At 44.0% G+C, this 70,629-nt stretch overlaps 3 protein-coding genes and 1 long non-coding RNA gene across 6 annotated transcripts in view; all 4 read right to left on the reverse strand.

Moving 5' to 3' along the window:
* Positions 1 to 3,182, reverse strand: part of LOC308674337 — a 3,316-nt gene extending 134 nt beyond the window's left edge. Inside the window, exons 1-3 of the long non-coding RNA XR_014027865.1 lie at positions 2,906 to 3,182; positions 2,296 to 2,487; positions 1 to 748 (exon numbers count right to left, since the gene is read on the reverse strand). The exon at positions 1 to 748 is cut by the window's left edge and continues 134 nt beyond it. This is a non-coding gene — a long non-coding RNA (uncharacterized lncRNA). The remainder of the gene's footprint in view (positions 749 to 2,295; positions 2,488 to 2,905) is intronic.
* Positions 3,183 to 11,246: 8,064 nt separating this feature from the next.
* On the reverse strand, positions 11,247 to 30,533 carry YPEL1 (yippee like 1). 3 transcript variants are annotated; one of them, XM_081338715.1, is made up of 6 exons: positions 30,340 to 30,533; positions 26,699 to 26,878; positions 22,249 to 22,528; positions 16,937 to 16,980; positions 15,615 to 15,723; positions 11,247 to 12,160 (listed from the first exon to the last, which is right to left on the reverse strand). In XM_081338715.1, the coding sequence occupies exons 3-6, from the start codon at positions 22,363 to 22,365 to the stop codon at positions 12,071 to 12,073; spliced, it is 360 nt and encodes a 119-aa protein (XP_081194841.1). In that variant the 5' UTR covers positions 22,366 to 22,528; positions 26,699 to 26,878; positions 30,340 to 30,533; the 3' UTR covers positions 11,247 to 12,070. The 3 variants fall into 3 exon arrangements, with proteins under 3 accessions (XP_081194841.1, XP_081194840.1, XP_081194842.1); XM_081338714.1 differs by lacking the exon at positions 26,699 to 26,878; XM_081338716.1 differs by lacking the exons at positions 26,699 to 26,878; positions 30,340 to 30,533 and having other exon boundaries at positions 22,249 to 22,994.
* Positions 30,534 to 34,900: 4,367 nt separating this feature from the next.
* MAPK1 (mitogen-activated protein kinase 1) lies at positions 34,901 to 53,478 on the reverse strand. The gene is made up of 9 exons (XM_081339266.1): positions 53,150 to 53,478; positions 44,667 to 44,849; positions 44,208 to 44,397; positions 43,435 to 43,551; positions 42,813 to 42,927; positions 42,491 to 42,622; positions 41,968 to 42,077; positions 40,695 to 40,822; positions 34,901 to 39,589 (listed from the first exon to the last, which is right to left on the reverse strand). The coding sequence occupies exons 1-8, from the start codon at positions 53,290 to 53,292 to the stop codon at positions 40,706 to 40,708; spliced, it is 1,107 nt and encodes a 368-aa protein (XP_081195392.1). The 5' UTR covers positions 53,293 to 53,478; the 3' UTR covers positions 34,901 to 39,589; positions 40,695 to 40,705.
* Positions 53,479 to 65,310: 11,832 nt separating this feature from the next.
* Positions 65,311 to 70,629, reverse strand: part of PPM1F (protein phosphatase, Mg2+/Mn2+ dependent 1F) — a 16,613-nt gene continuing 11,294 nt past the window's right edge. Inside the window, exons 6-7 of the mRNA XM_081338636.1 lie at positions 70,204 to 70,297; positions 65,311 to 67,096 (exon numbers count right to left, since the gene is read on the reverse strand). Coding sequence (XP_081194762.1) covers positions 66,729 to 67,096; positions 70,204 to 70,297 — 462 coding nt within the window. The 3' untranslated portion in view covers positions 65,311 to 66,728. The remainder of the gene's footprint in view (positions 67,097 to 70,203; positions 70,298 to 70,629) is intronic.

Here is a 70,629-nt window from a genome sequence, read left to right on the forward strand (position 1 = left end):
TACACACACGTGCTTGACTTACCTATGGCAGGATTTTCTCCAACTGGGATGGCCTCTGGATTTTCTCCTAATGTGGGATTTCGAAAATCAGCACCCCGACAATAAAACAGCCATTTTCAAGCACACCAACCCCCTCATCCTGAGACCAACGCTTTATAAAGATATTTTATTTACAAGAAAAAAAGCTCCCAAAGTCTCATTTTCTTCTTAAGATCTCCAGATGTTGCAGGTAGCATCGGCGCCTGTTCCAGAAAGGCAGCACTGAACTATTTCAGCTAGGTGCAAGGAATGGAAGCCCTCCCTTCCACTAGGATGGTCTCTGCACACGTGGGCTACAACCTGTCTTACGACCTCCTGATTCTTGGGCTAAAGCCTTTATTATCATCTCCTGATTCTTGCCTATCTATCATGGTTCCTGTTGGCCACCACCTCTTCTTCGTTCCTACAGCTTTGGGGAGACCCCCATGTGCCCACCCCCTGCTGCTACCTGCTTGGCCAACCTATGGCTTCCAAGCCCTCCAAAGAGGTCTGCAGGAACGCCATCCTCGGGGTTCTCCTTCTCCAGGGTCCAGCACAGCTGGACTTCCCTTCTTCCCACCCTGCCTAGATGTTGTCATAGGGGACCACAAGGCCAATGTTGTAGCTGTAGCCGGCCACGTCATTGTAAGAGGAGCGGCAGATAGGAAGGACGCTCTCTGCCACCAGTCTGTCTGTGGAGAATTCGTAGGCGTAGATAATGCCTCTGTGCCTGTTCAGAGAGAAGCAAGGGGAGAAAAGGGAAAAGAAAATAAGCAGTGTGCTTTTCAACCAGCCTGGTTCCCAGTTGTTCGAAACCCTCTGGAGCAACTTTGGCAACGTTAAGATGTCTACACTTCAAATTCAAGCTGGTTGGGGAATTCTGGGAATTGGTCCACACATTTTAAAAGTTGCCCAGATTGAAGAACGTTGCTCCAGGCCAGGGGTCTTCAAACTTGGCCCTTTTATGACTTGTGGACTTCAACTTCCAGAATTCCTCAGCCAGTGTACTTGAAGACCCCTGCTCCAGACTCTGGTTCCTCTCTAGGGCCAAGGAGATGTTCAAATGCAAGCACATCAATTCAGAGTAGGCCCATGTGCTTGAAGGAGCACCCTTAATGGTTCCGGGTTGTTCTACTTTTAGAGTAGTGCTTCTCAACCTCGGCCACGTTAAGACGTGTGGACTTCAATCCCCAGAATTCCCTGGCTGGGGAATCCTGGGGATTGAAGTTCAGTCCTCTTAAAGCAGGCATGTCAAACTGCTGGCGCGTGGGATGGATGCATCACGCCGAAACCATGCCCACCCCACTGCCTGCAAGGGGAAAAGTTGTGATACGTCGTGCAACATCACATGACATGCGTTTGACCTGCCTGTCTTAAAGTAATCAAGGTTGAGAAACACTGCTGTAGATATCTCAACTGTCTTGTATTCACCTTCTTGGAAGTCAGCTCAGAGTATAAGGAAACAGATGGGAAGGGAAGGGAGAAGGAAAGAGGGGATAAGAGAGGGAAGTGGGAGGAGGAGGGGAGGGGATGGAAGAGAGAAGGGAAAAGGAGGTAAGGGGAGAGGGGGAAGGGAGGGGAAAAGAGGAGAGGAGGGAAGGGAAGGGGAGAAGAGGGAAGGGGAGGGAAAGGGGGAAAGGGAAGGGAGGAGACGAGAAGAGATTTAAAACAGGATTTGGATAAGCTAAACTACTATGTTTTCCAAGAGGAGACGAGGCCAATAGCCATCCAGAAGCAGCTGGAGTGTAATTCCCATCAACCTTAGCCAAGCCAACCCATAATAATGGGTGCTGGAACATCTTACCACCCTTCACCCATCGCCTGGGTTTGTTCTTCCAAGCCACTTGCTGCTCACCAGATTTATAGCTGGCTACCCTCCCATCCTAAACCCCTGCCTGGCTTGGCCACAACATCCTGGCTCTCTGCCACCATAAGCCCTCAAACGCTCTTCCATTGCGGCTTCTTCTCTGTTCCTGTTTTTACTAGGGGTCTTCAGACTTGGCCCTTTTATGACTTGTGGACTTCAACTCCCAGAATTCCTCAGCCAGGCACGCAGAAGAATTCTGGGAGTTGAGGCCACAAGTCATAAAAGGGCCAAGTTTGAAGACCCTTGGTTTAAAATGAGGAAGACCAACTTGGGGGAATGCCTCCCAGCGTCCCGCAATATTGTCTAGCTAAGGCTGCTGGGAATTGTAGTCTAGCAACCCTGAGAGTGGTGTCACAGGGCGCCTCCTGCTGGTTGAGATAGAAAGCACCACCATGAGGGTCAGTTCTCACCTTTGGTGAGCGGTCAAGGCGTTGTCCGTGATGCTGGTCCCTCGGGGAGTCTTTTCACTGGGGATGTTGGCCGTGATGAGGCTGTGGGAGCTGAAGCGGAGGTGGCGAACTGGGTGCCTAAGGGAGCCACACAGCCCATCAGTGGCTCTTCAACAAGGTCTCCATGTTTAAGTGCAGCAGACAAGCGACTGGCTGTTTAATTAAAAGCAGGGGGCAGTTAATCAAGTGCATAGTAAATTGGAACAAATGCAAAGTAAAACCTTAGGCGTTTATTTTATTTTATTAAAAAAAACCTTTCCACTGGGTGCCTGGGAAAAAAGGGAGCCACAGAGTCTATCAATGGCCTCCATATTTAAATGCAACTGGCTGTTTAATTAAAAGCAGGGTGCAGTTATTCAAATGCACAGTAAATTGGAACAAATGCAAAGTAAAACCCTAGGAGTTTATTTTATTTTATTTTAAAAAAACCTTCCCACTCCCCACTTCCAAAATGAAAGGGACTTAATTCTTAATTTTAACAAAAATGGCTCTATACAGGTAATTCCCCCAGGACTGAACATTAATTTAGCGAGTGTTCATAAAAAAGAATAAATTCAGAAAGGATACTTACAGTTAGGCATGCAAAATCGCGACCAAAAACAGGCCTTTGCAGCCACGTGGCTTGGAGAGGAGAAGCCGGAAGTGGGTTACTTTTTTTTGGTGCCTGGTCACATGACCGAAACAGATTGGCTGATTTTTGCAAGATCTCTTTTGCTTTTGCTTTTGCTTTGCTGGAGCTGCGTGGGAGCCCTGCTGCTTGCTGGGCTTGAGGACTAGAGAGCTGGAATTTTAAAATATTCTTTTTCCTTACTCTGTGGAACTCTACTTCTGCCGCTTGTAATCCCTCTGGGAACTGCTCTGCTTCTGCTTGTGTTGGTAAGTGCAGCACTTTGCAAGATGGTTTGTTTGCCTTTGCCTGACATTGATAGCCTGTTCCTGCTGCTGCCTCCTCCTCCTCCTCCTCCTCTCCCTGGCCCAGACCCGGCCCAGGTTCTGCTGACCCCTTTGCAGGGGTCTTCCAACTGGCCCTTGTATGGCCTGTGGACTTCAACTCCCAGAATGCCTCAGCCCTCGTGCCTGGCTGAGGCATTCTGGGAGTTGAGGTCCACAAGTCATAAAAGGGCCAAGTTGCAAGAGCCCTGCCTTACTGGAAGGAAATCCCCCACCCCATTTTGGATTTTGCATGGAGAGGCTTGTGCTGATCAGGGGAAGTGGGTTTTTTTTAAAAGTTTTAAATTTAAATTGCCTCCAGAAGTTGTGGGTGTTCCCTCCCTGGAGGCTTTTAAGAAGAAACTGGATAGGCATTTATCAGAAATACAAGTACAATACTCTCTTTGTGAGAGCAGTGGGTTAGATTAAAATATTCTGGCCCATTGGGAAGTCTTCTTGCAAAACTTTGGTGGCTTTGGGCCTCTGGCTTATTGGCCTAACCCAGCTAGCCACTTGATCTTACCTCTTCGGGGGGGGGGATTTAAGCCCCCTTCTTTCGAAGACAGAGGGATTTCTGGACCCTAGAAAGAAACTAATCCGAAGCCAGATTGTGTGTTCCCAGCTAATCGTGATTAAAAGTTGAGCAGAGAAGAGTAACTGGGAAGTGTCTGTTTGAAGAAAGGCAAAATAACTAGGAAGGGTTGAAGGATCTTCCCCAAAGGGGCCACATTTTTTTTTAGCCCCTTTTCTTCATCACCACCCTCTTCATGTCAACTTCCAGGGCAACTTTTCATAGTTCCCCCCATCCCCACCAAAATGGAACTACTGTCTGTTGAGGACACACATGTCTTTAGTTGTTTTCCCCCCCTCAAAACGGCACACAGGGGTCCAGGCTGATCCTGCCCACTCCTGAAATTACCAGCACAGGCCATCCAGCTTGGGCCCTTTTGGGGAACCTGCACATCTGGAGGTCACTAAGATCTCTCAGAGGGATGCGGTGGCTCAGTGGGTTAGGATGCTGAGCTTGTTGATCAGAAGGTCGGCAGTTTGTCGGGTCGAATCCCGAGTGCCGTGTAACAGAGTGAGCACCTGTTACTCGTCCCAGCTTCTGCCAACCTAGCAGTTCGAAAGCACCTAAAAATGCAAGTAGAAAAATAGGAACCACTATGGTGGGATGGTAGCAGCGTTCCGTGCACCTTTGGCATCTAGTCATGCCGGCCACAGGACCACGGAGACGTCCTCGGACAAGCGCTGGCTCTTTGGCTTTGAAACGGAGATGAGCACCGGCCCCTAGAGTTGGAAAAGACTAGCACGCATGTGCGGGGGAACCGTTACCTTTACTTTTTTAAGATCTCTCATAGTTGCCATTCAACCTGGCAATGTTGGAAAGCATTTTTTGATCCAGCGTGAACTTCCTGATGACTCTCACATCCGTTTCTAGGTAATGCAGTAAGCTGCCGAGCTAAAACGCGCAAGGAGCTTTTTTTAAAAAAATAAAATAAAATAAAACATTCTTCCTCGCCCACCACTTTTCCTTGGGCGATGATCTCATTGACAAATGTTCTGCAGCAGGAAGATGACAATTAACTCCATTCATGCTAAACAAAAAAAACAACAACGGAGAACGGCCCCTTGTCTTCCCAAGCCAAAATAGGAGTTAGCTTTGTATGCCGTAGTCAGGTGTGCTGGAGCACGTGCTACCTGGATAGAAATTACAGCCGCTGTCGCTGAATTTTTCTTGGGACTATTCAGGGATTTGCTGAGAGGCTGGACAACGGTGCATATCTGGTGCGTGCAAGTGTTGAAAGCGCGATCTTTGAAAATTAATCGTTGCGACGTGTTTTTTTTTGTACAGGTTCCCGGTTTGCAAAATTTGCAAGCAGGATGGATTGTGTGAAATATTAAAAAGCTTTTCACGTTTTCATTTGTTTCCTGATTATCAATTTGGGGCTCCCCCTTCCTCCCCCCCCTCACCCACCCCAGAAGCCTGCTGACTTAGGATTTTTTTTTCCCCCAACCCGGTCATTTTATTGCCAGAAAAAAAACACGAAGGCCCCTGCATTTTCCAAGATTTGCAAGAAGGGACCAAAAGCTCTTTGGAAGAAAGGATTGGAGAGTTGTTGTTTGTTATTTTGCCCGTGTGGCTGGGCAAGAGGTGGAAATAAAAATTTACTAAGCTGAAAGGAGGCCGGAGAAACTTGCCAAGTTCAGAACGATCTAAATTGCATGAATATTTTGTAAGAAGAAAAACAACCCAGTTGGTTTTTTTTTGCAGACTGATTTTTAGGCCAGCAGGAGGAAGGCATCGAGCAGAAACTGTTTAGGGCAGTTTGAACCCAACAAGGTAACATCATCAGTTACTATATGAGTGCATCAGAGCACTGATGACGTTACCTAGGCGGGTCATGAAACATCTGCTAGAAAACAACCAAGCTCAGAGAGAACCAAGGACCCCACACTCCTCCTCTTCCTCCCCCTCGTCCTCCACTCCCCAAATCCCACTCACTTCAGCACTTATAAAAAGTTATCTGGGGGGGGGGTCATGAAACATCTGCTAGAAAACAACCAAGCTCACACAGCACCTCGCAAACCTGTATTAGGTTAGTACTACGCTCCAGAAAAACCCCTAATATCTTGGATGGAGTTGTTCCAAACACTTACGGGTTTCCATTGGAGATCTGGAGGAAGAAGCCAGCATATATAAGAACTTGAAAATTGTTCTGGGACAAAGATCTAGTCTGAAAGCCCATTAGTGGCTGTAACCATTTTCCATAAAGAGCATTTAACAAAGCTTTTAATGTCTAAAGCCAAGTGATTCATCCCTGTTAAGAGAGATCACGCAGGTTATATTATTTGTTTTATTGGAAAGTTCTAATTTTACGTAGAAGACAATGCACGATTTCTAAAATAATTTCCCGATCAGAAAAAGACATTGTTCAGCACGGAACAATCAAGCGAAGCCAAATAAAACTGGAAAAGAATAATAATTCTGATCCGGGTGCCCTAGTACTCATTATTTCCTATACCAAAACCATGTCTTTCTTGCAATTCTATTATTGCTTTCAGGTATTATGCTTTTTTTTCCTTTTAACAATTAATTGTCTGATCCAGGATAACAAAAAAACATTTCAGCTGAATTGGAAAGAAATAAATAAATCAGCCTTTACATCTAATCATGCTCTACAACAAATTGTCCAACAGATTGCAACTTTTTAAGACCTGGAAGGGCAAATTGTAATTGCTTTTTTTGCGATGTGATAAGCAGCGTATAAGTTTAATAAATAAAACAAACTTTGCTGGCCATCTGCTGGAGGTTTTCAAAAAGTAACTGGAAATATAAATGTGAGGGGGGACAGTGGGAAGTTCTTCAAAAACAACAGAGGAAAGTTCAGCGAGGACTCAAAAGACGTTCAGCGCACAGACGATGGATGGAAGGGCAACTCCGAAAAAAGAGGGAAAAGGACGTCATCGGCAGACGACACGGTTAGCTGCCTGCGTTGGGAAGCTGAAGCGAACAGGGCCAACAACTGCGTGGATTGTGCTCATTCTTTGGCCCGTATATCATCGCCTCCAGATCAGAGCTGCACTGGAAAGAAAGGGGATCTTTCTGCCAGATCAGCAAGTGTTTGCGACAATTGGCCTTTGTGTTGCTTCAACACAGGGAGAAAACCAACAGCGGCCGTTTTTTTGTTTTTTTTTTACAGAACCCAAACTCTCTGTTTGGCCACCCAGAGTCATTACCGGTGTGGGGGGGGAAGGATTTAAATTTAATAAATGAATAAAAAATGAAATCTTTTCTGAAATGCAGGTAGTTGTCAACTTACACCTGTTCATTCAGTGACCGAGCTTACGACTGCATTGAAAAAATTGACGTGACCCTTTTCCACGCTTACAACCACTGCAGTAGCTCCGTGGTCGTGGAATCAAAATTCGGATGCCTGGCAACTGACTCATATTTATGACGGTTGCAGAGTCCTGGGCTTGCGTGATCCTCTTTTACTACCAAACGAAAATGACGTATCTACCATGTGTGTGTGTGTGTGAGAGAGAGAGAGAGAGAATAAAAAGTCACATTCAACAAAACAACGGAAAGATTTTATTGTGATACTGTCAAAGAGATACAATAAAGTGAAACCACAAATTGTGTATAGTATTGCTCAGGCGAGAACCAGGAAGAAGCCACATCAGCTGCAAAATAAAGCGGGTTTGTTGTTGTTTTTTCCCCCCCCAAATCGTTCCAGCAATGAGGCACACACCAACTGTCACAAATGCTGTGGGTTTGACACTATGTGTTTGCTTCTCTAAAATCTTTTTTTTTTTTTAATTGTTCTACAACTCACGCTATTTGGTCGGTTTTACACTCGGGAGAACGACTGTGGTGCTAATGAAACATTCACTTGAATAATCCTTTCTTGGCCTAGCAAATGCAAATTAAAGGTCTCGGTATAGTCATCTTTCCAAGTCCGGATAAAAACGTACGGGGTAGATTTTAGCTTATCGGAAAACCAAACAAACGAAAATATCAAACGTCCCGTTTCAGATGAAGGGCCAAAACTTTGTCCTGTTTTCATGCTGATTATCCTTGTTCGCGGCCAATGACACGGGCTATTGGTTTTCCTTGAAAAACGTTAAGTGCTAGGAGGTGTAATTCTCCCACAGATCCAAGTGAGTTTTAAGAACGATATTTGCCACACGGTTCAACCGTGATTAAGTTTCTCTGCGGCGACCATAATGATTGGGATGCCACACTTAGGAAAGATCAGAACACAAGGGAACGGATTCAGGAAGCGCCGCAGCAGATAGCCGGGTAGCCTCACAAAACCGGTGGGACAACTCTCATCCACGCTGTCGACAATCTCCCTGAAAGTGTGCCGTGGTGTGGAAGTCACCCACAACTGCCCACCCAGACCCTCCACCTTCAGAGGATGCGGCCTAGAAGGAAGAGCTGAACCGGCAATTCTCAAAATGTCCGCCAAGAATTGTGACTCTCTTCCCACACGTGGGAACGATTAGGAAGGTCCAAATGGACTTTGCGTGCATTTTTATGTCTGGACTGGCTCTTGAATCAGGTTGGGTTTGTGTGGCTATTTTACGAGAGCCATGACTACTGACTCCCAAGAACAGCAACAACAAACAAAACCCCACACACTTCACAAATGTAAAAGTTGTCGACGTGTTCCTCTAAGTGCCAATGAACAATCTCAAGAACCAGCTTGTAGTCAGTTCACCCACTGTGCCAAGGGGAGGGAAATCTAGTAGATAATGCGTAGATGTTCACAAAAATCGCTGTTACAATTTATAAAATATATAGTATATATACTTATATATATATATATATAAAATAAATGTTAAGATCAACAGTAATAAAAATAACAAGCAACAAAAGTGCTCAAGTTGAAGGGAAAGATTAAACTTACCCACAAAAGCACACACAAACTCTTAAATAGAATACGTTACATGGGAAAATGCTTCGTAAAATGTTCAAGTATCTTTTTTTTTTAAATTAACGCTGGAAAGCTCAGTAACCAGACTGATCTTTTTTTTTAGACATCAAACAAAATCCAGCAGTATCTGGATCCACCAAATCTGTCAATTTGAACTATGCAGTTTCTTGTAAGGAATTCTTAGAAGGCCGAGTCAAAAAGCTCAGCAATTCCCAGGAGTGCTACTTCAGGCCTACGCAATTTGTTCTAGATTAAAAAAATTCTCTACAGCCTTTTTATGTCTCGTTTCCCAAATTTCACAATAATTGCTCTGTTTGGTACATTTAAATGCTTATCCCTGCAAACGAATCGCATCTGATTTTAAGCTGCAATTTGATGTTCCACTTTCCCCTCTTTTAACAAAAAATTCTAGGGAAAACGCCCATCTGCATATATACTCAAAAGGCCTGCAGGACTACATGTTACACGCAAATATTGTAGGAAGGTGTCTCTGTTTTTGTGACGAGAAACTACACCTTGGTAGACAGCTTGGTATAAAATCCACTTCAAATGGATTTCTACCACTCAGTGTGAATTTTCAGCTTTATGAGAAATAGAGTCACATTGGTGTGTAACATGTAGTTCGGCCCAAGCATTCTCTGATCAAAATACGTTCTTTCGTAAGATTTTCCCCTCCGTCTTTCTTTTCCCCCTTCAGGCTCCTCAACCTTCTCAAAATCCTGACCAAGTGGTCTTTCGGATGATTCGAGAAATGCATCAAGGTGAGCGACCACGTTAGCGAAGCAAGCAATCATGGTTGAAGGGAAAAGGTGACAGCCACCGCTGTCGGCCCACAAGGTTGAAAGTTTGGCTGCTGAGAAATTCAGGACTTTTGTTGACACTGATCCCAAAGGGAAGGAGAGTCCGCTTCCATAAAGCAATAGAAGAGATACATCAGAACTGGACCTTTAAAGGATTTGTAGAGGGGAGTACAAGAAGCTAATTTCATTGGAATCACCACCGGTTCTTTTGTTAGGGCTGCAAGTCAGAAAACCCGTAGGACGTATTATGGATGCTGTTAACGGTCCCTATGCTGGTTACTCTCAATCCAGTTGCCCTAAACTGAACTATGACACACCCCCAACGTACTCCCTTAACAAGCCAGCCTCTCCTCTTCTAGTCAAATTCTCCGAGGGCTGAAACTGCTGCCGTTTGGATGTGAATCAAGATGAGCCTCTTGTTCTGCAGCGCGAGCTGTAGATTCACGGGTTTCAAAATTCATTCACACTAAATAAAGCACCAGAATAAAAGGTCAAACAAAATCTGAGACTAGCTGTCAGGAGGGACAGCTCTTTGGATCCAAATGGCTAAAAGGTAAAACACACACACACACACACACACACACACACACTTAAATAGATATATATTCCATATCCTTTTTTCTTTTTCTTTTTTTGCATCACAGTGTAAAATTGTCCTTCTTCCCAAAGAATTTATGGAGGGTTGAAATCGGGAGGGGAATCAGAGGGATACAGGGGCAGCATTCAATTTTCAGGAGAAGAGAGTTCCTATTTTTATAACGAAGGATAAAGCTTAAAGTGCAGTTTGAGATCTGAATGTCAGTTAAGAGGAGCTTAGTAGCAGCCAGTAAGGTCAGACAACAAGCTCGAGTTGCAACAGCTAAGGAGTACATTACGGCGTTCCCATTGAAAAGCTTCCTATATAATTATTATGGTTATTGTTACTCATGCTATCAGCAATTTGGTATTATTCAGGTAAAGTGTTCTCCAATACATTTTTCCTCTTGGAAAGATTTTTGGGAGGAAAAGAAAACTGCAATCCCCCCCCAAAAAATAACAAAGTTATCAAATCTCTGTCGCAAAGTTTTCAAATCTCTTGAAATGGTAATGCATAAAAGTTCCTGTAAGGAAATGCTACACGCTTTTACACGTATGGTGGTCCTCTCTGACCCACCCCACCGACCGTGGAGGAGGAGGGGTGTAAAAATTCCCAGATGGTGTTTCTTTTACATTAACAGTTTTATTATAAAATTGTGCTTAGGGATGATTCAGCCAGCAAATCACGCACCCCCTTTTTTTAAGAAAAGGAAAAAAAACACCCTATCTTCGTTCATTCGTTCTTCCTTCCTTCCTTTCTTTTTTTAATAAAGAACTGATGCCAAGTCGTCACTTTTGACTCGCTTGCAAAAACTTTACAGCCTTCTCCAGATGGATTAAGTGACAGCTTTTCGTACACAACTCTCGCACACAACTCACACTCGCACCCATTTTGGTGTGCTTCACTACTGCCAAAGCCGGTGACTTCGATGACCGCAAATGAACCATCTCTCATCCACTGCATTAAAACTAGGTGAAACTACATGGAACCAGCCATAAAAATTTCTGGTACCCCTCTTTTCCTAGTCTCAAGGTACGGTACCAAAAACATTTTAAACCGACATATTAAAAATAAGAGCTGCGTATTTTTCAGTCCCCCCCCCCCTTGATCTTAAAAGACCCTGCTGTGCATTCTTTTCCCCCACCCCACCGTTAACAGGAGCAAGGGTTAAGCTTGGCTTAAGAATGTATCTGAATTGGATCTACCATTTGAAGTTATCCTTGTATATTATTACTCAAATCTCTTTTTTGACAGTTTCTCTCTTTTTAAAAAAAACAGAACAAAACAAAAAAACCAAACAGACCAACAAATCCTGGCTACATTCAGTCAGGGCTGGTAACTGAATCTCACACAAAACCTAGCCGAAACAAATCCTAAAGGGCCGCGGTACTCTTGGAAGAAGAAGAAAAAAAAAAAGAAGATAATAATGAATACACAATACTGCAATCCTTCCCACTGCAAAGAGACCACAGAAGTGGCTAACGTAAGGGAGGGGAGGAGGGAAATAAAACGGAGACGTATCCTATACGTTCTCAGGGCTGTCCATATGGGCCTCCTTCAAAAAAAAACTGGAGCAGACGACGGGCCAAAAAAAGCACGCCCAGCACAAAAAGAGCGACTGAAGACATCGGTCAAAAGAGAGAGAGAGAAGCTACCAAGCAAAGGAATTATGGAATTATTCTTCCTTGGGAGCGTAGAAAAAAAGTTCCATCCCAAAGAACCGTTTGCACAGGAGTACAGATAGAAAAAGAGGAGACTTACACAAGGGGGGGGGCAGGGGAGGAAAAAAAAAACCACAGGCAAGAGATCATTCTGGAGGGGAGGACCACAACATTACACCACAGAGAGGTGTGGAGAGTTTTCTCAACCACCCAACCACCGGGGTTTGTGTTTTTTTTTCCCCCTTCCTTTTTTCCCCCCATGAGTCTTTTTATAAAATAAAGCCTGTTCCATAGATGTCCAGAAAGAAGGAAGCGTATTGCAGTTCATTCCCAGCCATTGTCTTTGATCATGTGAGCCAGTTCGATGATGAATTTGCCTTCTTTGTACTTCTGGCTGCTCTCAAACGCGTGCTCCTAGGGGACAAAGCACAGCTCAGTCCATCCGTCCCGTTTTTATTTACGCCTCCCCCCCCCCGACTTAACGACAGATTTGTTTAGTGACTGCTCAAAGTCGCAACGGCACCAAAAAAGGGGACTTGGGACCCGTTGCAGCGTTTCCTCCCCCCCCCCCCGCAGGTCCCGTGATGAAAATTCAGACACCTGGCAACTGGCTGGTCTTTTTATGACGGGGAGGGGGGTGTCCCGCGGTCCCCTTTTGCAGCCTTCCGACAAGCAGAATCAGTGGGGGAGCCGGATTATTAACTGCTGCAGTGACTCCCTTAACGGCCGTGGCAAGAAAGGTCGTAAAAAAGGGTCGAAACCCAATTAATAACTGTCGTGCTTAGCCACAGAAATTTGGGGCTCAGGTGTGGTCCTCGGCAGAGGAATACCTGTATTAAATTTATACGCCACCCGTCCCCTATCTTGAGGCTAGGTATGCCTCCAGCCGAAGAATAAACAGAGAATTCTGCGTTCAAAGAGAGACGATCCCACTTGAACGCTGAGATATGTCCGTTAGCTAAGAGGACAGCAAATCACTTAGGATGGCCTTCCGTACGACAAGAGAAGTCTGAGAGGAGAGCTAGTTGTGACCTTCCCAAGATCCTTAGCCCATAAATGGAATCGAGCTTTAAGAAACCGGCCTCCTGTAGAATATGTCTCTCTGTTCTCCACAATCCTAACAAACGTGACCTCGAAATGGGTTCACACACCTAACTGTGGGGTCTCCAGACTGTGCCTGAGATGGAAGGGAAAGGGGGGGAGGGAAAGGGGAAAAAGAGGCAGCTGTGACGTCACACGTTCTGCTGAAGGATGGGCCGCAAACGGGAAGGACAACACAAGCCCACACAGCCTTCTTCTTCTCACCGGAGTGTCAACTGGAGGTTGTGCACTTTAACACGCTGGCCGCCCAGCTCTCTGAAATCTGCGTGCATGGAGCTAAGAACAAGTTCTCTTTATACGTGTTTATACATATGTTGTATATAGCATGTTTCAATGTGTCTTGCGTATGGGGGCACTCTTGAGAGCAAGCAACTGAATTTCCTTTTTAATGCGTGCCAATATGCCCACAGTAAAAAAATGACAGTAAAGGTTATCAATTATCTATATATCTGCCTATATCTATCTATCTATCTATCTATCTATCTTATCTATCATCTTTCCCTAATTAATCTCTATCATCTCTCTCTAATTAATCTATCTACCATCTTTCTCTAATCTCTCTCTCTCTCTCTCTCTCTCTCTCTCTCTCTATATATATATATATATATATATATATATATATGTGTGTGTGTGTGTGTGTGTGTGTGTGTGTGTGTGTGTGTGTAAATTACTAACAAAGAATTAAGGGAGACTGAAATGCATTTCTAACTTATTAGTTTTCATCAGTCAGCCATACCCTTCTGAGATTCGAACCTGGGCTGATTGCACATTAGGCAGTTGTTTTTACCTCTTGAGCCACAGGATCTCTCTCGCTTTTGTTAGCTTCTGCAAGGGGAGATATGTGTCAAATGTTAACGATTTAGATTACCTTGCTAGGCCCCAAACCTGGGGCAAATCTTTATTTCCTGTTTTCAGCCTATCTTGAAGGCCATCGAACAGGCAGTAGTCACACCGGACAGCTCATATATTTGTGTAAATTACTAACAAAGAATTAAGGGAGACTGAAATGCATTTCTAACTTATTAGTTTTCATCAGTCAGCCATACCCTTCTGAGATTCGAACCTGGGCTGATTGCACATTAGGCAGTTGTTTTTACCTCTTGAGCCACAGGATCTCTCTCGCTTTTGTTAGCTTCTGCAAGGGGAGATATGTGTCAAATATATATATATATATATATATATATATATATATATAAAATCATCTATAATCTCTTTCTGTAATTAATCTCTCTATCTCAAAATGAACACAGGGGACCCCCCTCGGCCTTTTGAGGTTCTTCCCCTTTGCTCTAGTTGAAAAAAAATGTCCTGGGCCAAGTGACATTAGAATGGGGACGTTAGCAGTAGACATGAGAGCGTGGCAAGCAACTTGCTTATAAAGTAGTCCTCGACTTACAACAGCTCATTTAGTGACCGTTCAAAGTCAAAACGACACTGAAATGACTTACGGCTGTTTTTCACCCTTACAACCAATGCAGCATCCTCCACGGTCACGTGATCAAAATTCAGACCCCCCCCCCTTGGCAACCGGCGCGTACTTATGACGGTCGCAGTGTCCCGGTGTGTGTGTGTGTGTGTGTGTGTGTGACGTGATCCCCTTTTGCGACCTTCTGACAAGCGAAGTCAATGGGGAAGCCAGATTCACTTAACAACCGTGTTTCTAATTTGACAATTAGATTCGTGATTCGTTCAACAACTGGGGTAAGGGAGATCGTAAAAGGAGAGGAAATTCATTTATCAGCTGCCGGCGTCAACTTCCCTCCGCCCAGTGCGTGCCCACAGAGAGGGCCTCCTCAGGGTGCCTCCGGTCAGGGAATGTCGACTGGTGGCCCCCAGGGGGAGGGCCTTCTCTGTGGGTGCTCCGGCATTATGGAACCAACTGCCGGTTGAGCTCCGGATGGCATCAGACCTCCGATCCTTCCGTCGCGGGTTGAAGACCCACTTATTTGAATTAGCTGGTCTGGCCTGATGGGGGAATATGGGTTTTTAAATTGATTTTTAGTATTTATTATTGTTGTTTCTAATCGGGCACTGGTTTAATTTCCTTTTAACTTTTGTATTGTTATTTATATATGCCCTGTGAACCGCCCTGAGTCCCTAGGGAGAAGGGCGGTATAGAAATCAAATAAAACTAAACTAAACTAAACTAATCACTCAGCAACGGGGACGTTGTGCTCCGTTGTGGTTCGTTAAGTTGAGGACTCTCTCTGTTCTCTGACTTTTGAAACCTGGAGCTGGCCTGCTGAGTAAAGGCCGTATTCCAGTATTTGAAGGGCTGCCTCAAAGACGAGCGGGGCTCAACTTACTTTCCAAAGCACCAGAAGGCAAGACAGGAAACAATGGATGGAAATGCATCGAGGAGGGAAGCAACCTGGAATTAAGGAGTAACTTCCTAACAGTGAGGACAATTAACCAGTGGAACAGCTTGCCACCAGATGATGTGGGTGCTCCATCACTGGAGGTTTTTAAGAAGAGACTGCACAGCCACTTGTCTGAAATGGTCTAGGGTCTCCTGCTTGACCAGGGGGTTGGACTAGAAGAACCCCCCCCCTGCAAGATCTCTTCCAGCTCTATTCTGATTGAAATTTGTAACTAACTAACACAACTGCTACTGTGTGCAACTGGCTTGAGTCCTTCTCCAACTGTCAGCTCAACCAACAGGCCCAAAACGTAAAGGACCGGCAGGGATTGTGTGCTCCCTCTTTCACATCAAGCTGACATCAAGCCGACATCAACCAAGATAACCACGCCCAGAGCAGAGGCTTACGTATTTCCATCCGAGAGTGGTTTTGCAGTTTTCACAATAAATATCTGCTACGGCGTGCAAGCCCGTCAGAAGAACTCGCTCTTCCGCAGGACCACAGCCCACGTTCACCCTGCGAGAGAGAGAGAGAGGGGGGGGGGGAAGGACGGGAGAAGCAGAGGTGGTGTCATTGAATGTGTAATGGCGTCTACGGCAAAAAAAAAACACGACCCTTAGGGCCAGGAGTTGGGAGGGAAAGGTTGCAGAAGCTCTATTGAAGACAAACGCATTGTTTCCATCCTCCAAGCCAACGAATTTAGGAGGAGTGTCTTGTATAAAATAGGGGTCGGTGTGCAATGGCTTCTCGGCCTGAGCTAACGAAAAACGACTTTGACGTGTCTTGTCGCCTCAATCCAAGGCAACCGGGCAGAATTGTCCAGCTGTGCCAAAACTGTCAACGCGCCTCTCTTGAATTTCTGGCGGGGCGGTCAATATGCATTGCTGAAGAGCAAAAGTAAGGAGGGGACGATGGTCTGGGAGTTTTCCAGAGGCTCAACTAGGTGGACCTTAGTAGGGTACAGTGAAGACCAGGATTATTGTGCCTCAGCTGCTGGTGGAACTCCGGATCGCCCCCCGACCTTTGTTCGTTTCGCTGGGACCTAAAAACCTGGCTATTCGAGCTGGCCGGCCTGGACTGAGGGGTTTTTAAGGTTTTAAATCCAATTTTAATGTGTTGGGGCTATTAATTTAATCGTATTTTAATCTGTATATTGTATTTTTTAATTTGCCCTGTACACCGCCCTGAGTCCTTCGGGAAAAGGGCGGTATATAAATCGAATAAAATAAATAAATAAATAAATAAAATCAGACATGTCAAGCTCCCGACGTCATGTGACGTCGCGCAATGTGTCGGGACTGTTTTGCCATTGCCGGCAATGGGGTGGGCGCGGCTTCTGCGTGACGCATCCGGCCCGCGGGCCCGGCAGTTTGACACCCTTGCTGTAAATGGTCTGATGTTCAACAATATCTGTCTTTCCTGTCATTCCTTAGCATTATCCTAACAGTGTGATGTTATTGCCTGGAACTTGTAATTCAGCCTTCCGTCTTTCCTTCCTTTTTCTTTTTTTCTTCCTTCCTTCTTTCCCTTCTCTTTTATTTCTTCTTTTTCTTCCTTTACTTTCTTTTTCTTCCTCTCTCTTTTTCTTTCTTTTCTTTCTTTCCCTCCCTCCCTTGGTTTCTCTCTCTCCCTCTCTCTCTCAACCCAACCCAACCCAACCCACCAGCAGGCTAGCAAGACCAAAACATTTCTCAGTGCCGCAGAAAAGCAGAAAATTAATGGTACTTACACAGAATTAAAGAGGTAGGCTCGTCCTTGGCTTCCCTGAAAAGACTGTAAGAAAGAGAGAAGGGAAATGAATGTTACAATTTTTTTTTAAATGTGGTCACATCATGTCACAGCATTCTTTCAATAAAGCGCCCCAGAAATCGTGGGTGCTCCATCATTGGAGATTTTTAAGAAGAGACTAGACATTCACCTGTCTGAGATGGTACTATAGGTTCTCCTGCTAGAGCAGGGGGCTGGACTAGAAGACCTCCACGGTCCCTTCCGGCTCTATTCTATTCTAAGGTCTACTCTACCTGCTTCAATGGTAACTTTGAAATGGGCATTGCCTAGAACACCCACAGTAAGTGAGAGTTACGCTGGATCATCTAACACAGGGGTCTCCAACCTTGGCAACTTTTAAGACTTGTAGACTTCCATGTTGAAGTCCACTATTCTTAAGAGTTGCCAAGGTTGTGGGCCTCTAATCTAACAGACACAGATACCAAGACTGATCTCTGGAAAGAGATAAAATAAATGACAGAGCTGCAAAAAAAAAAGTAGCCAAAGAGAAAGGCAAGATTTCTATATTTGTTATTGTATCGCCTTCACAAAGAGAAAGTGACTAAAGGAAGAATAAGTGTATTCCTATTTTCACACAAGGATTTAAAAATCCTTAGTTGAGTGGCAAGTTCTCAGCTGCTTGAAAATGGTAGAGGATCAGGTTTCTGCGCCAGTTATCAATTACATGCTAGAAATGGACGAAACGCTTTAATCCCCCAGGCTTTCTTATCAAAAGGCACATTTCTGGAACCTCTGAAAATGTGTCACAGGCAGCCCTCAGCTTACACCTGCTCGTTTAGTGACCGAAGTTAAGACAGCACTGAGAAAAAAGGGACTTATAATAATCGTAATAGTAAAGTTGGAAGGGACCTTGCTGGTCATCCAGTCCAACCCCCTGCTCAGGCAGGAAACCCTATAAACTTAGCATCATTTTTTTCACCCTTTTAAGGACCCTTGCAGCATCCTCATGGGTCACACGATCAAAATCCAGCCGCTTGGCAACCAACTCATATTTATGACCGTCACAGTGTCCCGGAGTCGTACAATCCCCTTAACTCTCTTGGCAACATAAATTTCCCTCTGCCTGGACGCGTTTGAGCTCTTTGCTGTTATCAGTTAATAGGCTAAAGGGAAAACAGACCTCAAATCGTGATGGGGTGTGTGTGTGCGTGTTCGTGTGCGTACAAACATACACAAACACACTCATACACCGATAGAGCAGCAGATTTCAAGAGTTTTTTTTAGATTTTATTATCATACTATCGGGCCTGAAAGCAGATTACAATATATTATGTGTAGCTTAGAAGCCCTTTTAAAATGTCCGGAATGTTACTAGTTGCCTTAGAGTTGAAATACACTGGCTAAAATAAATGGGATTTTAGCCACAACCAGGATTAGGTTTATATCAAAGCAGCATGGACTCATGTTATTACGTGGTGCAGGGGAAAGATGATTGGACTAGGGGTGAAAAGACGAAACTTGCAAATGTGGTAATTTTTTTTTTCCTTTCAGAAATGCTAGGGCGTCTGGAAGTTTCAGAGCTGGATGCTAAGTTGTAAAGTTTGCTTTTCAGAGCAACTGCACCAGTATTTCACAATTTCTTTAGAGACGCCGATATTTTGTGCATTTTCACGAGAAAAGTTAACCTTTATATATGTGTGTGTGTGTATGTATGTATGTATATACATACATACATACATGTGTGTGTGTGTATGTATGTATGTATATACATACATACATACATACATACATATATATAGTAAAGGTAAAGGTTCCCCCGCACATGCGTGCTAGTCGTTTCCGACTCTAGGGGCCTGTGCTCATCTCCGTTTCAAAGCCAAAGAGCCAGCGCTTGTCCGAGGACGTCTCCGTGGTCATGTGGCCGGCATGACTAGACGCCAAAGGCGCACGGAGCGTTATATATATCGCCAGTTCATGTGGCAGTTTTGCATGAAGTCTTTTATTTTTAGCCAGAAACTCAAAAGTAGCGAAGAGATTTTAATGGTGCCAAAAGAAGGAAAACGGAACCACAGTTGGTCCTCGACTTACGACCACAAATGAGCCTAAAATTTCTGTTGCTAAGTTTACCCCATTTTACAATCTTTCTTGCCACACTGGGGGAGCGAATCGCTGCGGTTGTTAAGTTGGTAACACAGTTATTAAGGGACCCTGATTTCCCCATTGAGTTTGAATTGTCAGAAGGTCGCAAAGGGGGAATCACATGACACACACACACACCCAGGGACACAGCGACCGTCATGAATATGAGTCAGTTGCCAGTTGCCTGAAATTTGATCCTAGGACCATGGGGATGTCGCAACGGCTGTTTAAGCATGAAAAACAGTCACACGTGGCTTTTTTCAGTGCTGTAACTTTGAACGGTCCCTAAACTAACTGAATGGAATAGAATAGAGCTGGAAGGGACCTTGGAGGTCTTCTAGTCCAGCCCCCTGCTGGAGCAGGAGACTTACAACCGTTGCAAGTCGAGGACTACATATAGGAATCCTATAGTCACTGCTACTTAAATTGATACGGAATAGGGAAATGAGGAGTTAAAAGAATCTGTAGCGTGGGACAGAGTGAAGAATAACGGTGCAACTGAAAGCTTGGGGCACTTAATAATAATAATAATAATAATAATTTTATTTATATAAGTATATAAATATATTTTATTTATATACTTAAGACTAGGTAACTTTTTTTTTTGCAGAATCCACCAGAGAAAGGTGGGATAGAAAATCTGGAAAAGAACACGCTCGTTTACCGAGCCTTCCCAAGGGACAGGCTTCAAGAATGTAACTGGAAATCAAATTTCCCAACCACGTTTCCAGCAGAATGAGCAATTCACAGCATCACAACGTACGGTTTGCAAATCAGGAAACGTTTGGATTTGTGTTAAGGGCAACAACAGGATTCAACGCAAGCCTGACACTGGGAATATTCGTTTTGGAAAGAGGAATACTTTGTGCTTTACATCTTAGATGCAAGGGGATCGCGTGACCCTGGGACACCGCGACGGTCCCAAATGTGAGTCAGTTGCCAAGCGGCTGAGTTTTGATCATGCAACCATGGGGAGGCTGCAACAGTTGTGTGAAAAATGCTCTTTTTGGTGCCGTTGTAATTTCAAACGGTCACCGCATGAACGGTTGCAAGCCTACCTGTACCTTACACCTGAAAGGTACACCAGATCAGCTGCACTACAGTAAACTTGTGAGTACTCCCAACAACGTAGATGCTAAACAAACAACTAGGCTGAACACACTCTGTTAAGTTTGGTAAACTGTTTCCTCTAAAGCCGAAACACAGTTTACACTGAAAACAGCTTCAACGCCCAGGAGACACAAACTTGGAAAAGTGTTTACTGACTAGGATGGGATCTGCTTTTTTTTTTTTTGGTACAGAAACGAAAAATAATAAAAACCAAAAGAGTGGGAAACTTAAGCGTATGTGACTGCTGTCAACCGGCTGCGTGACGAGTTTAACGTTCATAGCCTGAGAAACAAATACAGGCTATTCTCCACTTACGACCACAAGCTGGCCCCAAATTTCCACTGCTAAGCAAGACGTCAAAATGAGTGTTGCTCCATTTTACGACTTGCCGCGGCTGTTAAGCGAATCACCGCATTTGTTACAAGTTAGTCACAACGGCTGTTAAGTGAATCTGGCTTCCCCCATTGACTTTGCTTGTCAGAAGGTCGCCAAAGGGGATTGCGTGACCACCCCCACCCCCCGGGACGTTGCAACCGCCGTAAGTACATGCCAGTTTCCGAGTATCCGAATTTTGATCACGTGACCGTGGGGAAGGCTGCCAAGGCTGTAAGCGTGAAAAACAGTCACAGGTCCCTTTTTTCCAATGCCGTGTAGCCTCAAATGGTTACTAAAGGAGTGGTTGTAAGTCGAGGCCTACCTGTACTGTACTAAGCACAAGTGAGTTCCTTAGGTCCAACGTGGACATCAACTATAGCTATGTTAATGCTAGGAAGGAAAATCTGGGCCTTGCAAGGTGACTTCTCATCCTACGATCCAACGTTTGTCTCCAATAAATGCAGCAGGAAGAGGTTCCAGACACACCAAAGAGAAAGAAACACTCTTGGGGAAAAATAGGGTCAAGAAGCAGAAGGATTATATAGAATTTTGGAGACGGGTTGCTAAGAATCTGGTTCACAAAACAGAGGTTTTTTTTTCAGGGTTTCAGTTTGAAAACTTTTCAGGTATGGATTAGGGGGGAAAGAACAAGGAGGAAATTTGAAGTGTCCTTCAGAGGCAGAGCTTCTGATATGCTTTCACTAAACAACTTAGGAAAAAATAAAATAAGAGAAAAGCACCTTTGGGACAGCCATGAGCTGGATGATTTGAGAATCTCCATAGACATTTAGAGGAAAAAAGAGTCCTAGTAGTAGAATGGATACGGATTGCTCCTTGGCTACGTTTTATATAAGCAATTACATTTCTAAGCATGGAAAAAAACAAACTAGATCGTCCACCTTTAAACAGTGTTTTTTAATGCATAATTTTCTTGGAAACTGATAGACAACATACACACACACTGCTTCTACTAGTGTTTTTCAAAGTTGGCAACTTTTAAGATGTGTGGACTTCACACCTTAGAATTCCCCAGCCGGCACGCTTTTGGTTGAGTGGACTTCAACTCCCAGGATTCCCCAGCCGGCACGCTTTAAGTTGAGTGGATTTCAACTCCCAGGATTCCCCAGCCGGCACGCTTTAAGTTGAGTGGATTTCAACTCCCAGGATTCCACAGCCGGCACGCTTTTGGTTGAGTGGACTTCAACTCCCAGGATTCCCCAGCCGGCACGCTTTATGTTGAGTGGACTTCAACTCCCAGGATTCCCCAGCCGGCACGCTTTAAGCTGAGTGGACTTCAACTCCCAGGATTCCCCAGCCGGCACGCTTTAAGTTGAGTGGACTTCAACTCCCAGGATTCCCCAGCCGGCACGCTTTTGGTTGAGTGGACTTCAACTCCCAGGATTCCCCAGCCGGCACGCTTTAAGTTGAGTGGACTTCAACTCCCACAATGCCGGCTGAGGAATTCTGGGAATTGAAGCCCACACATCTTAAAAGTTGCCAAGTTTGAAAAAAAAAATCACTGCTCAATACTTAAGACGCGTTACGCATTTTGATTCAGCGAATTCTTAGCAGAGGATTCATTCCAAACAGCTAAAACGCCTGTTTTCTGGCTTTTCTGTCTGACTTGAGGCCCTTCGGATAATAAGGGCGCCCAAACGCGCAAACGCACGATGAGGTCTAGAGACTTGCCTTGGAAATGAGCTCATCGTGATTGGCCAGGTGGGCTCTGCAGTGGATGCAGCTGTAGGTTCGGTGACAATTTGGCAAGTAGGCCTGGAACGTTTTGGATTTGGTCATTTTTACCATTTCCGTCGCCGGCTCCTCGGTCTGCTCAGGGCTGGCACTTGAGAAACAATTCTGCCGAACTTGCTGACAAAAGAAACAGTGGAGAAGGCAGGCAAAAGCCGTCGTTGTTGGGGAGGGTGTGTGGCCCTTTCCACACAGACGCTAGCGAAGAATCTGTTAAAACCTAAAAAAGGAAAAGAAGGGGCGTCAGCCAGTCTTCCCGTCCACCGCCTGTGGGGAAGGTGGGGGTGACCTGGTGCGTGCCTAGCCGCTGCTGGCTTAATAAGCGAGGGGGTCTCGCCTGCTCGTTTTAGAGCAGTCACCGGATCATCCCCAAAGAAGGATCTAAACAGATCCCTGCACGCCGTCCTTCAGGCCATCAGCAATGCCACGCAGCAGAAGGCAGGGTGCAAACACACCCCGAAATGATGGGTCTCGAAGGAGCTGAGTGGAACGCTGCTAAAACTCCCACACGCCTGGCCCAGCGGTGTCCAACCTCGGCAACGTTTAAGACCTGTGGACTTCCGACACCCAGAATTCCCCAGCCAGCCTTGCTGGGAGTTCCTGGGAGTTGATGTCAGCAGGCCTTAAAAGCCGGCAAGGCTGGACCAGCCCTGAGCTTGCCCGTGTGTTGCAACAGCCAAGCCCAAATCATCGCGGAAACCCTTCCGGCTCGCTTGATCCCAACAAAATTTACTCTTTCCGGGTTAGGTACCATGTTGGTTTGTTTTCGTTGTGATTGACAGGGGAGGCCCCGGGGAGACAGGAGGAGGAGCTCCTGTTAGACCTGAAAAGGCCGAGGGGGAATTTTGATCCTATCGTGTCGTACCACAGGTGGTCCTCAACTTATGACCATTTCTCTAGTGACCCTTCGAAGGAATGCAAAAAGTCAGTTGCCGCCACCCCTCGCACAACTGTTGCACCGTCACTGCAGTCGTGTGTGATCAAAACTGGGGCAAAGGGGGAGGGGGTCACGTGACTGCTGTCTGTGACCCTCTCGGCTAGCTTTTATCGAGCAACATTAAGGGATGGGGGTGGGTGGGCGTTAAGATTCGCTTAATGAGCAAGGGAAAGAATAGAAAAAACCAGGCGTGAGCCACTTAGCGACAGGAATTCTGGCCCCCAATTGTGGTTGCAAGATGAGGGTTACCCGTATATTGTAGCGTGCGAGATCCTCGGTGATCCTCTGAGCTTGGCGGTTTTCTGGCAGAGATTTCATTACCAAACTAGGCAATATCACAAATAGCAGAGTCGGAGGGGGACCTTGGAGGTCTTCTAGTCCAACTCCCTAGCTCGAGCAGAAGACTTTGTACCAGGTCGGAGGCTTCTTACAAACCTCCAGGGTTGGGGCAGCCACAACCTCTGGAGGCCAGCCGTTCCACTGGTTAAATCGTTCTCACCGCTAGGAAGTTTCTATAATAATAATAATAATAGTAATAGTAAGTTGGAAGGGACCTTGGAGGTCATCTAGTCCAACCCCCTGCTCAGGCAGGAAACCCTATACCGTTTCAGACAAATGGCTGTCCGGTCTCTTCTTAAAAACATCCCAGTGTTGGAGCATTCGCAGCTTCTGGTGGCAGGTTGTTCCACTGGTGAATTGTCCTCACCGTCAGGAAGTTTCTCCTTAGTTCTCCTTGATTCCAGGTTGCTTCTCTCTTTGGTCGGTTTCCACCCGCTGCTTCTTGTCTTGCCTTCCTGGTGCTTTGGCAAAACAGGTGATTGGGAAAGCCGTCAGGGCCCTTTCTGCGAGAAAACCGCCGAGCTCAAAGAGCAGCGAGGACCCCACAGCTCAGCCCTGAGCTGCACGTATTCTCTGCAATCGATATATCGGATTGGGATTCAGCTCTGTGGAAAGAGAAACTGCTCTCCACATCACACAGTTTTATCCACTCTCCTTCAGTACACGTCTTCGCTTTTAATTTCTAGTATAAGAAGACTAGTTTTCTGAGATCTGACGCTGCCCGTGACAATGATGGGGTGGGGTGGGGGGGAAAGGCAGCTGGTATTTTGACGTGATGCATTCGGACGGGGGGGGGATAGGAGGGAAGAAGAGGCCGCGAGAAAGGGCGATGGGCTTGCCGATCCTTCCGCTCGCCAGCCCAGTTACCAGGAGGCCTTCCGGAGAGTTAGCAAGATCCCTGCCACTTACTTCCCCATCCATTCTGGAAACACACATCGGAGAAACCCATCTGCCACCCCAAAAAAAATAAAAAATAAAAAAATTAAAAAATGAACCCGGCAGGAAAATGGCAGCACAACAGCAGTGACGGAGTGACACGAGATTAAAGCCCGTCTGTTTGCTCTCGTCGCAGAAGAAAAGCCCAGTCCACAGGCACGCAGGGCTTTCTTGGACCCTTCCTGCTTCCGCTCAAAATGACACACACACACACACACCCCGCCCCCGCATCGTCTCGGATGGGCTGAAAAAAATACACAACAAATGGGACGTTTACGCCAAGACCAGGGAGGAAACGCCACGAGGACAAGAGTTGTTGACTCAGGCGAGCTTTGGATCATGTTTGAAGTGGTGGCACGGCGCCTTCATCGTCAAGTCCCGCTGCGTCTTAGTGACAGAACTGAAGGATGGTGAACAATAAACCCCTTGCTTGTAAAGCAAAAAGGCCATCGTCATCATTTCGGAGAGACTGGAAAGCTGGAGTGGACAAATGGATTCCGCAAGGTCCAGAAATATAAAAAGAGAATATTTGCAGCTCAGGGTTTGAACTGTGGGATCCTTGGTGCTCTCTGAGCTTGGTTGTTTTCTTCTGCTAGCACTGAGGATGTCGTTACTTGGTTGGGTCATGCAACATGGGCCAAACCACCACCAAGCTCAGAGAGCACCAAGGACCCCCGTGTTCAGAAATCTTACTGGAGCGAATCAATTCCATTAAATGTAATATAATAAGAATTCAGTGGGGATATATAGAAAAAGAAAACATCATGCAATTACGCTTAGGGTAAAGACTGGATTATGGCGTCCAGCAAGTGTTGGTCAACTAAAGAACATCCTTTAAAATGTTAGACTCTGGGAGGGTTTTGCAAAGCAGGAAGGCATTTTGCATGTCCCTGCAATACCTAAGTTTTCCATACCACAATCTCACAGTTTTGTTTTAATTCAGCTGCGGTACCAAACTCCAGGACCAGTTGAATTCAGCTCCAGCAAAACCATGTAAGCTGAGGCATACTAATCTCAGTGGCTTTTAACTGCCTGACCGATGCAAATTTTCTTGAACAAAAGACCCATCCAACAAAGCACAAGTGTGGCAACAAAGAACATGACCTAAACATTTACCCAAAAAAAAAAAAAAAGCCAGCGCAGCTAGCTAGCTAGCGTTGCTTCGAAAGTGAAAGAAAATTCAAGTGACTGGCTTGCCTTTCTAGAAAATCTATTTTAAGCCAACAAAAGTCACTAGAATCCGTTCAGAGATCAAAAGCTATTTAAAAAAAGAAAATTCTTGGAGTTAAGGCACGGATTTAATTTACATCGGGGCTAATTGCTTGCTGATTGCTGTGGTCGTCTCTTTTCTCCAGTAGAATAGGAGCAATGTGCCCCAAATATTTTGAGGTGCCCCATCCAATTTTCCAAAAAGGCTTACTTTTCAGGCACCGTGTGAAATTCTGCCTGCTAGCATGACATCATTTAAAGAAAATAAGAGCTCTTGGTAGCCAAGCAGCAGCCAATCTTAAAACAGAGGGCTGTCTTTCCTCTGCACCCGGATGTATAAACAAATATTTAAGCATGTTACCTGCCACAAAAAAAAAGAACAAAAAAACAAGATTGCAAAAATAAATCCAGCCACTCTACCCCAGCCGAGGATTTGACAATCCTGCAAAGCAACAGGTCACTCGAATCGACCTTACTGCCAAGGTAACTGCTCTTTCATATAAATATCCATTTCACAACCGTTCGTCTTAAAAGCCCCTTTCTTTCATTGATAAAACATGCAAAGCGCCACTGGCAAAGCTGCCAGGTAAAATAAAGAGTCATTACATATCAGCTTGTTGATCCCTTATATGGTTAGGCTTAATCAGTGGGAACGAAGTATTTCATCTTTGTTAAACATTAAAAGGCAGTGATTAAATCAAGACATGTAAAGGCTCATTCATCGGAAGCCAAATCATGTCATTCTTTTTAATTCATCATGATGAGACTCCAAACGGAACCGCTAGCGTTCAGGGTACATTGCAAACACCCCCACCGCCCCCATTCGTTTCAGAGCCCGTCAAAGCGTACGGGGGGGGGGGAAAGGAAAAAAAAAAGGGCGCTTTGTTCTATAAACAAGCCCGAGCATTTTTTTTTTCTGTCCAAACACGTCCACATGCCCCAGGAGAAGAACTGAACAATGGATCTCACCCGGGGTTGCGACCCGAAACAAAGCCAAGCCTTAAGACGGATCCCGGAACGTCAGGAGTTTCCTAAGCAATCCCACATCGCCGGGGATTCATTCAAGCCAAAGTCAACTTGCCCCTTTTGATTTTCTTCACCCAAGCATCTCCTTCGCCGATCTCGGTGGGCAGCAAGAAATTCAGGAGCCTGCGGGAGGATCGGGACCTTTTTTTAATATATTTTTCCCCCCCTTCTCCCCGTAGCCGCCGTTGCAAGAGGCAGCTGGCTAAAAATAGACAAGACACCTCCAGCCTGGTTTAGACAACACAGCACCTGGGCAGGGAGGCGAACGTGCAGCAACTGAGTCCCAGACAGTGTTCAGACCTTCTCGTAGCCAGCCGGCACCTGCTGGATCCAAGTTGGGGGGAAAAAAGGGGGAAAAAGGAAAAAAAAAAGGAAAGGAAAAATAGAAAAGGCAAACAGAGGGCTGGATGCTATTATTTGTACAGTGTTGACAAACAGCGACCACAAGGCTGATCTGACTGGCAGGAAGCTGCTTGCCACAGCTTGCCCCTGGAAGGGGAGGGGGTTTAGTTCGGATATAAGTGAAGAAACAGAGCTGGAAAGGGGGAGGGGGGGTGCTGGGGGGGGGCAAATGAAGAGGCTGCTTTTGCAACAACATTACGTAAAGCGTATGCCCCTCTCCTTATTCCGACCGGTGTGCACAACTGCATCCCGGGGGGGGGGGGAACCTTGAGAAAAACAACAACAAAAGGGGCTCCCGTTGCCAAAAATTTGGAAAGCCGTCCCAAACGAACCCGACGTCGAATGAAAACCCAGGCAAAGTGGCAAGGAGTTGGAAAAACCCCCAGCCACAACAAAGGCAGGAGGAGGGAGGGAGATCAGCTGCCCGGCGTGAAATTTCCCCTTACCTCTGGGGCTTGTTTCGACTCAGGCACCAACCAACTGTCTATAGAAGCCTCCAAACCCCAAGCGGACAAGGGACGGCACGTAGAAAGAGTCCCCCCCCCCCCGGAGTCTCTCCGTGCCTTACCGTGATCGTCATAGGAACATGCACAGATCTGAGTAGTAGACCAACATTCATTCAGACTGCCCCCAGCTGCAAACTCACCAAGACAATGGGGGCAGAGGCAGGAGCAGATAAAACAGGGAGGTTTGTGACTCCAGGCCACTTGCTCAAAAAAAAACCACCTGTATCTCCCAGGAAACCAGATGGAGGGGGTTAAGTCCCCCCCACACACACACACACAGACACACACCTTTTCTGCAAGGGTACAGAGTTCAGAGCCTGGCTGAGACCAGCTCTCAACCTGCATCCTAAAAATTGGCAACTCCACTGCTTTCCAAACAGGACTGGATTTTTATTTTTATTTTTTTTAAATCGCAACTCCATTGATTTAAATCTTTTTCATCCCAATAAACCCACTAAGGGAACTGTGTGTCTCACGGGGAAAAAAAGCAGAAAAAGAGGAACGGACACGGAGAGGTTAGGCACAAGCATCCTTCCCCAATCGAACTCATATTCAGAGGCGGCCCTTGCAAGCCAGAATGCACAGGCATGTCCTGGCTTCAGGAAAGCCCCCTCCTCAATTCCTTTTCCTTCCTATCCTCCTTCAGAGATCATGGGGACCCAGAGCAATTCCCCAGGCCCCCCCTTTCATTTCAACCAGCCCTCTTTCTCCCTCCCCCCCCCACACACACATTGGATGTTTTCCCTGGTCTGCACCAGTTTCCACAAAGGGGGAGCTCCGTTTGTCTTTTGCAGTAGAACCGCACTCTTAAAGGGGGGGGGGGTCTTTTCAGCTGTTTTGTCTGTTGTTGCATTGTTTGTTGCCACCAGCCTTTCTAACCACCTATCACAGCTCCCGACCGCCCTGCAGTTCCTCTCCGCAGCTTTAGAAGGCGAGATGGGGCCGGGTCTAAAGTCAGACGAGGAATTTCGCAAGCCTTTCATGAATTTGGAGGAATTTTGCAAGCCTTTCATGAATTTGGAGGAATTTTGCAAGCCTTTCGTGAATTTGGAGGGTCACTCTGTTTAAGACGGGTTTCATTCTTAAGGCTGCCGGTTCTCCCTGCCTCCACAAAGCGAGAACTTGCAGCGTCAGAGATTGGTGTGGGATTGCTCGAAGCCACCCGAGCCTACGAAGGAGGGAGAGGGAGGTAAATGTGTTTTTTAAAGAAGTATTATGAAATCGTTTGGTTATCGGCAGGGACAGGCCGTCAGAAAAAAGACAGGCTGGTGAAGCTGCCTTTTTTTCTTCTTATTATTATTTTTGGCAAAACTTGCAATAGGTTGAAGATTTTGCATTTATAATGCACTGCATTTCACATCCACTGCCTCGTCTTTCCAGATCAGTGCTTCCTTTGGAAGGGGGGGGGGGAGTCAGAGCGGGTGCAAGGGGGGGGCACTTTTCAGGCGCACACGCGCAAGCAAGAGGGCCACTAGCATCCTCCCAGGCCATTTGTGCAGGGATATTTTTATGGTGCAGTTTTAAAATAGAATCGAGGGCACTGCTGGGGGTCCCATAATGGAGAGGGCAATCATTGGAAAAGCCATTCTGCCTTCAGGTGGGTTGCACTATAAATCCCATCGTGCCCAGCCAGATTTTAGCCCAATGGGGGTGGGGGCGCTCTGAGTGGGTTGATGGGCCTGGATGATGGCTGGGGCCTTCCAGATGCCCTGGGATGCCAGCCCGCCCAGCGGATGGGAAGTGGATGGGCGTTATAGTCTTATCTCATCCAGCCTTTCCTCTCATTGCATTTGGTTTCCTCAACGATGCACCGGTGGGGGATAATAGGTCTTTGTTGGTAGGGAACAGCCCCAAAGCTGTGAGAATGGGATTTGTAGTCCATCTAGAACACAGACACACACAACGGGGTGGGGGGGTGTAAATGGCCTCCCCAGCCATCATAGCAATTGGTTCCCCAATCTCCAGCAAATGGGATGAGACTTGGGTGGCTGTAGAAAAAGAGAATAGAATTTGTAGTCCGAGCCATTTAGAATACACAGCAGTTAAGAGAGTCAAGCCCCATCCTCCCCAGCCCTAGGTTCCTCAACCCTTAGGGAGGGCACCTGCTGGGGAGAATGGGTTTTGTTGGGGAGCAGGCCAAGAGGCAGGAGGATGGGATTTGGAGTCCAATCCATTCTAGGTAGAACAATCGGTGGCAGGGCAATGAAGCCCCAGCCTCCCCAGCCCTCCGCTGGGTAAGATGGGATCTTTAGTCCAATCCATCTAGGAACCCTACAACCCCAAGGGAACAGAGTCCCATCTTCCTCATCCTTCCCGGCTCCGCACTGCCCAGGGGCTGCAGGCTGGGGAGCATGGGTCTCATAGCGGGGACCCAGCCAAGAGTTAAGAGAAGGATGGGATGTGTAGTCCAATCCACCCAGACACCCGGAGTGGCACAGGAACCTAGTCCCATCTTCCCCATCCCTCCTAGCTCCCCAATCCCCAGGGAGGCAGGCTGGGGACCGTGGGGATGGGATATGTAGTCCCACCCATCGACAACCCACCAGGGCGGGGGGAAGCCAGCCCCTCCTCCCCTCCCGACTAGGGAGGATGGCTCTCTCTTCATCAGGAGGGGATGGGCTCTGTAGTCCAGCCCCAGCGTGTCCCGCAGGGGATGATGGGGCGGGGGCGCCGTACCTGAGGGGGCGGGGCAGGGGCGGGGCTTCCCTCACGCCCCCAACGGCCGGCGGGCGAAGATGGGCGGGGGGGGCATAGAGAGGGCCGCGCGCCGCTCAGGTCGCCGCCGCCGCCGCCGCCACCGCTGCGCGCTTTCTCCTCAGCCCGGGCAGCCGGCGACGCATCCTGCTCCCCCCGCCGCGACCGCCCGGCTCGCCTCGGGCTTTGTTTTGCTTGGGGCTTCCTCGGGCCCCGCCCCCTGGGCGGGCTGGCGGCTCTGCGCATGCGCCGCAGTAGCCCGCCGCCCGGTGGCCGTCAGCCGAGCGCCGAGGAAGAGGCGCGCGCCGTCGTCCGGCGTTGCCGCGGGCGACAGCCAATCGCGAGGCAGAGCGCTCCGGCCGCCGATGCCGCCTCCGCTGGGTCTTAGCGCCCTCACGGAGGCGCCTGCTCAGCTGGTGGCTGGTGGGGAGATTTATGCATTTCGTTATTATTATTGCTCTTGTCGTTATTGTTGTCGTTATTACAATTGTCATTGTTATCATTGTCATATTATTGTCATTGTTATAGTTATAATTGTCATTGTCATCGTCATCATCGTCATCATCATCGTCGTCGTTATTATTATTATTATTATTATTATTATTATTATTATTATTATTATTATTATGTCCAACTCAGATGCGGGGAAGCATTAGAAGCACCCTTTGCAAGCCAATTTTTCTTAGCACTTCACTAGCCCTGTGACTGAACCCGATGGGAGAGGACGGCTGGGGATGATGGGTGTTGTCATTCTCTGCTTGCAAGGGGGCTGGAGTTGGCAGCGACTTTTCTGTTACATTGATGGCACTGCACGAGGCTCCCTGCAGGGCAGCGTGAGATCGCCAGCAAAGCAGCCCCCCACCCCGAGGAATCAGTCGTAAAGCGAATCAAACAATGTTCTTGTCTGAGGCGTCTCCAGGGAGGCGGATGGGAGTTGTAGTCCAGAGCCAGGATGCCAGGGACTTATTTACCCCAGTCACTTCTCTGACTTTACCAAGCATTGTTAAATATTTTATTTATTGGTAAAGATCTGTTGCAAGATTAGCTCTTTACCTAGGAATACTAGTAATTTAATTGCAAAATTATGGTTCTTCGTTTGATCAGCCAGATGTTTACACTTAATTTGGCATTTCTGCCCACCTATGGAATTCTTCCGAAGGACCTGGGATAGGCAGATGTTCATGTTTGATGATGTTAAAGGTACTGTTGTAGGATGTCAGCTGTTCCAAGCAAAGCCGCCTTTTGCAATTGACTAATGGGAACTTTGTCAATTTTGATGGTGTTCAAGGGGTGCTCCAGATGTTTTAGGATTGTAGTCAAGTTTATTACTATTGGTATGATTATTAGCTGGTCACACAATCAGCCAGGTGTTTAAACTGGATTTGGCATTTAATATCCGTCTATCAAATTCTCTCCAAGCACCAAACAAGCACACGTTCTTGTTTGATGTTGATGTGTATTTCTGTTGTTCTATTCTATTCTAATTCCTTATTCTATTCTTTCTGTTATTCTATTGTATTCTACTCTACTCTACTCCTTATTCTGTTCTGTTCTGTTCAGTTCCCTTCCATTCTAGTCTATTCCTTATTCTATTCTGTTGTTTTATTCTGTTCTGTTCCTTGTAATGTTCTATTCTATTCCTTATTCTGTTCTATTCCGTTCCGTTCCATTCTCTATTCTATTCTATTTCTATTCTATTTATCACGTATCTATTTTTCATGTTTCTAGACCAGGGGTAGGCAACCTCGGCTCTTTTTATGACTCATGGACTTCAACTCCCAGAATTCCTGAGTCAGCTATGCTGACTCAGGAATTCTGGGAGTTGAAGTCCATGAGTCATAAAAGAGCCGAGGTTGCCTACCCCTGTTCTAGACCAACCAGCTCCCTCAAGGAGGGGCTCTGGGCTGTGTCATCATCACCACCACCACCACCACCACCAATCATTGCTAGCAAGCTTGGCTCTTGCGACATAGCTATGTGAAGGAGCAAAGAGATTAGGAGGAAATTATGACAGCAGGAAAAGAGACACAGGAATCCCTAAAATGTTGCTGACATCTAGCGGCAGCTCCAGCAAAGAATGTTTTTGTTTGCCACACGAGTTTATTTATTTATTATATTTTTATTCCGCCCTTCTCCCGAAGGACTCAGGGCGGTGTACAGGGCAATAAATATAAGGGCACTTATATTTATTGAAGGGCACTGTGCGTTAGTGGAATCCTGTAGGGGAATGCCAAAAGTCATGCAATCCGGAGCAAGCAAGCGAACGAAAAAGAGATGATTATCTGATACCCAGTTCTTTGATCCCTTCTTTTTCCATCTAAAAACTTTATATCTTCAGGAGTTCCTTCTAAAAAATATATATACTTTTTAAAGGAAGAAATGAAAGGTTGCGCTTAAAAAAGAACCCCACAAAATAACCGTCATGATGGCTGGGCTTGAGTTAGTGACACAGGCTGCAGACTGTTCTGAGCTGGCCAAGCCACGCTGCAATGTGATGAGGGCTCCATTTGTAACGAAGCAAAAAAAAAAATATTATGAAAGGTAGCCTCCGAAGTCGTCTTTGAACCTAAAATGCCAAATTAATGACAGCTATTGGTTTAGTATAAATTTTACTTATTGTACTCCCCTTTTGGTTCACGTGATGATTAACTACAGGCCTTAAAATAACCAGAAACAGGGATCAAATGCATACCCCACATTAAGGCTTGTGTATCTTGGTTTTGGCTTAGCGTGTTGTCTGACTTCAACCGTTGGGTTTGTTAAACCGTAGTTTACATAGTTTCACATGTAAACATAGCTATACACTTTTAAGCAATCCTTCATCATCAAACATACTGCAGTTGAACTGTAGCTTGGAATCATTTCCAATCACATGGAAAGAGAATATTTCTTTAGGAAAATCTGTCTCCTACCGTAATTAATTCTTTGGAGTATTAATTTTAATTCTTCTCTGAGCACAAACATTCCTCTAAACAGCAGTACAAAACAACCTTTGCAGCAGAAACTCCCAAAGTGATAATGAAGTTTGAAGATTCCTAAAATTAGAATAGGGTAGGATAGGAATAGAATAGGAATAGAAGTTGGAAGGGACCTTGGAGATCTTCTAGTCCAGCCCCTTGCTCAAGCAGAACCTATACCATCTCAGACAAGGGACTGTCCAGTCTCTTCTTAAAAATCTCCAGTGATGGAGGACCTACAATTTCTGGAGGCAAGCTGTTCTACTGGTTAATTGTCCTCACTGTTAGGAAGTTTCTCTTTAATTCCAGGTTGCTTCTCTCTTTGGTCAGTTTCCAGTCATTCTTTCTTGTCTTGCCCTCTGGTGCTTTGGAGAATAGTTTGACCCCCCTCTTCTTTGTGGCAGCCCCTCAAATACTGGAACAGTGCTATCACGTCACCCCTATTTCTTCTTTTCTTTAGACTAGCCAAACCCAAGTCCTGCAGTTGTCGTCCGTATGTTTTAGTTTCCAGGCCTTTGATCATTTTAGTTGCTCTTCTCTAAACTTTTTCCAAGGTTTGAACATCTTTTTTGTAGTAGGGTGAACAAGACTGGTTGCAGAATTCCAGGTGTTCCAGTATTTAGCACAATGAATTGATTTATTCAGCATACGGCAATGAAAGACACGGATAGCAGCACCAAAGATGTACAGGAAGAACAAAATAGTATGATACGTATAAGATGGAGATTGGTAGTCAATTCGGTAAGGTATGAGGAATTCAAGATGTATTAAATTGCAAATTACATTTTAAAATGTCTTGGTTCATCCAGTTAAAATGTGTATATTAACATTCTAGGATATTTACCCAATTAAGTGTGGCATTTGTTCATTGTTAATGATAGATTAAGGTCAAATACTACAGCCTGTGATCTGAAGAACTTTTAAGGATTTGGAGAGAGTGCTGTCAATAACTGATTGCTTAATGAAAAATGGAACCGTGAGATAAAATTATAACTGGAAGATTACCATTGGAAAAAGACTGAAGGGCAGTGCAAGAGGAGGGAAAGGAGGCCACCTGGTGTTCTTGAGATATCAGGGGTTGGATTCTTCCAAACCATTGCCAAAGTGGCAGCTATTTATCATTTATTTTACCTGGGCCATTTTCATCCCGTTGATCCCAAGTGGAATAATGAATGCCTGCATTAGCTTCAGAACCACTTCTTCCCTTTTCCCTGCTCTCAGTGGCTTTGCGACTTGCTTTTAATGGATTACAGGTAGTCCTCGACTTACAACGGTTTGTTTAGTGACTGTTCAAAGTTACATCATCATTGAAAAAAAACTGACTCAGGACTGTTTCTCGCCCTTACAACCACTGCACCCATCCCCATGGGCATTTGATCAAAATTTGGAAGCTTGGCAACCAGCAGTTCATATGTATGACAGTTGCAAATGTGTCAATGGGGGAATTCAGATTCACTTAACAATTGTGTTACTAACTTAACAACTGCAGTGATTCACTTAACAAGCCTGGCAAGAAAGGTTGGAAAATGGGGCAAAACTCACTTAACTGTCTTTGCTTAGCACCAGAAACCTTGGGCTCAATTGAGGTCTCTAAGTTGAGGACTACCTGTATTGTAGAAAAAAATGTGTGCGCTGTGAGTTAAATGCCTTTTGAAAGAAGACCCAGCTTCTTTGTCATTCCAAATATCCACAGCTACTTTGTTGCTTTAGGAATCCAGGATCAAATTTAATGAGTTCCTTCACATTCGTTTTTTACAAGTATCTGATGGCATGTACTAACAAGACGTTAACTGTTCCATTTAAAAAAAAAAGCATGTACGCTTACAACAGAAGACAAAAATATAAACTTTTTTCTACTTACAATAACTCTATACATAGCATAAGAACCAAATCACAAATTTTGTCACACGATAAAAATGTTTTGTGTCATCGGGTCACATACAGGAAACCCTTTATAAAATTCTGTTTTCATTTCTGGTTTTAAATTAACCGTTCATTTAAAACTAGCTATGCAGGCGGCCTGGGATACATGACTAAGGCACCAACAGTACAAAGCAATATAAAAGCGAAACGTTATTTCCTTAGGAGTGCGTTATACACTGACGCGCCACGAGAAAAGGCAAAAAGAGCAAACCGACTTGTTGCAAACTTTGCGGGTTCTCCAGATGGTACCGTTTCTTCCAGTTTTTGTCCCAACTGGACAGGGTGACGGGTCTTCTTCAAGGCTTCAGTAATTCAATCCCAACTTCCCTAAACTGGGCACTCTTCAGATTCTTGGCAACAACCTAGCCGGATGGAGAATTTCGGGAGACGACAACCAAACAGCTGGGGGACAACTCCCGTAAGGCTTTGTAATTTTCGGGAAAAAATGCTTCCTCAAAATCTAAAGCCAAACTTACTTTGAGGCGTGAACCTCGGATGCCAAACTTGCCGTTCAACTGACAATTGCCTCAAGACATTGTTGGCTGGAAGTATTATCTTTCGGTCTGCCTCACCTCAGCAAATTTCAAGTAAGGTTCCTTCTGCAGGAACCAATGCAGCCTCAAGACATTGAAAATATCCCTGTGATTCCTTGCAGTGATCCGAGTATGCTACAGCAAAGTGCACGATGTAGGAACGTGCTATAGCTTGCTGGCAATATACAAGGTGTTGCATATCTCAAAGTTCCTACATTTAGGCTCTAGAACTAGCAGGGATGAGAAGGATTTCTGCAAAACCGTTTGGAGGGAGCATACCGCCAATGAGGGGTTCCACTTGTTTTACATACTGCTTTCCACTACTAAAGCACAATCAATCATAACCGGGTTATGGCAAGGTTCTCAAACCTGGGAACGTTTTAGGATTTGTGGACTTCAACTCCCAGAATTTCTGACTGAGGAATTCTGGGAGTTGAAGTCCACGAGTCTTAAAATTGCCAAGTTTGGAGACCCCTGAATTAAGGTAAGGTAAAGGTAAAGGTTCCCCCGCACATGCGTGCTAGTCGTTTCCAACTCTAGGGGCCGGTGCTCATCTCCGTTTCAAAGCTGAAGAGCCAGCGCTTGTCCGAGGACGTCTCCGTGGTCATGTGGCCGGCATGACTAGACGCCAAAGGCACACGGAACGCTGTTCCCTTCCCACCGGAGTGGTCCCTATTTTTCTACTTGCATTTTACGCGCTTTCGAACTGCTAGGTTGGCAGAAGCTGGGACGAGTAACAGGCGCTCACTCTGCTACTTGGCACTCGGGATTCGACCCGCCAAACTGCCGATCTTCTGATCGATAAGCTCAGCGTCCTAACCCACTGAGCCACTGTGTCCCTGAATTAAGGTACACCCAGCCATATTCCGGACACTATGGTACAACCAGAACACCTAAAAGGGCTAACGTAGTTGCAGGGAACTCTGGGAATTGTGGTCTCGAATCTCTTGTGGGGGTGTGTTTACTTTTAAAACTAGGTTGTTTGGACTGCTCATATATCATGTGGCTGGTGGAATTCCATGAAGGATCTGCATCAAAGGGTCTTCCATTTTGCCAAATTGATCTGCATGGTCTCAAAACACGTTATCCAAAGTATTTTGCAAATGGCAGCAGAAGTTCATTCAATTCATATTAGGTCCAATATGTCCCTATATTCCATATTTCCATAGATCAAAGCTTTTTGAACAGTCATGAAGACGATTGCATATTCTTTATCAACAATGTAATTTCTAGTAAATATGGCATAAGAAATAATGGATTACAACTGTATCGATAGAAGCATCTCTTTAAAAACAATGTTCTATTCTGTCAAAAGATCTGCTTTTAATGAACAGTTAGTGGCCAGAAGTCAACTCACACCTCAAAGCAGGTTTTACTATGTTTTGTCTGTAGCTTCCTTTGTCCAATTGTAAACTGCAGGCGAAGAGGATAGTACAAAACATAATAAAGTCAATAAAACTCTCAATTCTTGTAACAAAAACTGCTGGATTGTTTCACTCTAGAGACTTGTTGTAACAGTCTAAAATCACCAAATTAATTTTGTAATAAGGATGTGAGTTGAGCCCCAAGAACAGCTCGACAACTGCTGTCATTATGGTAAACTGTTTAAAAAAAATTAAAGGCAGATCTAGGACAGGTCTGAACAGTCATAGGAAGTTGCAAGAGAACCTTTCCCAACAATATTCTCAATATATGCTTCTTGCAGATTCCATGAGAGTTAACAGAAAGCAACTTTCAGAGACACACATTTATTAAGTTTGGTTTAGCAGGTTGATTGCTTATGCACGAATGTAAAATGCTGTCAACTGTAAACACGTAATATAAACTTTGATATACACTTTAATCAACCTTGGATGCACCTAAAGTGACCAAAACTGTAATTCTAATTTCCTAACCAACAGTCTCACTGAGCTCAATGGAAATTTGGACCAGAGAACTATCTAACTGTGAATCAAGCTGAGAACCATAATGCCACATTACTTCTTTAACAGAAAAAAAAATCTTATTTATTTCAGCATATATACACAACGACTGGCCCCACCAAGAATCTACCCCAAAGACCTTCTCACCATTGCAGGAAGTAAAATTAAATGCAAGTCCTCCCGAGACTAAAATGGCAGGACTCCCATCAAAGGTTCTTCAGAAGGCAAACAAAATTCTTTGAAAAAAGTAAAGGTAAAATATGCAAAACAAAATCTTAATTTCTGATTCGTAACCAGGGCACTGCTGCCAAAAGACAACAGAGCAAAAAAAAGATGGAACAGCTAAAAACACACTTATTCTCCCCAATGAAATATTCTCTTTGCTGGGGAGAGATTCATTGGGCACAATTAAGAGGTAATTTTTTTTTGTTTCAGCTCCAGCTATGTGGCACTTAAGACAAGCATCTGTGCACAGAAAGCTTTTTAACAGTCATGCGAGGACACAGTCATCATTTTAAAACAAGGTTAACATTTCTCACCACACAGCAGTGGGGGAAAAAGTTGTCAAAGAGGCACCGCACTGGAACATAACATCTAGTATACTCCACACTGTACAGTTTCAGAAACAAATACTTGAAGAGCTATCTTTTTTTTTTATTTAAAGAGTATTGATGAAACAAGTGGCAGGTTCATTTTGTGGGCCCCGGGTCAGCGTTCTCGATAACGCAACTTAAATCAGCTGACTGAACAAGAGGTCCAGAACTATAAATTCTGAACGCCTATGGGGAAAAGGGGGGAAGGTTACAGGAAATCAATGCGAAATGCTAACACGCTAAAGAAATAAGTTGTTCTCACTTTCTTATTTTAAAGATGCAGTGTTCCTTCTTTTTTTTTCCCAGAGCCCACCACATGCATTTAAAAGAAAGGTACCAAGTGAGGATATTCTTCGTTCTTTGGGTGGAATTGAACAGCATTCACAAAAGGTTTCTCTGCTAATACATATTACCCACCCCCCCGGATGCCTTTCCAAGAAAGAAACCCATCAAATGCCAGATTTCGTTCCGAGCCATTTTTGCTGGTGTTTGAAACCAGTTGAAATTCTAAGTCGGCGGAGATTTACGTCCCGCTGAAATCAACGAGACAGGCTTCTAGGTAAGCAGATGCACCTTGTAAAGGTGGCATTAGAATTCGGGTGTACCATTCACAGTTAAGATTGCGTAAGTACCATGACCTCTTAAAGTGGGGAAAAGAAGGGGTGGGGTTTTTTTTGTATCTTTTGCCTGCATCTTTTGCCGAAACGTCTCAGCATTGAAGTGACTTGCCTTAATTTATGCCCAGGGGGAGGAGGGGGGGGAAAGTTAAAAGTATAAATACAGTGTATGCTTGGATCTGTCCTCTCGTACTGTGCATGCCAGTCAAGATGGCAAGCTTAAAGAAGTGCAAAAGTTGTGGCGAATGCCCTTGACTTAAAGTGCCCTCAATGTTCCTTAATCATTATTTTTTTTTCCCCACAAAAAAATCTAGAAAACGAAAATGATTATAAAGGTACAAAATCGTCTGCCCTCCTAAAGATCAGAGACCAACACTGCATCTTTCAAACCAGAAAGGGACGTGGTTTAAGCCTGTGGCTGTCATCTAGGGGTGGCGTGTTGATAAAAGACAGTACCTGCAAAAGATCGGTAGGGGTTTTAACACCCAGGAGTATCGGTAGCGATTCTTCAGGCATAAATAATCGGTTGAAGACATAGAAAGCCAGGGCTACCATAGAAATGGTCCTCCTGAATGGCTTGAAATGTTAGTGGATAAACTGAAGGAGGCCACATCATATGACCATAGAGAAAGAACCAGGAAGAGAACGTCTATGGAGAGAGCGCCCAGCCCTTTTAATTCCTTTATCCTATAGAAAAAAGACAAAGGGGGAAACATTTTTAATGGAAAACGGAGCATACACGGACAGAGTACAGAGAGATCACGCAGTACAGATAGTCCTCAACTTACAACCCCAACGGAGCCCCACATTTCTGGTGCTAAGCGAGACATTTCTCCAGTGAGTTTTGCCCCAGTTTGCAATTTTGCCTTGCCACGTTTGTTCAGGGAATCCCAGCAGTTGTTAAGTCAGTAACAACGGTTGTGACACGAATCCGGCTTCCCATGTCGACTTTTGCTTGTCGGAAGGTCGCAAAAGGGGATCGCACACTGCGACTGTCATAAATCCACGCCAGTTGCCAAGTGTTTGAATTCTGATTATGTGACCGTGGGGGACACTGCACAAGTTGTTAGGTCACTTTTTTGCAGTGCCGTTGTTAACTTCAGACGGTCACTAAACAAATGGTTTTAAGTCGAGGACTATCTATACAACGTATCTTAACAATAACACAGGATTATCTGCAGAAGCTGACCAGAATTTACCTCTAGCAGTGAACCTTGTATATTTATTAAATTTGTATGCTGCCGTCTCAGTGTTGAGAGATTCTGGTCGGCTTACAACTTATACATAAAAAGTGACAATATATTCAGGAAAGCTTACCTTGGCTTCTGAAGGCGGACCCACAAAGCATTTTTTTTAAAAATTTAAAGCAAAAAGTTTGATATTTCAGCTTTTGCTGTACAAAGAATACAAAATACTACAGGTGCTGTTTTCTGGGTGTGTATATTGAGTACTCGACAAAACAGCAAATTATCTTTGCTTTATTAAGGAAGACTACATTACACTGTATGAGGGGAAGGGGGTGGAATCAGTGTTTTAGGAAAAGTAACTGAAGTCAGTGACTTTTGTTTTTCTGAATCCTTTCAGATATTTTATGTGAATCTTGGAATAGCCACCTGGGGCTATACCAGGTGTTTCTGAGTAATTTTTCAAAGCCTGCTTGGAAAGGCTTATAATGATTGACAAGTCTTAACTGTGATCATATATAATAATTTAATAGTTATCAAATGGTTATGTTAAATACAAAAGAAGCGTGTCCATTTTACACAGTTAAGATTAAAACACTTAGATGTACCCTTATGCCATTTAGGATCTGTATCCTGGCTGGAATCTGGCAGTTTCCTCAAAAATTAATTCTTTCAGTTTTTCCTTCGGCAAGTCGTCCAGCTCCATATCAAATTTGAAAGGCGCTTCTGCTACAGGCTTTAAAAAAAAATAAAAATAAAGAACAGCCCATCAGAAATATGAATGATATTGAAGCACAAAAGGAATAGGTATATTGGAAAGTTTTTGACTTTCTGAATGTTGTAAAGCTGCTCAGAAGACTTTGTGGTCAAAATTAGAACACGACTCTTAGAAAATAATGCACGCAAAAATTACTTGCACTAATAGTCACGTCGACCAAAATGCAGTTACGGAAATTTTACTTGGTTACATTTATTAAGATATGGTTTGGAGAGCTGGCAAGAGAAGATTTTTTCACATATTTATTGGTACATGCCAAGGAAAAAAAATTAGTATAACTACCGTGTTAGTGTGGCAGGAGAGCTATTTTTGACCTAAGGTGTGGTTCTGCTCTTACATTTATCTTGAAAGCAAACCAATCTTACAGCGTCAGAAATTATAACGGGAGACCCTCATTAAATGGCTAAACTTTTAAATCCTCAACTTACAACCACCATCAGGATCAGAATTTCCATTGCTCAGGCGGTTGTTAAGTGGGCCACACCTGATTTTACAGCCTTTTGTGCCGTGATTTTTTTTAAGAGAATCACTGCAGTTAAGTCAGTCATGAGGTCGTTAAGGAAATTTGACTTTGCTTGCTGGAAGCCACCTGGGAAGGCTGCAAATGCAGATCCTGTGACCCCAGCATGCTGTAACCTTCGTAAAGGCCAAGCACTGCAGGGGTGCAGTGACCAGTGCAAGGACCAGTTGTAACTTTTTTTTTTAGTATGCTTATAACTTCGAGCGGTGACTAAACAAGTGGCTGTAAGTTGACCCAAAGGTGCTTTTTCAAGAGGCAACTGGACTTTTTTCCCCCTTGAAGATGTTTTGCTTCTCTCTCTGAGAGTCCTCAAGGCCACTTGGAGGCTTATCTGTGCCCTCAGGGTCACCTGAATCTGTGGGCAAATGACCGCAAGGGATATAAAAAGCACCTCTGGGACAACCACGACCTATATGACTGAGAATCTCCACAGACAGTTGTAAGTTGAGGACTATCCGTATAAATATATCAAAACAAGATTTGAGCTAGAAGTACTAACTGGCCTCTGGCTGCCCCACCTATTCAAAGCGTTGAATTAAAGTATTTCTATCCTGTCAAACAAGCCACACCATAGTGTCCCTACCTCATCGCTGGGATCGTAATATTGTTCTAGGTAGGGGTGAGCCAAGGCTTCTTCCACTTCAATTCTCTTGTGAGGGTTGAAAGTCAACATTTTATCCAACAGATCAAGAGCTAGAGAGACAATTTTTAGAATTAGTTGGGCTCGCGTTCTACTCATCCCGACGTCCACCCCATATAGTGTGTTGAGTGATGTTTAATTCCCCACCCCGGGACGCAAAAACAATTTCACACAACCACCAGAAAAGGTGGGCGCTACTCCTAGCAGGACTTCGCCTACAATAAAAACATTTACTAAGAAGAAGAAGAAAAAAAGAAATGTTTGCACGTTTTTAGAACTATGGACCGGCATGAGAATTCTGTCAGCTGCTTTTATTTCTGCTTGACAGGATAACTAATAACATTTTTTTCCCCTGCTGCTTTTTTCCTATTTCCCTAATTTATATCCCTGTGCACTACAAGGAATGCCTGTCTCCCTCCAGCCTACAAGCAGAGTAAAAAAAAATAATCTTATTCTTTTAAATTACCTTTGGGATCAGCATTTGGAAATAATCTGTTCCAGGGAACCTTATTTTTATATGGTAGAGAAAGCAAATAATTTCTCGCTTTCGCGTTGATTATACAGTTCAGGTCTTCTTGGGAAGGAGACCCAAGAATTCCTACAACATGAAGACAAAAAAAAAAAAGGAAGGAAGGAAAAATTAGTGCAAAAATAAAGTAGATTTGCCTGGCGAATATCAAGTTTCTAGTTTTAACAACTAAACAAAGAAAAAGGAAGAAACATCAATTAGGCATGTTAAAAGTCTTTTGCCTGTATTGTTTATATGTAAAAAGAAAAAAAAATGTTACCAAGAATGTGGTTGAGTTGATCAAGGTAGTGTTTTCCTGGGAAGATGGGTCTGTTTGATAGCATCTCTGCCAGAATACAGCCTACAGACCAAATATCAATAGATTTGGTATAACCCTGGAGATAAAACGGAAGGGGAAAAAATTGCCGTAATGAATATTTTATAGTTCCAGAGTTCTAAAATATGATCATTTTCTAGCACATGTCACTACTTCTACCATTTGAGAATGTTTTAGTCTCTGCACTTAGGATGTCTTGAAGCATTACAATTGCATTATAAAAAAAATAAGACTCTACAAACTACTGTAGCTAAAAGTTCAATTCCTTGGAGTCCAGGGGTATTTAATATTTAATAACAACCTCAAATGGAAAATATACACGTTACCCAGCCATGAGACTCCGCAGGGGGGGAAAAATAGGACAATATTCTAGAAAAAAAATACTGTTTATAAAACAGGAAGAACCTTTTTTTATGGTCAGCAAAGTTAGAGTAATATTTTATATATACTGGGCTCGTTCAGTTATATAGGACTAAAATGATTTCCAGGAGGAGTAAAAAGTAACACTGGTTGACTGAATTGGATCAAGTGACTCTGCTATAATATTAAACATTTCAACTCTCACCTTAGAATTCAACATGATTTCAGGCGCTCTGTACCAACGCGTAGCTACGTATTCTGTTAGGAAACCAGTGTGGTCATGATCTGGGTCTGCCACACGAGCCAAACCAAAGTCACATGTCTATTATGGGATAGAAGAAAGGGTTTTGGGTTTTTTTTGGAAAGAGTAAGGGTTTTGGTTTTTTGTTTGCTTTCAGGACAGCAAAATTCATTTTAAAAAAGGTCTGGTAAACTTTAGGCCAGGGGTAGGCAACCTTGGCTCTTTTATGACTCGTGGACCTCCCAGAATTCCTAGCCAGCCATGCTAGCTCAGGAATTCTGGGAGTTGAAGTCCACGAGTGATAAAAGAGCCAAGGTTGCCTACCCCCGTTTTAGGGGGTTATATTCCACAAGGGGAAAAGGCTTCAGAGATAGCAGTGTTCCAATATTTGAGGGGCTGCCACAAAGAGGGGGGGGGGGGTCAACCTATTTTCCAAAGCCCCAGAAAGCAAGACAAGAAACAACGGATGGAAACTAACCAAGGAGAGAAGCAACCTGGAACTAAGGAGACATTTCCTGACAGTGAGAACAATTAACCAGTGGAACAAGCGGCTTGCCTCCAGAAGTTGTGGGTGCTCCATCACTGGAGGCTTTCAAAAAGAGACTGGACAACCATTTGTCTGAAATGGTATAGTCTCCTGCTTGGGCAAGGGGTTGGACTAGGACCTCCCAAGATCCCACTTCCAACTCTGTGATTTTGTAATCACTTGAGCTACCTCCCAAAAGCCAAATGCAAACCTTGAGATCACAGGTAGTGTTTAGCAGCAAGTTGGACGGTTTGAGGTCCCTGTGCAATACGTTGGCTGAATGGATGTATTTCAGTCCTCTCAGAATTTGATAAAGGAAGTAACAAATGTGATCATTGCTGAGATGTTGAGTCTTTAAGAGTTTGTAAAGATCCGTTTCCATGAGATCTTGCACAATGTAGCTGAGAACTGAATTAAGGCAATAAAACTAACAAATGTTTTACATCAGATATGTAATTTGGCGGCGCTTCCAAGATGTTTAAAACTGCATTTCTCTTATTACACAATATAGTTACAGTACAGACACAATTACAATATTTCTGTGTTGTTTACGGATAGAGATATATGCACTGCCAATGCATATAATAATAACCAGAATAATTAATTTTACTTTAATGCAAAGAAGACGACGACGAGGAGAACAGAAGAATGTAGGCTTTTTAAAGGATACACATCTTTCATTTGATCAATAGTTGGAGCCCGAATAATGTCATTGATTCCAATAATATTTTCATGCTTGAAACGCAACAGGATTTTGATCTCCCTCAGGGTCCTTTGACAGTAAGTCTGGTGTTCAAAAGGGCTGATTTTCTTTATCGCCACTCGAACTCTGTTCAAATTATCATAGGCTGAACTGGGGGGGGGGAGAGAAAGATGATAAAATAAACTCAACAATCGGTAAAACAAGAGACATCCTTAAATAACTTAGCAGAGTCTCCACCTTGTCTGTTGTGTACCAGCCTACTACCGGCCCTGCAGAAAAGGCAGGGACAACCCCTTTTACAAGAAGGCAAGAGGCTGGAACTAAGCCTACCAAATTTATGGATACAAAAGCAAACAAGACACGAACCATGAAACAGGAGCTATCCAAGCGGTTGCCTTCAGCAAACCAGCCCTCCCACGCATTCCCCTTTTATACAGTTCAGGGCGTGGCTTCTCTCTGCCTCCTTCCGAGGTGCCCCATTGCCTTCCTCTGTTTACTCCTGATTGACTGCCTCCTGCATCGGGCGTCCTTGAACAGGGCCAGCTGTGGGTCATCTTCATCCACGCTGTCAGGCTCACACAGCTGAGTCTGCGTGGTGACCAGGTGGGAGGGGCCTGGCTGAGGGCTCTGTGGAGCCTCAATACTATTCTCAGCAAGCTCTCCAACACCCCCCTCCTCCTCCTCTGAATCGTCCGACCCAACTGCCGAACCCACAGGCTGACCCTGAATCACAACATTGTCTTCCAACCACCTTTTGGTTAACTTTCAATATTAAAAGCTTCCTTTGATGCCGATGACCACAAAGCCACAGAGCACCCGTTTCTCCTTTAAATCTTTTCCCATATTGATTATTGAGCCCCTTCACATGTTGCTTCCTTCTCAGCAATATAGTAGATAGAAATTACTGGTCCCAAAAGAAATGTTGTTTAAAACAAACAAAGGCTCCAGTTTTATAGACACTTGAGGCTGCAAACAGCAAGCTTGTCCACCCATTTCTTTTCCTAACGATCTTGCCTAATTGCAGAGACTAGGGACTGAGAGGGGAGTGGGGGTCCTCCAGATCAGGACACCCATTCACCATCTTTAGGGCAGAGGGGCTGTTAGGAGGAAGAAGAGCAGACGAATCTGGGCCACCCCATTATGTACAGCAGATGTCACTGAATCAAGCACACAGAAATATTCATTTTAACTCCTATCGCAAAACTTAATTTAGCTCTGCTGCCAACAGTCTTGCCCGGCTCTGTAAACATACAGCTATTACGGGATACAATGGTAAAGAGGTGCAAAGTGCTACAATTTAGCAAAGGATAAAAATAAACAAGAGGGATTTTTTTCCCTGTGGATTTGAATACATTAAATCCCGCCGTCCAGTCCATTTTTCCCCCCCTTCCTTGTTGTGCTGTTGACAAGGGCACTTTTTCCCCCCTGCTCTGGCGGTTTTTCAACACTGCCAAACACTAATATTGTAAGCTTATTCAAATCTTGAAAAGTTGAAGGAATGTGTCCTTAGAAGACGAGCAAGATTATTGCTTGTCGACCCAGTTCTTGCCGTTGCTTGGCGACCACACTTAATTTAGTTTAAATTTCACTCCAGATTTCAAGCCTAATAATAGATGCTTACCGATTCGGTTTTTAACAGAAAGGCAACTCCTATAGTCTAACTAGCATAACCATTCCAATAATGTAGAAGACAAAAAGGAATTAAAGCCAAATTTGGCTGAGATTCTCAGTCTCTGTTCTTCATTCAGCTATTCAAACAGGCTAAATGAACTACGGTATTTCTAGATAACCAGGATAACAACTGTAAATCACATTGCTTTTTCCTCCTGTGTCACACATTACAGATATAAGTCTGGAGCCAGGGCACTCTCTTTACAAAGATTTTTGTGAGTTTTCAGACAATCTTCCTGATTAAAGAGGTTAAAAATGTTTTAAGTAAACAAAACTTCTGCAAAGGAGGGGGGGGAAAAACCAAAACCCTTGCAGCCAATTTAACCCTGGAGGAATTCAGGAAGGATTAAGTCCAGCCTGCTTTTATCCTTCACTTTTACTCTTTAGAGGGAGAGAGAATATTTCCCCCATGAAGTTAACCAAATGAAAAGGAAGAGTTTCGGAGAACTGTCTAATAACAGATTGATAAGTGATAGAATAATCCAGAAGAGAAAACTAAAGGAGTAAGAAAGCCGTCGTCAAAAGCTAAAGGAAGTTGTTAGGAAAGAAGAGCTTTAGATGTACATGCGTGTGCAAAACAGGTGGATTGCACACTGAAGTGAAATAAAAGGCTGACACCTAAGAATAATTAATTTTTATATTGCTGATGAAGGGGGAAAGGATAATAACAATTAAGCTTGCAGGTTGCCCAACTCTCATCGACTATGGGTGGGTCATAACAATCCAAGAAGTTAATGTTTTATAAACTTCCTCAATCAGATGCTCTCCAAATCAGTGTGCAAGGGACCCGATTCCCAGAATTCCTTGGAAACGCGGCCAAAGGTATTACCTAGATCAAAGTACAATCTGTTTGACTTGTTCGGAGATAAGTTCCTTCTTCTTTTTTTTTTTCGCCGAGCAACAAGCTACTGGTTTGCCAGTGCACCTTTGTCAAAGGCCACAAGTGATTTTAAATGGTCAGGATCACCACTTTCTCAGAGTCACAGGTAAATGGCCATTCCTGCTTCACACTTTTATGATTTGCCTATTAACCGAGAGAGAGAAGGGGTTGAAAACGTTAACGCTCTTTATAGCCTGTTCCAAGGGTGATTTCAATAGCCCTTTTTGGGAGAGCTGGTCAATCAATGCACCTGTTGAGCGCTCAACTTCAGGAAGACCGCTCTAGGAATTGGAAGAATTCTATTGGAATGTTTGAGTTCTTCAGGAGAGTAAGAATGGATCCCCCGTGTGGCAAATCAGAATTCCATGTCTGTGGTGGCTATTTGTGAGGTTTGTGCTGTCTTCTAGGCTACTGAAAAGTTTAAAAGAATCTATTTCTATCACTTTACCTAATAGGAAGTAGGATAGCCTGTGAGAAGCACTCGTCACCACCTTTATTCAAAAACAAACTCAGAGCATAACCTGAGAGCAGAGGTGGAACAAGTATAGGCTTTGGCAGAAAGAGGACAAAGAAACAACTATTATTAGAGCAAGCGTAAACCAGACCGTGTCTGGAATGTAACAGAGGAAAAAGGAACATGAATTTACTATGGGCAGCTTCAGTCAAATTTCTTTCAAAGAAATTCAGCAGCTCGGGTTTCTCAGCTTTTGCAAACAGAGGGGATGAGCAGTTACTGTGCATCTCCTGAGTCCAGAGCTAAAGAAAGGGATGAGTTAAAGACAAAAGTCTTGATACTATTGTATTATTTCAGTGGCCACACTCGTAAGCATTAATGTTTCAAAATGTGACTATTTTCAAGGCTGCATGCTTCCACTTCACTCATCCTCCAGGTAGGAAGCATACGAGTACTCATCATAATAAAAAAAGCTGGAATTACCTTGCCAATTCCTTCTTTAAATGAAGTAGGTAGCAGCCAACCTAGCTACACATTGTATCTTGTTGGTCCAGGGATAAGGTGAGATTTGTCTTCAGAATGCAACATTAAGCTTTTTCAATCTTAAAACATTCAGCGCTACCTACCTGACCAAAAAACAAAACAAAAAACCCAACCCAAGATGAGCTTGAAAAATCAAGCAGAGAACACTGGCATGCTCGTTTGTTTGTGAATGTTAGGCCAGGATTCTGAAGAATTATGGCTTAGTATTTTCTGCAAGAGGAGCCAGAGACGGCAGTTTCCTATGTTCCTAAGTTACAAGCCCCGAAGCGTGGGCAGAAGTGACAGGAGAAATAACATATTAAAGATGACTGCAGATTCAGTACACTGCACCTTGAAAAAACAGACATCAAAGGAAGGATAAAATGAAATGGTGACCAAGCTACAAAAAAGGGCTACAAGAAGTCAGGATAGAAGGGATTCTATATCAGTGCAAGAGAAAACTGGAAGCAGATGGTTCAAAAAGATTAACACGAATGCTGAATTGCCCAGGAATAGAAAGAAAGTCAGAGAGAGAGAGAAAGGGAATAAGCCACAGGAGGGTTAGCATGAAGTTGAAAGAAGGCGAACAGGTAAATGGCAACGAGCCACAACTATGCAAAGATACAGAAGAAAAAAATACAGATTAAAGCTTCAGCAGTGGGAAAAGATAACAATCCCAGGCTGAGCCTGGCAGATTTTTGCCAGGGAACTCTGCTATCAGCCAGATAAGGTTGTAAAAACTGGCCAAAGTGAAAGGGACAATAATCAAAGGATGCATTTCTTCCTATTAAACCATGATTTGTTTAACCACGACTTACTAAACCACAAGTGATTGGGTTTGCACAACAGGCTAAGAAAAAGGAAAAAAAAGCATTCTGGCTTTGCAATGTTAGATGAATCCAGCCACGTATTGTAACAGAATGAAAGGGTGTGTTGAAGAAATTGGAGAAACCCAGAGGATAAATTTGCTATCCAAACAAGCTGCGTTTTCCAGCTATAGTGAAATCTTTTTAGTCTGCCTGACTAGCATGAACATTTGACGCTGAAGCCGACATACAAACATGGATAGGAATCTTGGTAAGAGGAACCTTTGGTCACTGTGTTTTAGCAACAACGACAACCTCATTAGTGCAAGGCCTCAGATGAGGGACTTGCAAAGATTCTGAACACTTTTTCATGAAATGGAAGCATTAATAACTTGACTCAGAATCAGGATGTTCATACGCTTATAATCTGCTTAAAAGTATATAAATCATGGCTGTCTTAACTTCTCACTAATCTGCATACACAGAACTTTCCTTAAATTCCTGCCTTAGCATCACAGCTGATTGCCACATACCTATACTTCAGATTTGAAACTAAATCGCAGAAACAATTTTCACAGAAATGAAGCAGAAAACCTACAGTACAAAGTTTTGTTTGCATAATATAACAGAATCGCAATTCTTTCAATTAACTGGTTAAGAAATACTGTATTTTCTTCAAAATTTTCTATTACTTGGTTAAGACAAACCTATCCACGGATTAGTCGAGTAGTCAAACAGCTGTTAAGTATAAAGATATTAGAATTTTTAAAATGAACTACCCTCTAGCTCATTATGCTGGATCGGAAAAAGGCAATTCCCCAGTGGAAGATCTGAGCACTTATGCCAGCTTGCATTGATTAAAAAAAAAAAAAGCTAAGAGCTGAACAGTCTTTTTCAAGAGGAAAATAATTAACTAAAAAGATCTTAATGTAAAATATGCTTTGCACATGCTATGAACAGAACACTTTCCTGCCTATCCCTCTGAATTAATATTGGTGTGATAGATCTTGCACCATGTGAGGGGCAGGCACTTGATTGCGTAGCTTAGTCCACACAACACTTCAGACTGGCTAGTCTACACAACACAGGAGACTGAAAACAGAGGAACACTGCTGAATGTCAGATGAAAAAGAGCTGCGCCAGCCGCGTTAAGCACAAAGCCTTCACAACACAAGCCTGTAATATCACTTGCCCCCTTGCTGACTCTAATAACTAGAGAAGGTACTGTTCCTTGCTCTCAGTGCCCACTATGTAAGACACAACACACTATCCATCAAAACCACTACAAAAATAAATTGCCTTTTTTTTTGTATTTGGCCTAGTCTCCTACTGTAAATCAAAACAGCATACAATAAGTTCTCATCCAAACCCAACTGAGGATCCCATTTGATTTCATCAAGAGCAGCCATGGCCATTTGGAAATACAGCTGAACTCTTGGCCTTTGCTTCCAGCCCACCACCCCACCCCTTAGCTGAGTATGCAGTGAGAGATCAGATGTTCTTCTGGTATTTTTCTGGACTCCCCAGAAAACTCACATATAAAATGTATTAAATCAGAGATCTCCAACCCCCAGTCCATGGACTGGTACCGGGCCACATATACAAACAAGCAAAGCCCCACCTGCAGGATGCAGTCAGCAAACAAAACCACACACCCTCCAGTCTGTGGAAAAACCTCTCTTCATGTAACCGGTCCCTGGTGCCCAAAAGGTTGGGGACCTCTGTATTAAATAATACCTGGCATACATTCAATCTCAATATGAACACAGGCACTCAATAGGAATACAGACCCATACTCAGTTTCACGCTTGCAATGAACAGTATGGTTAATAATTAATATCTGGCATTAAATGTCACTATTTAGATTGTATAGACGGCAACAGTATAAAGTGATTTGCTCAAACTCCAGCAGGCAAATAAACTTGGGCCTGTGGGTGCTTTGTTACGTAATCCGGGAAAGGAGATAATAACTTAGATTATTATAGCTGTTATAATACCAATAATAGGCATTAGATTTTATTCGTGGCAGCAAAGTCTCATTAAATTTCGGGAAAATATGCATAGGATCAAAATGAGAATTTGAAATATATGCTTCCCGAGGCAAGACTTATTATTTTAGTTTACGATTGCCTAAAAACAATGCTTCCCCAAGGAATCTGGCACAATTAAAATATAAGACATGTTTTCCGGGCCCTTAAACGACATTATGAAATTTCAGATGTCAATTCCTTTGGAAAATGAGAAAAAACAAAACAGTGACTGCTTAAAATAAATCAATCACTGATATACATAAACACACACCTATTTTAACTGCTTTGCATTACATTATGAGGCAGCCCGAATGCCTCATTGAGGGAGAACAGGCAGGAGAAAATGTGTTGTTGTTTTTTAAACAGACAAGGCTGCAATCCTAAGGATATTTTAACCAGGAGGTGTGAACCTAGTTGGTGTCATTCCCAAATAAAAATGCCCAAGATTGCTCTGCAGAATGCAATCCAGGCACCCAACTGCATTCACACTTGATGTGGAGCGTCTTGGCCAGCAAGAACAGAACATTAGCCTGGTGTGGCAGTGAAAGTGGTGACTTTTGAACAGAGGAACCTTGTTGCACACTCAGCCATGAAAATTCTTGGGCTGACTCGGGGCCAGATGTTCTCTTTTTGGGTTTCACTGGGTTATTGCAGAGTGGGGAGCCGTGTCTAGGCTGCCTTTTGCTCCTGTGTGAGATGCAGAATGAAACGGAAAACCAGCGCACAGGCGACCGGGTTGCACTTAAAAAGGCCGCGGCACCCACAAGTCAGTTTGTGCAGATGGGTTACAGCCCCAAAAGAAGCTTGGATCCCACGAAGATGGTGTGGATTGCCGTTGCCCTTGTCATTTAAACTATGAGAAGGTGGAGCAGCACATCTGCAAGAGCCTGGCAGCCTTATGACTCCATTCTCATCATCTACCACCAACATGGGAAGGCCCTCCGATTCCATGGGCAGTGATGGGAGTTGTGATCCAACCTGTCTAGGAGGCAGCAGTCAAGGCCCCAATCTCTCTCCAGGATGGACCACCATCCCCATTACCCACTGCCAGCTCTGGAAGATCCTCTGCTCCCTGGGGCAGTGGTGGAAGTTGAGGTCCAATCCATCTGGAAGGCAGCACTCATGGCCCCCAACCTCTCCTCAGTCTGGATCACCATCCCCATTATCCACTGGCAGCAAAGGAAGGCCCTCTGGTCCTTGGGTTAGTGATGGCCCTTGTGGTCTGACGTGTCTGCAAGGCAGCATATGCACAACCCACAATCTAGATTGCCATCACCAGCGAGGCAGGGACAGCAATGGCAATTGTGACCCAGTCTGTCTGGAAGGTGGAACACAGGGCTTTCCACCCTTCCCCTGCCTGGACCACCATGCCCATCATCCATCACTAGGAGAGAAAGGCTCTTGGGTCCCTGGGTCAGCAATGGGGGCTACGCTCCCACCTGTCTGGAAGGCAATGCCCCACCCAGCCTCAACCTTACAATCCCAGCATCCACTACTAGCATGAGAAGGCTGGGAAAGCGATGGGAGTTGTGGTCCAACGTGTCTGGAAGGTGCAGCGCAAAGGGCACCCCACTCACCCTCTGCTGGACCACCATCCCCATCGTGCACCACTAAGACAGGAAGGCTGTCCAGTCCCTGTCTGGAAAGCAACACACCCAACCTTAACCTAGACTCCCATCATCCACTACCAGATGGGGAAAGGCTGGGACAACAATGGGAGTTGTGGTCCAACCTGTCTGGACGGTTTCCCATCACCTCCCCTGTCTGGACCACCATCCCCATCATCCACCACCACCAGGACGGAAAGGCTCTCCAGTCCCTGCCTGGAAAGCAACACACCCAGCCTTAACCTAGATTCCCATCATCCACTAACACATGGGGAAAGGCTGGGACAACGATGGGACATCTCCCCCCCTGCCTGGACCACCATCCCTATCATCCACCACCAGTTGGGAAAGGCAGCGATGGGAGTAGTGGTCCCGCCCGTTTGCAGAGCAAACCCCCCCCCGCCCCAGCTTCTCCCCCGCCTGGCTGCCGGACCCCCGTCCCCATCATCCCCTGCCGGGCCAAGCGAGGGCCCTGCTTACCAGACCATCCCGTAAGCCCCTTCCCCGATGTAGGAGAGGTTGGTGTAGCGAGGCCCCACGTCGAAGACCTGCCCGCGGACCATCTCCGGAACCCCGGCAGGGCTCCCACAGCTGCCCGCGGCGGCCCCCGACACCGCCGCCATGTTGTTCTCCGTGAGGGGAGGCGAGGCTGAAGGGGGGGGGCACCGACCGGCGGGCGAGCAGAAGGAAAGGAGGCGGGAAGTCGCTCTGCGCGGCTCGCTGAGGCGAGGCGAGGCGAGGCGAGGCAGGACAGGCTGCCAGAGGAAGGCGACGCGGAGACACCACAAAGCGCGGCCGCCTCACAGCTCCGTCAGCCGCTCTCTGAGAGAGAGAGAGAGACAGGCGGCTGAGGGAAGCGGGGCGGGGCCTAGCCCCTGCCCACAGCGCACGCGCACTCGCCTGACGGGTGGGGGAGCGGGCCGGGCCCACGCTCTGCGATTGGTTCGGCTGCGGGGGGGAGAGGCGTGGCGTGGCGCGCGCGCGCGCGAGGGGAGGGCTTTCACGGCTCGGATTGGCGGGGCGTGTGCGCGCGCGCGCGCGAGCGTGAAGCCTTACCTCGCCGTCGGCACGGAGGGTGCCGCAGCCCGAGGGGCGTGGCCCGGGAAAGCGGCGGAGGACGTAGAGGCGAGGGGGCGTGGCCAGGGAGGCGGGGTTTTGCAGAGAAAAGGTGGGGGGAGGAGACGAGAGAGAAGAATCTGTAAATCACGTGGTTTCCCTTTGATTTTTCTTCTTTTTTTTTACCCCCTCCAAGTCTTTGCAATTTTATTTCTTATTTCGAAATTGCAATGCCCCCTCCCGCCCCCCACCTTTGAATGAGTTTGCTTTTCTGTAAATGTGGTCCTGCCTTGGTGCTGCTCGGAGAACAGAAAGTCCCACAGGTTCATTTTTCAAGCATCTGATATTATTACCCCAAGAGGGCAAGGTTTCTGCAGAGTTGATAAAAATAATTTTTTCGGCATAAGAATTTTTTTTTAAAAAAAAAAAAGAGAGAGAGAAGCAGCAGACTGTTCTCCAGCCAGCCCCTGCTCCAAGCAATGCATTAATAAATAATTTTTTTAATATATATTTAACATGTTATTTTTTACGTTAAATATATTTTGTTAAACGTATTTTTATTTAATAAAATGTTTCTTTACTTGTACGGGAGATGGGCAGCATAAAAAATTTGTAAGGGAGGTGGGCAGCATAAAAAATTTAACATGTTAAATATTTTTAAAAAATTTGATTTATTAATGCCTTTATTAATGCATCTCCCTTACAAATTCTGGGCGGCTTACAAGATGAAAAAAATTACTAAAGGCAATTAACAATACCTGTATGTCTTTCCTTTAAATTTATATCCCTGCCATTCCCGCAGGTCTTCATATACCCCAGTGCTTGCTCTTCTAATTTTATCACAACAACCCTGTGAGGGAGCTCAAACTGGGAGAGTGATGGCTTGATTATGTCCCATAAAATTGTTTCTGACTCCTAGGGACCACATAAATTTGATTTTCTCCATGTTGAGCTATCTTCAACCTGGTCCTTCAGCTCTTCCAATGGTGCCCTCATCATTCCTGTACATGAGTTCATCCATTTTATCCCCGATTGTCCTCTTCTCCTTCTTTCCACCATGCCCAGCATAATGGACGTCTCAAGAGAGCTGAGTCTTTCCGTTGATGGAGTGGTTGATGCCCTCAAGTCAACATCCGCTCTTAAGCCACCAAACCGATTTTCTCCAACCTGGTCTTTGAAGTCTCTTTCAAATTGTTTACTTGTTGCCTACCACCACAACTGAGTCCATTCATCTTGTTCTTGGTCATCCTCTTCTTCTCTTCCCTTCCACCTCTCTCAGCATTACGGACTTCTCCAGGGAACTTGGTCTTCACATTGGCTGACCAGGTGCCCTCAGGTCGGTGTCAACTCTCAGCAATCACAGGGATGTTCTCCAATCTGTCTTTTGAGGTTTCCAAACAACGTACCCATCACCACCACAATCATCCCCCTCGCTGCTGGTCAGAGTGGGATGGATCGGTCGTATAAATTTGAACTTATTAAGCAACCAGTCAACATCCTTGGAGATTCTCAGTCATCCAGGTCATGGTTGTCCCAAAGGTGCTCCCCCCCCCCGGAGGCAACTGGACTTCCTTGTTTTTCTTTGAAGACGTTTCGCTTCTCATCCAAGAAGCTTCTTCAGCTCCTCCATCCAGTCAAAGCTGAAGAAGCTTCTTGGATGAGAAGCGAAACCTCTCCAAAGATAAAACAAGAACGCCCAGTTGCCTCTTGAAAAAGGACCTTTTGGACAGCTGGTCAATAAACGAGGACTACCTGCCATTCAAGACATATATATGAACCTATTCCTAATCTTATATAGGAATCACTATTTCACGGGTTTGTTTTTAGTCTCTTTCTATAAAATTTAAAGTAAGGCAAGTTAGGGCAAAAAAAACAACCCAGCACATTTAGTTCTTCTTGACTTGCTAATTTTGGGGTACTCAGCGCCCCATTCCCAGAGATTTTGACCTAGGATCTGTAACTCCTTTTGCTTCTTCCAGATTCCTTGGCAAGAGACCTACTGCTCCCTGACTCTTTCATTACACGGCCATCCAAAGTGAGCTATACCCTCCAGTATTTAAAATCTAGATGGATTTAAACGCCCGCAACGGGCCAAACACCTGTTTTCTTTATGACAGCTTCACGCGCCACATGGAAGAACACGGTGAAACCGTTTCTTCTCCATGATCTCCGTGTGAAAAAATAAAAAAAAAGAAAAAGAAAATTGCTCAGGAACACCAGCGAAATCACAGATGACAATATTGCTTGCAATAAAAATATTTTTCCTCTCCTTCTTTACATAATCGGTTTTTCACCAGGAGGGGGGAAGAACAGATGGCCGATGACTTTGTGTGTTTTATTAAAGCACGTGTAAACCCTGTTAGGTGTGAATGGAGTCTGATGCATGGGCCATAGTTAAATGCGGGATGCGGTTAAAATGGTCCCGCCCTTGGATTATGTTCTGACCCGAATGGCAAGTTAAGATTTCTGGGTTTTGTTTTTTAAAAAGATTTTCCCCATCTTTTCTTGGCTTAAATCTGAATCCTAAAAACTAGCCCTGTTCTAAAAGATGCTCAGAATAGGAATAGGAACCTCCGGGTGAGGTTCAAGGTCCTGGTTATGATCTTTAAGTCCTTACATGGCATGGGTCTGGGTTACCTCGAGGACCACCTGCTGCCGGCATCAACTCCCCTCCGCCCTGTGCGTGCCCACAGAGAGGGCCTCCTCAGGGTGCCTCCGGTCAGGGAATGTCGACTGGTGGCCCCCAGGGGGAGGGCCTTCTCTGTGGGTGCTCCGGCATTATGGAACCAACTGCCGGTTGAGCTCCGGATGGCATCAGACCTCCGATCCTTCCGTCGCGGGCTAAAGACCCACTTGTTTGAATTGGCTGGTCTGGCCTGATGGGGGGAATATGGGTTTTTAATTGGTTTTTTAGTATTTTATTATTGTTGTATTTTAATTGGGCATTGGTTTAATTTCCTTTTAACTTTTGTATCGTTATTTATATATGCCCTGTGAACCGCCCTGAGTCCCTTGGGAGAAGGGCGGTATAGAAATCGAATAAAATATAAATAAATATATATATATATATTAGCGGAGAGCAAAAACCCCCATTCCCTGTTAGTACTGATGATGTTACCTACTTGGGTGGTGAAATGTCTGCAAGAAAATAACCAAATTCTTTTACAAAACCCACTGTCCAAATTTAACAAAAAGCTTTCAATGCCTGATTTCCCTTGGTATTTTACAGCTTATCTGCAAGTCTGGAAGAAACTTCAAAGCAACATCTTTTCAACTTAACTGAAAAATGCCCCTCTTTCCAGCCATGGTGGTTAAAATTGATGTCGCACTGGGTCTCTTCATCTCTTGTCTTTCTCCATCTCTTCCTCTCTTCCTGTCTTGTCTCTCTCCGTCTCTTCCTCTCTCCCTTCTTCCTCTCTTCCTGTCTTGTCTCTCTCCATCTCTCCCTCTTCCTTTCTCCATCTCTTCCTCTCTCCCTTCATCTTTTCCTCTTTTCTCTCCATCTCTTCCTCTCTCCCTTCCTCTCTTCCTGTCTTCTCTCCATCTCTCTCTCTTCCATCTCTTCCTATCTTTTCTCTCCATCTCTTCCTCTCTCCCCTCTTCATCTCTGTCTTGTCTCTTTGTCTCTTCCTGTCTTCTTTCTCTCTCCATCGCTTTCTCCCTCTCTCTCTCTCCTCTCTCCTCTCTCTCTCACACATACACACAATTTCAATATGAGCTATTTGCAACATAGCAGCTTCAGGTAATGGAAGAATAAATTACCACTGGTCCTTCCGAGTGAAGAGCAGTTACTCACACGTAAATTGTGTTGGAAACAGCCAGAGAACAGCCTTTCTGGAAAAGGTGTGTGTGTGTGTGTGTGTGTGTGTGTGTGTGTGTGTGTGTGTGTGTGATTGTGGCACTGTAAGACAATGGAGCTGAATCTAGATGCCCAAGGAATCCAGCTGCAGGCAAACAAGCCCAGGGTATTAAAACACATTGTCATTCTGCTGTTGTTTCTTTTGTCCGGGTGAAGTGTTTTGACAATTTGTCGAGAAGGCAGGCTTGCTGAAGTGACAACCGGAGGAGAAGGAAACTCAACACAGAGAAAAACACACACAAACACACATGAGCATGCAGGGCTTAGCCCTGAATTTTAAACCTTGCAGCGGCCTTGGGGGGGAAAAAAGACTCTTCAGATTTTGCAGCCTCTCCATCAACAAAGTAAAGAAAGCTTCAAATGAAATTTGTGGTACTTTATTAATACTTAGCAACAAGCAGGGGGTCTCCCCCTGCAACTTACACAAAAAGGGATGTGAGGCCCTCTGTAAATACTGAGAAGAAAATATGAACCCACACCTTTTCGAGCAAATTCACTCAATTTCAGGATAAATATTGCAGGATGTATATATTAGCCACACTAGAAAAAGAGAGAGAGAGAGGAAGAAAGAGAGAGGAAAAAAGATAGATAGGGAGGGAGGGAGGGGGAAAGGAAAGGAAAGGAAAGGAAAGGAAAGGAAAGGAAAGGAAAGGAAAGGAAAGGAAAGGAAAGGAAAGGAAAGGAAAGGAAAGGAAAGGAAAGGAAAGGAAAGAAGGAAAGGAAAGGAAAGGAAAGGAAAGGAAAGGAAAGGAAAGGAAAGGAAAGGAAAGGAAAGGGCCGTACACACATACAGTATGATAACAGCTATATAAAGCATATTATTCAAATCCAAGCTACAGTTAATGCACAAATCTTTTCTCCTGCAAAATGAAAACGCCTCAAATTAGCTGGCCAAAATTCCAGACCTCACCGTCTCTAAAAATCTCACTCTAATCCAGTTTGTTGATATGAGGACCGTCTCTAAAATAAATAAAACAATTGGTTTTCAAGGTTAAAACGTGCCTTAGCCAAAAGCATCGCAACTGGTGTTATTCCTTTCAAGATCAAATAGAACAACGGAAGAGACAGAGAGGGCTTTAATTCGTGGCCATGATAAAGCTATAGGTTTTTTTTCCTTTTTTTTTAAATACTCCAAGTGGTTAATACTGACAAGTTTTTTTTAAATAAAAAATCAGTAGACGTGTTTACAGAAATAGAACATGACTGCCTGTACTTCTGGAGTTATGTAATATATGCCAAATGCTGGATATAAATGGCTTGATGCAAAGATGTGATTAATAACAGTTACTGGCTGGTCTCTGGTTTGGCTCAAAGGCAAAAAAACATATTGATGGTCAACAAAGGATCTAGGCACCATCGTACAGGTAATCTTTGATTTAGAAGTTCTGAGTTACGACGGCACCAAAAAAAGCAACTCATATGACTTTTGCACACTTATGACCACTGCAGCATCCCCAGGGTCATGTGATTCAAAATTCAGACGCTTGGCAACTGGTTCAAATTTATGACGATTGCGGGCGACCCAGGATCACGTGATCCAAATTTTGCAATCTTCTGTTGAGCAAAATCTATGGGTGTGACTTCACTTTTATCAACTGCCGTGATTTCCTTAACGACCGTGGCAAAAAAGGCCATAAAATGGGGCAAAGCTCACTTAACAAATGTCTCACTTTATCGAGAGAAATTTTGGGCTCGAAATTTCGTACGTCGAGAACTACCTGTACTCCCCACGTTGAGCTTGATTTTTCTGGTGAGACAGATCCGTCTCGCTTGCCTTTGTCCTCTTGCAGTTATGGAAACACAGTGTGAAATGATCGATTCATGTATCCCCTGAGAATCTGGTCTGTTATTCTTTGTTTTTTTAAAAAAAGCAAGTTTCTAGCCCTTGGCGTTGAAAAGACATGCATTTGAAAAAAAGGCATATGGCAAAACAGCCTTTGTTTAATGCGTTACGACATATTGCTTCCCTTCAATGCCCAGCCTATCATTAATTAAATAACAAAATAACAGAATTGGAAGGGACCTTGGAGGTCTTCTAGTCCAGCCCCCTGCTCAAACAGGAGACCTTATACAATTTCAGACATATGACTGTCCAATCTCTTCTTAAAAACCTCCAGTGTTGGAGCACCCACAGCTTCTGGAGGCAAGCCGTTCCACTGATTTAATTGTTCTGTCATGAAATTCCTCCTTAGTTCCAGGTTGCTTCTCTCCTGGATTAGTTTCCATCTGTTGCTTCTTCTCCTGCCCACAGGGCAGTTTCTAAAAGGCAGAATTATGGGTTTTGTGGCAAGATGGGTGCCCAGCCCCGCCGTGCTAGCTTATGACCTTTGGTCATTCCGCCGGGACCTGAAGACCTGGCTCTTTGAGCTTTCCGGCCCAGGCTGAGAGATTTTTTTATTATTATTATTATTATTATTATTTTTCCCCCCTCAGGGATCAAATTTAATTATAACTGTTTTAACTCTTGTCTTGTATTGATGTTTTTAAATACTTTGTAAACCGCCCTGAGTCCTACGGGAAAAGGGCGGTATATAAATTCAATAAACTTAAACTTATATACTTCTGCTTTTCCAAAGCAGGAAGTTTAATACACATTTTCACATTATCACTCTGTAACAGGATCGGTGGGATGCAACAAGAGTGCAGTTCTCAAAACCTCCTTTCTCTTTTCTCTCCTCCAACTCTGGACATAGATCGTCATCTCACCGGGCTTGTCGGACGAAACCCCAATATTGTTCTGGTGAATTGAAAGCACGAGCTTCAGAAGACTAATTCAAGCCCAAAGTCCGTTCCTACCGAGGCTCTTCTGCCAATTGTTTATAATAAATCGCTCTGGCAGCACATTAAAAAAAAGGAGAAGACAGAACAGGCTGTCCTAATTTTGAGATCTATCAAGTGTCAATTATTAAACCTGATGCTGCAATTAAGCATCCGAGCTGCCAGTTCTGCTCAAACAATCAAGCCATTCATTCTGTCAAGGTCTGTCAAGTCCCAGAACCTGGAGAAGTTTTCACTACAGCAGCAGGTGTACAAGGCAGACGGTTACCTGCCAAGGAGGAGAAACGATACCGGGGGGAAAAATCAAGCAACTAATCACCCCACCCAAAATTAAATCCGGATCCTTTCTTTTACTCTTTAGAGAATAACAGAGTTGCAAGGGACCTTGGAGGTCTTCTAGTCCAACCCTCTGCTCAAGCAGGAGACCCTGGACCATTTCAGACAAAGGGTTGTCCAATCTCTTCTTTAAAAGCTCCAGTGATGGAGCACCCACAACTTCTGGAGGCAAGGAGCTCCACTGATTAATTGTTCTCCCTGTTAGAAAATTTCTCTTTAGTTCCAGGTTGCTTCTCTCCTTGATTAGTTTCCACCCGTTGTTTCTTGTCCAAACTTCAAGTTAACCCTCTCTTCTTTGCGGCAGCCCCTCAAATATTGCAACACTGCTATCGTTGTCACCCCTAGTCCTTCTTTTCACTAGACTAAACATACCCGGTTCCTGCCACCATTCTTCATGATTTAGCCTCCAACCCCCTGCTCATCTTTGTTGCTCTTCTCTGCACTCTTTCCAGAGTCTCAACGTCTTTTCCATAATACGGTGATCCAAACTGGTTGCAGTATTCTCCGCGTAGTCTTACTAAGGCTTTATCAAGCGCTACTAATACTTCACGTGATCTTGAAGTATTAGTAGAAAGAGAGAGATCAGGACTCTCTGTGTGTGTGTGTGTGTGTGTGTGTGTGTGTGTAGTAAGATGGAGGGTTTGTGTCACTGTAAGTTGGGGGTGGGGGCACGAAGGGAGGCTCAGCCAATCTCAATGTACGCATGGTTGCACTTTGACAATAAAGGTTCATTCATTCATTCTCGTGTGTGTGTGTGTGTGTGTGTGTGTGTGTGTGTGTGTGTCTGCTAGGCATCATCCAGAACTTTGCATCTTTTTAAAAAGAAGCAAGCAGTTTTTCCTTCCTTTCTTCCTCCCTCCAGGCAATCAAAATTCCTAAACGCTTTCTGACTCCTCCCTCGCCCTCCCTTACTGCTGTCGGAGGGTGGATTTGCTTAAAATTGCCACCAGCACCCCTCCCATTTGTTTCTAAAAATGGCGCTTGCACCCTGCCCTGCCTTCCTTGCAAAATGCTGTATGTCAAGCTGATGAGCGAGCAGGGAAACATCACTGCAACCTTTTCTCCTCCTTTACGAGGTTTCTGCTCCGTTCTGTAGCTTCTTGTAGGTGCAAGAAAGAACAGGCACAGCTAATTTTTTTCCCCCTCCACCACAGGGAAACGGCAAGGAGAGAATCTCTAAGTCTAAAAGGAAAGGGGTTCAGACACACAGATTGTATAGCTTGTCATTCGGTTTCGGTGGGCCTGGAAGGATCATTCTGAATTTTTGTTTTTAAAAATAATAATAATAATAATAATAATAATAATAATCCCAGCCCTACAGAGCAGAGCATCCTGCTCTGAAGTGCAGATTTCAATCGGGGCATTTCTTGAGAATCGTAGGATCCCAGGGCTGGGAGGGACCTTGGAGGTCTTCTAGTCCAACCCTCGGCCCGTGGCAGGAGATCTTATATCATCCTGGACAGTCTTTGCTTGAAAACCTCCAGCCATGGAACACCCAAAATACCAGGAGGCAAGCTGTAACATTGGTTAGTTGTTCTGCTAGGAAGCTTCTCCTTCCAAGCTTCCAGGTTGGGTCTGCCTTTCACTTAAGAAAGTTTTGTTTCACTAACAGACACTGACAAACCAACTCTGCCCACGTTACAACCCCCGAATCTCAGCCAGATTGGAGGAATGAGAGACGATGACCTTTGTCCGCTGCACTAATGCTGGGGGCTGACGTCCACGCAAACTAAAGTGACCAAGGTTGAGAAATACTGATTGAGTGGACTCTCCATTCCACTCTCTTGCTCTATGATCCTAGCTTGTGAACAAACCACAGTTTGGACCAACTTCGGATGCAGCGAGAAGGACGGGGGTTTAAAAATCAAACACAGATGAACGAGACATGCTCCTTGAAAGAAAAAAAAAGCAGTTAGGAAGACTGCAGGACTACGTCATGAAGAAAATGCACTGTCTAAACCTGGCTTATCAGTCTTTAACCTGGACTGAGCTTCCCGGGTCACTTGCAAACTAGTGAAAGATACGTCTTTAAGTATTGACTTATTCTCTACTTTTATTAAGGCATATCCAGCCTGGGACGTATTTTAAGATATTGTGAATACTGTAATTCATTTTTCTCCTCCTTGAAAAAGCTTTTAGTGTGTCACCACCTCAGCTTCTGACTACCTTTGATATAATCATGGCAGGTTCCCCAAATCACTCTAGGAAAATTCAGGGCTCTTCTTAAGCTAGTTGCTGATCAAGCACAACCAAAAGACTTCACGCTGAAGTAAATATTTTGACTTCCCATACAGACCAACTTTTCCAGACGGTGTCCTGATCCGCACAACGCACAATTTCTCACAGAGGCATAACTCTCCATGAAACAAGACAGAATCAAACACGGCGGCTGGCTTACAATTTCCCACCACTGCTACGTAATTTGCTCCAAAGGTACCCCTCGATTTAAAATGGCTCGCTTAGTGACTGTTCAAAATAACAAAGGGTATTGGGGGAAAAAATGACTTAAGACCGTTTTTCTCACTTAGGACCACTGCAGCATCAGCTTGGCAACTGACTCTTATTTATGACGGTCGCAATGTCCCGGGCTCCCGTGATCCCCCTTGGCGACCTTTTGACAAGCCAAGTTGATGGGGAATCCGGATTCACTTAACAACAGTGTTCCTAATTTAACAACTGCAGAGATTCACTTAACAACTGTATCAAGAAAGGTAATAAAAGGGGGCAAAACTCAGTTAACAAATGTCTCGCTTAGCAACAGGAATTTTGGCCCGCACTGTGGTCGTAAGTTGAGAATTACCTCCATTAGCAAATGAAACTGGAATTGCAACTTACATGGATTAAGAGATGAGTTGAGGTTTAGCCCTGACACTAGAGAATAGAATAGAATAGAATAGAATAGAATAGAATAGAATAGAATAGAATAGAATAGAATAGAATAGAATAGAATAGAATAGAATAGAATAGAATCAGAATAGAATCAGAATAGAACTAGAATAGAATAGAATAGAATAGAATAGAATAGAATAGAATAGAATAGAATAGAATAGAATAGAATAGAATAGAATAGAACCAGAATAGAACCAGAATAGAACCAGAATAGAATAGAATAGAATAGAATAGAATAGAATAGAATAGAATAGAATAGAATAGAACCAGAATAGAACCAGAATAGAACTAGAATAGAACTAGAATAGAATAGAATAGAATAGAATAGAATAGAATAGAATAGAATAGAGTAGAGTAGAACCAGAACAGAACAGAACAGAATAGAACAGAATAGAACAGAACAGAACAGAACAGAATAGAACCAGAACCAGAACCAGAACCAGAACCAGAACCAGAATAGAATAGAATAGAATAGAATAGAATAGAATAGAATAGAATAGAATAGAATAGAATAGAATAGAATAGAATAGAATAGAATAGAATAGAATAGAGCTGGGAGGGACCTTGGAGGTCTTCTAGTCCAACCCCCTGCTCAGGCAGGAAACCCTATACCATTTCAGACAAATGGTTATCCAGTCTTGTCTTAAAAACTTCCAGTGTTGGGAGTATTCACAACTAGCTGGATGCTGTAGAGAAGAAAAAAATTCTAAGTTTACCAGCAACTTCACGGCATAGTAATCAAGAAAAGGAAATTATAAAGCAGAGAAGAGCAACAGATTTTGAAAGATTCTGTCCTAGTTACTTTTCCTGTTGCTCTTCATAACTGAGGAGTTTTTCCCCCCTTTTCTTTATCATCAGATTCAACTTTAAACCTATCAGCAGCGCTTCTAGTTTAAGCCTCAAAAAATGTGCTTTCTTGTAACAGCGCCCAGCTAAAAGGAACAGCAGATTGTTTCATTTAATTCAAAGCCTCTTCTGTTTTGGAAAAATTCCAGTCATTTCCAGTCATCGTTTACCAGAGAAAGTATTCCTGGATTATAGAGATCTGGACATACCTTTAAAAAAGCCTTGAGGGTTTGAGCAGCTTTTTAAACGTCTGAAATAAACTCCTACAAGGGTAAAACAGAATATAAATAGTCCTTGACTTACAACAGTTCGTTTAGTGACAGTTTGAAGTTACAACGGCACTGAAAAATGGGACTTATGACCATTTTTCACACTTATGACCGTGGCAGCATCCCCAAGATAATGTGATCCAAATTCAGAGGTTTGGCAACTGACTCGTGTTTATGACAGTTGCAATTTTCTGGGATCACGTGATCCCATCTTGTGACCTCCTGGCAAGCAAAGTCAATGGGAGTAGCCAGATTCATTTAGCGACCGTGTTCCTAGCTTAACGGCTGCAGTGATTCACTTAACAACTGCAGCAAGGAAGGTTTGTAAAACAGGGCAAAACCCATTTCACAAATGTCTCGCTTAGCAACAGAAATTGTGGTCGTAGGTCAAGGACTACCTGTTTCCTACTCCTTTGTCAGCAGGCAAATGACATCTGATAGCTGCCCGTTTCAAAATGCCAGTGGTAAAATAATAGTAAACATGCAGATCTAAAAAACTGATTCAAATAAACCAGGGGTCTTCAAATTTGGCCCTTTTATGACTTGTGGACTTCAACTCCCAGAATTCCTCAGCCAGGCACACTGGCTGAGGAATTCTGGGAGCTGAAGTCCACAAGTCATGAAGGGGCCATAGTTCCCCCATGCTGGCTCAGGAATTCTGGGAGTTGAAGTCCACAAGTCATAAAAGGGCCAAGTTTGAAGACCCCTGGAATAAGCCCGCCAGGAGAATTTTTTTTTTAAAACAAGCTGAAGATACAGACCAGTAGGGAAATAATAAAACAGTTAAATTCAAAAACTTTTTTGACACAGATGACAATTATACACGAAAAAAAACCCATGTTTGGCAATTTAAACTGCAACTTAGGTTATCTCAGCTTAGCTTATGGATACTGTATGACCATATATAAGTTTGAAGCAGGTTTGATATATTAAATAATTGGGGATAGGGAAGGGGAGCAGTAGATTCTTATCACCTCCTTATACTTCATTTTGTAAAATCTCGTAGTTGACGTTCTCGGCTAATATTGTCTTTGGTATACAAAAGCACAACAGAACTAGACGGTTGACGCTCCAATCCTGAACTTAATACTGAATTTCTCTGTGGAAATAAGCCACAGCTTATTCAACGGTTAATTTCCAAAAGACCCACACACCCCAACGCAGCCCCCTTTCAGCCGAACACGATTTAAGTAATTTCCAATGGCGCCTCCTCAATTAAAACAAAAGAGAGCTGGGCCCTTGGAGATCTTCTCAAACGTGGCCCTTTTATGACTTGTGGACTTCAACTCCCACAATTCCTCAGCCAGGCATGCTGGATGAGGAATTCTGGGAATTGAAGTCCACAAGTCATAAAAGGGCCACGTTTGAAGACCCCTGTTCTAGTTCAAGCAGGAAACCCTACACCAGGGGTAGGCAGCCTTGGCTCTTTTATGACTGGTGGACTTCAACTCCCAGAATTCCTGAGCCACCATGGCTCAGCTTGGAAACTTTCCCTTTCCCCTCAGCATGGTTGGCTCAGGAATATTGGGAGCTGAAGTCCACGAGTCATAAAAGAGCCAAGGTGGCCTACCCCTGCCCTACACCATAAGATGTGAACACACATTGGAACTTCTCAAGAAGCAAGGCCTTCAACCCCCAGCCAATCTGAACCCTATGTTTTTACGATAAGCTTGAGCTATAACATCACTTCAGCCTGACTGACACCTTCTCTGTTCAAGCCCCATCCCCCGTCCGCGGAAAACCAAGTCAGCCAGAAACTTAAGTCTACCCTTTTCTCTTCCTGATGATGCCTCCAAGAGAAGCTTGGAGCTTCTCTCCTACCCTTTCTCCAGCTGCGGAGTCTGACGTTATACCACCCATGGGTTAAGGGACAGCTGGATGGATTTTCTCTTCAAGGTCAAATCCCGACGTTCATTCCAGGCACCATCTTTGTTTTTTTCCAACGTGGAAGAGCTCATCTTAAAAATGTGGTGACCATCTAGACTTTGACCGCGTTGCAGATGTTGCTTTTGGACTCGACGCCCTCTCAGTTGTTGGCGCCAGAGCTGAAGAAGCTGAACGAGGAGCCCTGTTTGCCATCCTCCACAGGGCAGGTTTTGGGGTCTCTGAGACAGTCGGCGACAATGTCCTTGGGCTCACGGAGGAACAGCACCAGGACAGTGATGTTGTCGGTGGAACCGCTTTCTTTCGCTGCGGCCACCAGCTTCTCCGCCGTCTGAAGGCCATCTCCTTGGTTTCGCGTCAGGTGCTCCAAGACGTGGTCCACCACCTCGACCGGCTGGATGGCATCGAAGAACCCATCGCAGGCAAGAAGGACGTAATCTTCCGTTCCCGTCAGCTCAAAGGATGCGCCATCCGCGCAGCCGGAGATGTAAGGTTTTTGCAAGAGATCCCCTATAAAAAAAAAAAAGAACGAGAAACCGGAGATAAACACAGACAGTCCTCGATTTGTTTAGTGACCGTCCGAAGTGGCAACAGTACTGGAAAAAGTGGCTCATGAGTGTTTTTCACGCTTACAACTGTTGTAGCATCCCCCGTGGTCACGCGATCAAAATTCAGACGCCTGGCAACTGACTCATGCTTATGACAGTTGCTGTGCTCTGGGGTCACGTGATCCCCTTTTGCGACCTTCCGAGAAGCCAAGTCAATGGGGGAAGCCATATTCGCTTAACGACTGTGTTACTAACTTGAAGGACAGCAGTGGCACTCGTACCTGTGGCAGGAAAGGTCACAAAATGGGGCAAAGTTCACTGAGTAACTGTGTTGCTAAGTTGTATGCCTGTATTTGCACACCTAATAATCTGAGGGAGCAGGAAGAACTGTTTGCCATGAATATTAAGGCACGCTTCTGGGCGTCTATTGAAAATATTAAAAATATCACTGCAGATGCTTTGGGAGCGAACAGCACGAACTTTATTCTTTAATGGGCACTGTCAGGTTGGAGTTACTATGGCAATGCACCGTACGGAGCAATCTTTAATGTGAGCCTCTCAATGGCAGCCAAAGTTTTGTGAGATGCCACTGTTTCTGTGAATATGAAAAAGAGGAGATGTGAATGGAATGGAGATAGGATAGGATAGCATGGGATGGGATGGGATGGAATAGAAATATAGAATAGAATAGAATAGAATAGAATAGAATAGAATAGAATAGAATAGAATAGAATAGAATAGAATAGAATAGAATAGAATAGAATAGAATAGAATAGAATAGAATAGAATAGAATAGAATAGAATAGAATAGAATTACAGAATAGAATAGAATAGAATAGAAATACAGAATAGAATAGAATAGAAATACAGAATAGAATAGAATAGAAATACAGAATAGAATAGAATAGAATAGAATAGAATAGAATAGAATAGAATAGAATAGAAATACAGAATAGAATAGAATAGAAATACAGAATAGAATAGAATAGAATAGAATAGAATAGAATAGAATAGAATAGAATAGAATAGAATAGAATAGAAATACAGAATAGAATAGAATAGAAATACAGAATAGAATAGAATAGAAATACAGAATAGAATAGAATAGAATAGAATAGAATAGAATAGAATAGAATAGAATTACAGAATAGAATAGAATAGAAATACAGAATAGAATAGAACAGAATAGAATAAAAATACAGAATAGAATAGAATAGAATAGAATAGAATAGAATAGAATAGAATAGAATAGAATAGAATAGAATAGAATAGAATACCTACGCACGAAGGTAAAAGGTACCGTTTGGTTACTGTGATGCAAGCGCGAGATTTCTACAATAATGTTTTAAATGCAACGCCATTAACACTTTTGGAAGCTGAAAAGGGATCTGGAGAAGGAGCGCATCAAGAGGCCGAAGATGGTCAGATAGAAGACAACGGTGTTGGAGGAGATCAAGAGACAACCTCGTCGGATGAGTCTATAAAACAGAGGGTGACGCGTGCTGCTGCAAAACGATCTAAGAAGAGAAAATAGCAGGATTTGCAGAAGTCTATGGAACTGCTACGATGTAGTCAAGTAGTCAAGTATGGGAGGTGGTAAAAGGTTTAGGTGTCGACGCAAGATATTTTCATACGTGGTGGTTTTGTGGAAAGGATGAGTTTTTTTTTTTTTTTTTGGATTAAAGCTTGGTGGAATATACAGAAGTTTCTTAAATGGAGGTTAAAGTTTTGTTCGCAATCTATTTTTTTTTCTTTTTCCTTTTTTCTTTTTTGTTTGTTTGGAATAACTATAGATATGGTACTGGAAGAGGAACGGCCGATTACAGAAGAGTTGACTTTAAAGTTTTTTGATTTGGTTGAGGTGTTTTTTTTTTTGTCTTTAATATATATTTAATACTATTAAGGCTTGTTTCATCCTATATAAGTTAGAGAGTGTGTCTTTTTTTATTTTTTAGTTTTTTATATATATTTAATATTGCTAAGGTTTGTTTTATCCTACATAAGCTAGAGAGTGATGGATTTTAGAATTTATAGTTGTTAGTATATGGTTGCTTAGGTTTGTTTTTTTTATATATATACCTTGTATTTAGCTCTGGGAAGTAGGGGGGGGAGGGGGGGAGGGGGGGAGGAAGGGGGGGGAAGGAGGGAGGGGGGTAGGGGGGGAGGTAGGGGGGGAGGAGGGAGTGGGAAGGGGGGTTTCTTAAAGGAAAATTGTATTTTAAAACTTTTCAATAAAAAAAAAAAGAATAGAATAGAATAGAATAGAATAGAATAGAATAGAATAGAATAGAATAGAATAGAATAGAATAGAATAGAATAGAATAGAATAGAATAGAATAGAATAGAATAGAATAGAATAAGAATAGAAAAGAATAGAAAGAGAATAGAACAGAACAGAATTACTGGATAGAATTGAATTACAGACTAGACTAGAATACTGTACTATACTAGACTATATAATAGAAAATATTAGAATATGTCTGGCTGTTTTCTTTGGCAACCATGTCATTCTTTGTTTTTTGCCTCCAAACCCTTCACTTTGTTGTCACCAAGTTTGTCTCATCATTATAGTAACCATTTTGGTGAGGGGTAGCTTCTATTTGTGGAGGCTGACCATCGGAATCAACCCTGCTTGGTCAAAGACACAACAGGGGCAACTGATTTCCCAGCTGGCTGTGTCATTCGGACTAACAATTTTCAGCCAACCGTTTGTACAATAACCATTCAGAGTGACAACGACACTGGGGAGAAAAATCGCTTGCAACTGTTTTTCATACTTATGCTTAGCAGCAGCCCCACCGTCACATGGTAAAAATTCGGGCACGTGGCAACTGACCCTGATTTGTGACGGCTGCAGCATCCCGGGGTCCCCTTTTGCAACCCTCTGATAAGCAAAGCCCATTCGCTTAACAACCATTTGACTAACTTAACAACTGCAGTGATTCACGTAACCACCGTGGCAAGAAAGATCATAGAATGGGGCAAAACTCACTTAACAACAGAAAAATTTGGGCTCAGCTGCGGTTAAATTGTGCACATTGTCCAACTAGCTTTAGGAAACACACTTACCGATAGCTCTGGAAACAGCCAGGGTGCCATTAACACGCCAACAGTCCATGTATGTTATGCAACCTCCTAATTCTTCTATGCGTTGTCGCTCGTCCTGTAAAGGCAAGGAAACACACACCTTGTGCAACAATGCAACAAAGAGGGATTTGGAAAAAGCGAAAATTACTTTTCTCAGGTTCTTGAAAACCTCAAACACTTCAGGGAAACAAGATCTCCTTGAAAACCTTTTTTTTTAAAAAAATAAAAAATATCCACTTCGCTTCTTCTTTAAAAAAATAAACTCTTGAGCTTACACACAAATTGCGGTTCATTTTAACTCTACTTTCTTGACTAAGCCTCAGCTTCTCTCCGTAGGCAAAGGCCAAACCCTAAGATTCAAATTTTGACCCAAATATTTCAAATACAACAGTGGAGTGATTGGTTTAA

The sequence above is a fragment of the Vipera berus genome, assembly GCF_964194415.1.
Source record: "Vipera berus genome assembly, chromosome: 14".
Classification (NCBI taxonomy): Eukaryota; Metazoa; Chordata; class Lepidosauria; order Squamata; family Viperidae; genus Vipera; species Vipera berus.

What these genes read in the sequence shown, in the direction of transcription:
- YPEL1 (XM_081338714.1), bottom strand. Translation starts at nt 22,365, where the DNA reads ATGGTAAAAATGACCAAATCCAAAACGTTCCAGGCCTACTTGCCAAAT. An exon ending in GCCTACCTCTTTAATTCTGT is followed by an intron (nt 15,724 to 16,936) that starts GTAAGTACCATT and finishes TCTCTCTCGCAG; the next exon opens with GGTGAACGTGGGCTGTGGTC. An exon ending in CCACTCTCGGATGGAAATAC is followed by an intron (nt 12,161 to 15,614) that starts GTAAGCCTCTGC and finishes TTTGTCCCCTAG; the next exon opens with GAGCACGCGTTTGAGAGCAG.
- MAPK1 (XM_081339266.1), bottom strand. Translation starts at nt 53,292, where the DNA reads ATGGCGGCGGTGTCGGGGGCCGCCGCGGGCAGCTGTGGGAGCCCTGCC. An exon ending in GGGGCTTACGGGATGGTCTG is followed by an intron (nt 44,850 to 53,149) that starts GTAAGCAGGGCC and finishes CCCCCCCCCCAG; the next exon opens with TTCAGCCTATGATAATTTGA. An exon ending in TCCAAATGCTGATCCCAAAG is followed by an intron (nt 42,078 to 42,490) that starts GTAATTTAAAAG and finishes TTGTCTCTCTAG; the next exon opens with CTCTTGATCTGTTGGATAAA.